The sequence below is a fragment of the Arachis hypogaea genome, chromosome 16 (assembly GCF_003086295.3).
Source record: "Arachis hypogaea cultivar Tifrunner chromosome 16, arahy.Tifrunner.gnm2.J5K5, whole genome shotgun sequence".
NCBI classification, from domain to species: domain Eukaryota; kingdom Viridiplantae; phylum Streptophyta; class Magnoliopsida; order Fabales; family Fabaceae; genus Arachis; species Arachis hypogaea.
Window position 1 is genome coordinate 137,693,375 of NC_092051.1, and position 72,089 is coordinate 137,765,463.

A 72,089-nucleotide genomic window follows, 5' to 3' on the forward strand; every position below is an offset into this window, starting at 1 on the left:
TGATCCTACTGCGAAACAAATATCTGCCACAATAGTGGCAGCCTTACGCCCTAAAGAATCATTAATGTAACCACCAATGGCGGCGCCGAAAATTGCACCAATTAAGGCCATGGCAACTATTAGTTCCTGCAAACATAACAAAATGAGAACATATAATTGCTGCAAAATGGCACTCTACTCTAGTCCTAATGTGTCATAGTCATAGTTACGTGAATTCACAATTTATCTTTGTTGTCGAATGCTATATATATATATATATATACATACTTTTCCCATTAAAAATTTTAAATGTGATGTATTACGTACCACCTACCAATTCTCCTACAAGAACATATTGCGTTTCATATAACTATATGGTCACAATTACAAGCTACCAAATTAAAAGAGAATGAACAAAAAGACACTCTCTTTTTTACCTGAAGAAAACTACTGTTCTTTACAACTTCAAAATCATCTTTTATGTACAATAGAGCGCCAGATATCACACCTACAAATGAAAACAAAATATATGCTATATCATTTCTTTCTTTTTTTGTAATTAATGAAATGGTAGACAATACGCATATATGTATACTGTACCAGTATCATAACCAAATAGAAGGCCACCAATACCAGCCGCAAAAGTAACTCCAATAATGTAAAAATTTTGGGAAAATGATATTCTGTGCTCTGGATGTTTCTCCAAATAATCAGAGTTTCCTACTTTAATCGATATGCACATATCAGCCACCATTTTTGCTAGCTTGCTTTTATCAACTAGTTGTAAATTGCATGTTAATGCGTGAGATCTAACATAGTTTTATAGATAATAAAGTTGTTAAATTTAAAAATTTTGTTGGATTTCTTGTTCCCTTAAAAGTCGATGGGCATATATATGATAACAACATTTGTTTCTTTTTTTAATGAAGGATCAGTTTCATGTTGATGTGAACTTGCAACTAGATTACTTTCCCTTCTTTTTATTTCCTTTCCTACTTTCCGTTATTACTCTGTCACAACGAATATGTACTCAAATACCTACATATGTTAACATGATTGCTGTCATTTTGGGTCCTTATATTAACTATCTTAATTTAGATTATTTTAATTATGTATTGATACCATTTAATAATTTTCTATTTTTGTCTAATCAAATATATTTATAGTATTCATGAGCCTTTCAAGCTATAATCGGTGGTTATGTGAAATTTATTTGCTGATGTATTGATATGTTAGTTGGATGTCTATAAAAATCTGATTCACAGTGATATTTATTATATAAATTAAATCCAAATAATTAATACATGTGAATCATAAAAATTATTTGCATATATTTTCTTGCGAGAAATGTTAAAGATAATTTTTATTAATATTAGTTAATACTATTAGCTAACATTTTATTTTTATATTGTTAGGAGTTAATTTTAGTATTTAAAATTTAAAATTTAGTACTTAAACTTTAAAATATTTACTAATATTAATTAAAAATAATAAATTTTATTGGTTATGGAACATTATTTTTTTGTTATACTAAGTTGAGTTGTGAGTATATTTCTTTGGTGGCTTTTTATAGTTGGTGAAAATTCTGTTATGTAATGTGATAGGCACTTATTACCTTCTTATTCAATGGTCAACAAATAGTATCTTCTGGTAAAAGAGATAAGCCGTGGATAATCACTAAAATAAAGATTAACTTAACTAACAACAACTCTATTTGTCATCTTTTTTTTTTAAAGTAAGAGCTCAACACAGTACAGTGGAGCGAACAGAGCTAGACAAGCAGCATACGCCTACTTAAATAACTAAATCAAACACATAAACTCCCCATGTCATCTCCGGCATAGCCATCAACAACAAAAGGGATCAACACCACTCCACTCATTAACGCTTCTCACGGTCATGTTAATGACTTCTTCAACACCTCTGCTTTGATTCTGGAAAATCTTGTTATTCTTTTCCATCCATATATTCCAAATGACCGTACAAAAGCACCTCAGCCGCTGCTTACGATCCTTCTTACTCCTCAATTCCTCTGTCCAACTGAGAAAGTGCTCTTTCATCGAACCCGGATAAGACCATTGACAACCGAATCCTGATATCCAAGCACTCCACACCTACCACGTAAATGCACAGCCTAGAAACAAGTGATATACATGTTCCAATTCATTATTACATAGCATGCATATAGTATCTTCCTGTCTGATAATTCCAAACCGGCTCAGCCTTTCCTTAGTGTTCACCCTGCCTATTAAAACAAACCAAGCAAAAAGCTCCACTCTTGGTGGAACCAAACCTTTCCAAATGGTCCTTGTGAAGCTGTAGCTGGTTACCACCTCTGGGAGTGCTTCAACCTGCATCACCTGCACAAATGAGTTAGTTGAAAAAACACCTTGCCTATCATATTTCCAAACCACTCAATCCTCTCTGTTATTTACTAATTTCACCGGTCTCAAAGCCTCATGTAATTGACTTCGAAGCTCCAATTCCCACTAAAAAAGCTCGTGCCTCCATTGGAATTCTAAATCCACTCTATCCCATCCCAAACCCACAGTCCCCAATAACGGATCCACATTGGTTTGAAACAGAGAAAAGCCTCAGGAACCGGTCTTTCAGAGATCCACATAGTAGCCATACATCCTCCCAAAACCGAGTCCGTCGCCCATCACCAATCTCCATGGACAAACTTGTAACCATCTTATCCCTTATACGTTCATTCATGATGTGCAACTGGCATATATCCTTCCATGGGCCTCCTCTTTTAGGTAGTGATTGAGTTGACAGTAGCTCATTGGGATTCAGATTATTACACAAACATACAATTTTCTTCCACAACGGGCACTCTTCCTTTGCAAACTGCCACCACCACTAAAACAACAATGCTGAGTTCCGAATCATTCCATCGCCAATTCCCAAGCCACCTAGTTTCTTTGGAGCCTGTACCATTTCCCATCTAACTAATGCCATACCATTCCTACCATATTCCTTACTCCACATGAATCTTCTCTGTAGTGAAATCAACTTCTCAGCAACAGCTTTCGGCAACTTAAATAGACTCAAATAGTACACTGGCAAATTGTTCAATACTGATTTGATGAGCACCAACTTCCCAGGTTTGTTTAGCACCTTAGCTTTCCACAAGCTTAGTTTCTCCTCTACTTTGTCCAGAATAGGCTTCCAAGTCTTCACCAACCTCGGATTTGCTCCTAAGGATACCAAGGTATTTAACTGGGAGAGTGTCCCCTTTACAACCCAAAAGGTTACACATACGTTGTATCCACTGCTCTTCACAATTAATTGGAATCAAACTTGACTTATCAAAATTAATACAGAGGCCTGACATCAACTCAAAACATCACAGAAGTCGCTTATAATTCTTAATAGTCTCCTTTTCTGGTGGGCAGAATAGAATAGTATCATCAGCAAACTAAAGGTGCGACAATTATATGCTATCCCTACCCACCAACAACGGTAATATATGTCCATTCCTGATCGCCTCTCCAACCATTCAATATAGCACATCCACAACCAATACAAATAAGAAGGGAGAAAGCGGGTCACCTTGTCTCAAACCTCTTTCCATTTTGAAAGGCTTAGATGGTGACCCAATATCAATACTGACATAGATGCAATGGCCACACACTCCATAACCCATGCTCTCCATTTATGCCCGAAGCCTTTCTTTTGTAATACCATGTCCACAAAGCTCCATTTGACTCTGTCATATGCTTTCTGGAAATCTAGCTTGATTATTGATGCTTCCTTTTTTCTCTATTTAAGCTAGTTTACTGTTTCACATGCAATAAGTGCCCCATCGTGTATTTTCCTTCCCTTGACGAACGCACTCTGAGTCTCCCCTATTAACCCTGGCATCACTGATCTCATCCTCCTGACTAGCACCTTTGAGATGACCTTGTAGACGCACCCCACCATACTAATAGGTCTCAAGTCTTTGATCTCCTTTGCGCCAACGAACTTTGGAGCCAATGCCACCCAAGCAATATTGCTATCAGTCGATAACCTGAAAGAAATAAAGTACCCCATCACTGCTGTGGTAAATTCAGGTCCAATCTCATCCCAGCATCTCTTAATGAAGTTCATGTTGTACAATCACAGCCTGGCACCTTAGAGGACTCGCAGTCCCACACAGTCTCTCTGATCTCCTCAGCCGACGGCATCCTCTCTAAGGTCACAGCATCTTCCTCATCTATCTTTCCTACCAGACCATCTCTAAAGCCCATCATTGGAGTAGGTTCCTGATGATATAATTCCTTGTAAAACTCTCTTATGGCTATCTTGATTCTCGCTTGATTTCTGACCGTTCTACCGTTTATCACCAGTGTATCAATCTTATTGTTCCATCTTCTTGCTGAAGCCATATTGTGAAAGTATCTTGTATTTTTGTCCATCTCCTTCGCGTGCCGAGACCGAGACATCTATTTCCAATGCATTTCCTTCCTTTCATACCATCTCTCATAACAAGTAACCAGCACCTTTCTTCTAGCCTCCATCGTGGTATCATATACTCCATTGCTAACCATATCATCAACTCTCTTGATTTCTTCCTCAAACTTTGTGATCTTACTGTCCATCTCCCCAAAATTAGCCTTGTGTCATCTTGATAAACCACTATTTTATGGTTTATCTTGTGCTAATTTGAGTGGTTTTTATCAATTCTTTACTCACTTATTCATATAATTTGCATGTTTTACATTTTCCTTCCTAATTCTGTGCTTTGATTAAAAACATGCTTCTTTGGCCTTAAAATTGCTAATTATTAATCCTCTCTTATTACCATTCGATGTCGTGATATGTGTGTTAAGTGTTTTCAGGATTTATAGGGCAGGAATGCCTTAGAGAACAGAAAGGAATCATGCAAAAGTGGAAGGAATACAATAAATTGAAGGAATTGCTAAGCTGTCCAGCCTGACCTCTTCGTACTAAATCTATCATAACTTGAGCTACAGAGGTCCAAATGAGACGGTTCCAGTTGCGTTAGAAAGCAAACATCCGGGGCTTCGAAATAATATATAATTTTCCATGGTTGCTCAGTAGATAAGCGGCACGCACGCGTGCATCTGTGAAAATTCAGCGTATCAGAATTTTCCCCCAGCGATTTCTGGCCTGTTTTTGACCCAGTTCTTGGCCCAGAAAACACATATTAGAGGCTGAAGAGTAGGGGAATCATTCATTCATTCACACAACTTTCATTCACATAATTTTAGGTTTTAGAAGTAGTTTCTAGAGAGAGGCTCGCTCTCTTCTCTCTCTAGGTTTTAGGATTCTTAGCTTTAATTCTTCTCACTTTCAGATTTCTATTTTACTTTATTTTAGTTTTCTTCTACTCTTATTAGCTCTAGCACTTTAGTTATCTATTTTTCTTGTTGATCTCTTTATGTTGCTATTTTATTTTATGGATTCTCATGTTAGATTTGATTCTCTATTTAATGCAATTTGAGGTATTTTATATTTATGATTGCTTTCTTCAATTTATGTTATTGATACTTTTAATTGGTTGTTTAGGTTTTATTATCTCTTATTAATTTCTATGTCTTTATGTTATGCCTTCCAAGTATTTGATAAAATGCTTGGTTGGGCTTTAGAGTAGATTTCTCTCCTTTTGGCTTTGGTTGAGTAATTGGAGACTCTTGAGTTATCAAACTCTTTTGTTGATTGATAATTGAAAGTTGCTAGTTGATTTGGATCCCTCTAAAGCTAGTCTTTCCTTAGGAGTTGACTAGGACTTGAGGAATCAAATTGATTCATCCACTTGACCTTCCTTCGTAGTTAGAGGTTAACTAAGTGGTAGCAATGGACAATTCTCATCACAATTGATAAGGATAACTAGGATAGGACGTCTAATTTTCATACCTTGCCAAGAGTTTTCTTAGTTATTAATTTAATTTCTTGCAATTTACTTTTCTTGTTCCTTATTTCAAAAATCCAAAAAGATACTTTTCCATAACCAATTATAAGTACACTTCCCTGCAATTCCTTGAGAGACGACCCGAAGTTTAAATACTTTGGTTTAATTTTATTGGGTTTGTTTTAGTGACAACCAAATTTTTGTATGAAAGGATTATTGTTGGTTTAGAAACTATACTTGCAACGGGAATTTATTGTGAATTCTTTACTAGCAAAAATCAGTTCATCACATCTCCCTAGAGGTATTGTCAGTGCCTTCAACTTATCTGTAAACTGTATCTCCCCCAAACCTCTCCATTCCTCTTTAACCATACTGAGAAATCCATTATGTGTAAACCACGAATCTAAACTTTGGAACGGCCTTGGACCTCCCCTCAGCTTTTTGTCCTCCAGTATTATGGGGCAATGATCTGACAATCCCCTTGGCCCCCTCGTAACCGAGTTTTTGGAAACGCTTCTAGCCACTCCACATTAACCAGAGCTCTATCTATATGACTGCAAGAGCGACCTCGAAACCATGTAAACTCGCGATCAGTGAGTGCCAAATCTACTAATTGCATATCTTGTATCCAGTTCTTGAATTCTTCCGCTGACCGAGGTACAGTAGTTGCACCTTTTCTTTCCTCCACATGTACTATCTCATTAAAATCTTCCATAAAACAACAAGGGACCTGACATAACCCAGCTATATAGGTTAGCTCCTCCCAAACATGACACTTCTCATCTCTATTATGAGGACCATAGACCAATACAAAAGCGCAATGGAAACTACTCTTTAAACATTACTTCTTTGACACACAGCCACCTCTCCCCCTTATAGCAGTTATTCATTTTAAACACTGATTCATCCCATATTAACAGCAGCCCACCAGATGCACCATCAGAGCCTACATACTCCCAGCCTAAATCATCTCTCCCCCATATTCTGGCAACATCAAACTTCGTCACAACCTATCTTTTAGTCTCAATCAGGCCTAACAGATTTAAACTATATTTTTTCTTTAAGTCCTTCACCATAATCAACTTCCCGTCACCCCGTAAACCCCTAACATTCCATGCACTAAAATTTATTTAAAATTTTTTGTACACACCTGTTTTTTTTTTTTTTAGGTCTGCACCGTCTCATCTTTTCCTTCTGCTTTGCCACTTTCTTTTTGCGAGCTATTTCATCATTTTGTGCCTGAAGGATTGCCATAATGACATCCTCTTCATTATACAATATAGCACCTGACTCTTTGGCCAGCTCCCAAGTCCTTCCGTTTTCCAGCAACTGTTTCCGCAATTCTAAGCTCTGACTATCACTGTCCTCTGCTTTATTAGTGACATCCTCGTTCCCAGGATGATTCCTTCCATAGCCATCATCTTCATGTTCAGCAGCCACCATTCTACCATCACAACCACTCCTCAATATTAATCCTCCCTCCGCAGCACCCCCCTTATATCCTCCACCTCCGTCGTCATCCACTCCCTGTTGCACCACCTCGCCATGACCTGCATGACCATCCATAGTTGCTGGTACCCCTGTCCCGCCCGTAGTCGCACTCTCATCATCCTCAACAGCCGCATCTGCATCAGTTCGGACACCTTCTCCCACCGTGCAGAGCAATCGGCTTCGGATGTCCCCAACCAGCCATGTCTCACCGTTTCTTTCGCTATCGGTCGCGTCGCCCTCCCCCTCGAAGAGGAACTGAGCGTCGCTACCTTCTGCTGCTCGTTCTGGAAAGGAGGACCCAAACCCAGGCCTCACTCTGGCTACCCCACCCGGCTCCTTCAACCTTGGCCCAGCTGATGGATTCGCAGCTGTTGAGAACTTTGGGCATGCCAAGGCCATTTTCCCCTCCTCCAATATGTTATTGCATCTGGCCCACGACTCACTTAGAGAAGGAATTTTTTTTGCTTATTATTGGACTTCGTTCGCAGCCCATTTAACTCACATGTTATTGTTCCATCAGAGTCAGCCACGTAACTCGAACCGCATCTTCCCCCAAAATTAATGCACCTTCCTTGATTATTGCCAGTTACAGATTGAACCGTTGCACTATTCTCGTGATCATGATTTCTACTGCCATTACTGCCATTAATTCATTCATTTAAAATTAAGTCTGCGATTACGATTCTGCCCTTATCTTCTTCCTCGCTCCGGTTTACCATCATCGACAACTCTTCGTCTGGGTTCCTCCATGCAAAGCTTCTGTTCCCTGTCTCTACCTTGTAACCATTCCTGAGTTCCTGCTTTTGTTAACATGATTCCACTCTATACCTGCCCCTTCATTCCTCCTGTTCGCCGTACAGTGCAAATTACACGCCTCATGTCCTATCTCATTCACTAGAACATCAAAACCCCCCGCGCCAATTATTATATGGATCCATTCTTGAATCACATCCATTACACAAGTATCAATCTAGACCCCTCCTACAGTGAACGAGTTACACAATTCCGTCTCTTTGTCACATCCAACCACTTCTCCCCATTGACCTCCTATCGTTCTAGAAGTGTTGATTGACCATGCATGCAACGGAACCCCAAAACATTCCAACCATACTCTTCGAGTTTCACTATGTTCCGACTCCTCCCACTTCCATACACTGTGAAACAATTGTAGGAGCATGTTCATGTTGAATGTGTATGTCTCCTTAGTATCGAAGACATTATCAAAGGTTAAGAGCGCTTTGTAAGCTCCCATTTCCCGAACTAGGACTACATTTGGGATGTTTTTTGCAATCATTTCCTTCAAAGAATCAAAATCAATAGGCTTCGTCGTGCCCCCTTACAAGGCTTCTCAGCAGCCATTCCAAATTTTCTGTCACAGCTTCTACTTCTACCTTCTTAGTCCAGCCATTTTCCATTTGGGTCTTTTTCAACCTCCTTCGTCCTTGGGTCCCGTCCAGATATCAAAGGATCATGCTTCACTACCATCGAAATTGTGACATCACCTCTATTCCCATTGGTTATGTTCCCTGTTCCCAACATTCTTCTATATTTAGCTTCTCCCACAGATACAACTTTACCTCTCAGCCACAATCGATTCATTTCTGCTATTGCTTTCAAAGTTCCTCCTTTTGTTGTGTACCGAATAAAAGCAAACATATACATGAATCTATTTTTCTGTTTCCGGGATAGATATATATCATTGATGCATCCCGTCCAGTTGAATAGGCAGAATAACGCCCTCTTTGATATGTCTTCTGGGAGGTTACTCACGAAAATGGAGAAGGATTCATTCTCTAACCGCCGATACTCTTCTCGATTCCAAACCCTAGGATCCTTATCAAGTTCCTTAGATCTACCCCTCCCTATGTTTCCCACCCACACACTCGCTCGCGCTCGCTCTCTCTTGCTCGCTCTCATTCTCGCTTTCTCTCTCTCTCTCGCTCAACAAGAGAATAATTTTTTTTAATGCAAGTGTATGATTTTAGAGTTATTTGTCATATTTTTATTTGACGGTCAACGAAAATGCTATCATTAACCATTGAAATTGTGGCATATTTATTATTTAAAAATATAACGTTAGTCAATAAATTACGACATGCACATATATTAATCATGTTGTGTTCTATATTAATTAGTTTAAATTAACGATAAACATGAGATATTTAATTCTATCCTTCCGAAACTAGAGATATTTTCCTCTTCGAATAAAAAATTTTAAGCCACGTGTTATAGTTTATAACCATTCATCAATTTTTTTTATCCTTTTTTATTATATTTTTTCTCTCTTTTCTTAAATATTTGTGATAACTAATTGGAGAAAAAATCACTCTTCTTTCACGGTGTATATAAGAATTAGTTCCCAAATTAGTATTTAATATGCATATGAAAAATTATTAGATTTTACAATTCTAGGAAAGAAATATATTATTTTGACAGAAAATTCTGTTTTAAAAATTGTAAATAATGATTAAAAATTAATAAATATTATTTAAAATAAGGATAAAAATAATAAAATCATAAAATTGAAAAACACGGTTAAATAATATTTGCATTCGAAGATACTTTTACTTTAAAAATTTTATGCATTGAAACTTCATTATTGTATTAGGATATAATTTATATTTAAATATATTAAATTTTCAATGAACTAAAACTTGTAACACCCTACCACATAGAGTTTTACACCTAGAATGTAAAACAGAGGTGACGAGGTGCTACGACCTCTAAGATAGGATATAAATATATATAATAGTCGAAAGAATGTAGTATACTAGGAGCCTTGAAGGATTGGTCAAACAAAATTTGTGAAAATAAAAAGTGCAACGCTCAGGAACGTGGTTACTTGCGTGCGAAGAAACCGATAGTCAACGAACATAATGTAACAGAAACTAGGGGTAGAGAGCCAAAAAGATACAAAATAACAAGCTCCTAACTCAGCTTGCGAAGCTAAGGCTGGCCAGAGAATATTTACATACATATATACATATATCAAAGCCCAAAATACATAAATAAAATCCTAGCTCTTCATTAGCCTCTAAGAGGAACAAAATAACAAGTCAATCGAAGAGAGTTAAGTATATGTATATACATAAGCTATATAACAAAATAACAACTCAATCGGAACAAAATAACTACTTTGCTTCAGAAGTCCAAACGCCTAGCGAGCAACCTCTCGACCTGCATCTGAAAAACACAACACAGTATGGGGTGAGAACCAAAGGTTCTCAGCATGATAAAGGTGCCATGCACATAATATATAAGGTCCTGGGAATGACAGAGGCAATCCTACAATGCCGACCCTCAAATTATAAAACTTAAAGAACTAAACAGAAACCATAAATCAAGGTGGTTCTCTAAGGATTTCTCAACTAAATCACCTCCTTAAATCTAGCTGGAACTTAAATAGAATCCTCAATCTCTCCGCCTTTCCTCCGTTCCCCCATCTCCGGTAATTACAAAGACAGACAAGCAGACAAAGCAAGCACAGGTAGAATACAGATAATACAGATATCAATTATGACAATTAGCATATTATACTCAATTAGGCAATCTAAATTAATGCACAAACAAGCCATACATACAAATGCATATGATGCATGCCTATCCTATGGCCGTTGATATCAACTGTCAGTTACGTAGCCATCCCGACATGTTCTCAAGCTCAAAAATAGACCATGGGGAGAATCCCCAAGCTGACATAGGGAAGAGAACGCCCACAAGCTTAATAATATACATGGGATGAATCCCAAGCTGACATGGGGAAAACAATACCCCAAGCTGACATGGGGAAGACAATACCCCAAGCTGAATGTTATCCATGGAACGAATCCCAGGCTGACATGAGAAAACAACACCCCAAGCTCAATAATAACCACGGAAAAAATCCCGGCTGACATGGGAGGGAAACGCCCCAAACTCAAGTTATTCAATCGTTTCTTACAATTTATCATTTCCAATCTCACAGTGATTCACGTCTCATCTCATCATTCTCAATTATTCAACATCATTAAGATTCATGTCTCATCTCATCATTATTAATGTCACTTTACTCTCTCAATTACCTCTTATACCATTTTTCTCATCTTTATCGGTTAAATACCATCTCCTCTAATCACTTATTACCTTTTAAACAAATCTTTCTTCACTTTCAAGTTACCACAATTTCCTAACTTCATTCTATGACTAGGCCTACTAACAATATTTAGACTAAAGAAATGAAAATAGAAATCTGGAGGTTCAAGTTTGAGCTTTAAAACACAAAATTTATTTTTGGTGAAAACAGGGCCACGCGTACGCATGGGTCAGGCGTACTCGTCGGTACGCGTTTAGGCCAAGACGCGTACGCATCCCCTGATTACACGTACGCATGCAAACCAGGCAGTAGCGTTTGTCTGCGAAGGGGGTATATGCGTACGCAAAAATTCCATGTCACGCGTATACGTGGGCCACGCGTACGCGTGAACATGCATTTTTCCAAAAATTTCACAAAGTTTCAAAGGTGGCAGAATTTTAATTTCTAACATCAAACTTCCGACGCACATAACTTTTTCGTTTTAAATCATTTTTCATCCGTTCTTCGAATGGCGTAAACTTCACATATCCAATTTTTATAAGAAACAAGTTTGAAATCACTTGGAGGTCCAGAAGCTAAGTTATGGGTCACCAAAGTCCAGCCAAAAACCAAATTTCACAAAAACCTCAAAACCTCATTTCTTTTTAAAGCTCATTCCAACCCAATCCATCATACCTATAATCATCACTATAACTTACCCTTAACAATATCACAACAATCTTTGCAATCCTACCATTTATCAACTCAATAACATCTCACTTCAACCTAAACTTCACAAGTTGACAACAAACACCAACATATCAATCTATATATATACATATTGCCATGGTCACAAGTTCTTCAAACATCATTACATCATCATTCATTATTCCAATACTAACAAAATCAAGTGAACACCACACATGCTCACTTCATATCATTATCACTAAACATTCAATACACATAATCATTCCAGCTTACCCTATGGTTCTCTAGCCTAAGTTTTCACACGACATTATATATTATATACGCGAAACCTAAATCATCCCTTGGCCGATTTTCACGTTTGTCCAAGGCAACCCACTAAGCCAAACACAGCTCCAAGGCCCAAAATCACCAAAGCATCAACACTAATCCTCTACCAAGCCTTTTAATGCCCAAAATAAACTCCAATATATGTATACACACCTAATTTCACATACCCATATATAAAATTCAATACTCATACACTAATTCAATGAATTGACTAGGGTTAATAATTCTTACCGTACCCACGAACCAAGAGAGCCAAGTCCAACAAGCTCCACAAGCTAGATTGAACCTAGAGAACCAAAATCAACAATTCCTCAACTTGGATTCTCTTTAATTTCGAAAATTGAGGGAAAGAGAGGTTGGGGTGAGATTGAAGCTTACCTATAAAATTGATCCGATAGAATCGTAGAGCTCGACACAGTGGACGCGTGGCCGCAAACGGTGCGGCGATCGGAGCTCAGATGGAGAAGATATGTTGAATTGAAGTGAAGGTTAGGGTTGAAAGCTTTTTCCCCCTTCTTCCTTTGTTGTGCAGCGTAAATGAAGAAGAAGGAGAAAGGGGAAGCTGGCTCATTAAAAGTGAATGGCCTGAGTTAGGACTTCGGCCCGATTCGCTTGGTTCTCCCCATTCGGCCCAATCTTAGGCCAAATTCTTTAAAATTAGTATCAAAATTCTCGTTTTAATTTTCTCTATCACATTAAACTATCAAATTCCATTTTCTAATCACTTTGGTTAATAATTAATTTATTCTCTAACTATTTATTATTTTCTCGGGGTTTACAAAACTACTCTAAGGCGACAAATATTTTAAAATAGGAGTGTAAGTTCCGTTGAGTATAAAAAAAATATATTTTGAAATAGAGGTGTATATTCAAACTCTAAAATGATATATAAATTATGTTGAACAAGAATATCAACATAAAAAGATTATTTATAAATAGGAAAAACACGCTAAACTAAGATAAAGAAAAGCTAAGTGAGGAGCACTGAACCAATATATACAGAATGCAAATGAATATGGCTAATATTTTTAACGTAAAAAAGAAAAAAAATAATTAGTATTAACTCAGAAATACATATTGGTCAATAGTCTATAATAAATAAAAAGTGCGTCTAAAGCTCAATTAAAATAATTTTATTAATTATTAATTTATTATAAATAGATATAGCATAAATGTATTTTTTTTAAAAGATATTAATACTTTATTAATTGAATAAGGTAGAAACATAGGATTTTTTAAATAAATAAAATAATTATTTAAATTATGAATATATGTTAATTTGAGGATATTTACCAATTTTCATAAAGTGTCTTATCTCGTTTATACTGTAGACGAGATAAGTTTAACTATTTGTAAACAAGATAAAACATGAACATGTGACAATGTATCACGTTTACAAACGTGATACGTGAGAAATAGTTGTTTAGTCATGTAAATGAGATATGACAAAACTTATCTCTTTTATAGTGTAAACGAGATACGTGGGAGTAAAAAACGTTTACACAGTAAACAAGATAGAATAGGACAAAAATAACTCCTTATAAAAGGATTAGGAAACCGCTGGTATTCCTAAAAAATATCTCAATTCTTCTTTTTCTACTATTTTTCTTCGAAAAATTTAGCAAAAATATCTAGTGACAGTAGTTTCTTTGTTGTGATGGTGTATCCCAACTGTCAGATGAGAAACAATGACAGCAGGGTTATATTTGAGTATGAGAATCTTGCATTGTTCTGAACTCGAAGAGCAAATTTATTGTTCGAGTTAAAGAGTATGATATTAACGCACGTCGGCGGTGGTGAGAAAAAAGAGGTTGGTAGAGTTGGGTATATGATGCTAGCACTGATGGGGAATGTTGTATTTCAGTTTCGTCTATTCTGGCTCGATGGCAATGAGCAAGCATGTGTGCCTTGTTTGACGTGCATGGCAGAATTATAGTTGAACAAGTGATGGAGCTTTCTATGTAAGTTCGTGATAGTGGTGGTGGTGGTGCTGGCGGCTCGAATTTTGTACCAGATGACCCTCTGCTCACACCACGACCGTTGCACTGTGCTAGTCCAGTGCAGGACATGGACGTTGAGGATGGGGAATCCGACGAAGAGTACATTGCCGATAGCCACGAAAGTGGTTCCTCTGACGACGACGACGATAATGAGTTCATACCTGAGACTCCTGTTCATGGATCAGTTCAATACCTTTTGCCTGTTTCGCGTCCAATTCCAAAGTTATCATCTGTACCCAGCTACTACCATACATTAGATTTGGATGCAATGCATGAGGAAAATTTGTTTTTGAATATGAGGGCCGACGATTACAACACCGATGGTGGTGTGGAGATTCAGGTTGGTCATAGATTCAGAAGCAAAGAGGCAGTGCTGCAACGCATGATGAATTACAGCATCCGGAGAAGTGCCGAGTATCGAATAGTCAAGTCGAATCAATTCAAATATCACATACATTGCCGACAATTTACAGATGGTTGTCCTTGGAGTCTCCGTGTCGCCCTCTGACAGAATTTCATATATTGGTGAGTGTTATTATATTTTAATTCATTGTCTTCTTCATCGTTCTTATTTTGTTTAGATTTTAATTCGACTATATTTAAAATGGTTAGGAAGGTTGATAAACCACTATTTTATGGTTTATCTTGTGTTTAATTGAGTGGTTTCATCAAGTCTTCACCCACTTATTCATACTAATTGCATGATTTTACATTTTCCTTCCTAGTTTTGTTTTATGGTTGAAAACTTGCTTCCTAGAGATCTTTAATTAGTATATTTTAATTCTCCTTTATACCATTCGATGCTGTGATCCGTGTGTTAAGTGTTTCAGGCTTTATAGGGCAGGAATGGCTTAGAGAATGGAGAGGAAGCTTGCAAAAATGGAAGTAACACAAGAAACTAAGGAGATGACCAGCGAACACCGACGTGCGCGCATGGCTCACGCGAGCGCGCGGAATGGAGAAAATTGCAGCGACGCGTGTGCGTGCCTGATGCGTACACATGGATTGGAGTCTGCACAAATGAGGCGAACGCGTGGACGATGCGTACGCATGACAAGGAAAATCGCTGAATGACGCGCACGCGTGACTGACGCGTACGCGTGACCTGCGCGATCTGCAGAATTAACAGAAAATGTTGGGGGCGATTTTGGGCCATGTTTTGACCCAGTTTTTGGCCCAGAAACACAGAATAAAGCCAGGGAACGTGTAGAGACTCAACACAGAAGAAGAGATACACATTGACACATTCTCATTAGGATAGTTTTTAGGTTTTAGATCTGAATTTAGAGAGGATTACTCTCCCTCTAGGTTCTCTTTACATTCATAGTTTATTAGTTTTATGCTTTCGGATATTGAAGAGCCATTACCTCCGTTGAAGATATCATTCTAGTTTGTTTCCTTACTTACTCTTTTATTTATTCCATATTCTTAATTCTTGTTTAAAGTAGTAATTGGATTATTTTCATGGATTGTTAATGCAAAGGATTACTTTTATTTTTAATTAATTTAATTTATCATGTCTTCTTCTTATATTTTTATGAGCGTTATATTCATGTCAATGGAGTAGAAACCATACTTGACATGGGGGTTGATTAAAAGGAGACACTTGAGTTGGAAGGCTTAAGTGCTGATTAAACTGGAAGTTGTTGGCTAGTTCTGTATTTACTAACGCTAGACCCTCCCAAGGGAGAGGACTAGGATTTGTGAATAAGAGTTAGCTCAATCACTTGACTTTCCTTTATTTAGTAAAGGTTAACTAAGTGAAAACAACAACCTTTTTGATACTACACTTAAGAGATCCCAACAAGGATAGAACTTCCAATTAATCATTCCCCCAATCAAGACTTTTTATTTAGAATATTAATAATCATTCTTAGTTTTTATTGCTTTAATTTACAATTATTTAATTACTTATCAACCAAACTCAAATTCTCTTGAAAATTCCTAATTAATAAAATAGCATCCTTTCTTGCAACTCGTTGGGAGACGACCTGGGACTCATACTCCCAGTGTTTTTCTATTCTAAATTTTTTTTGACACCTTTCTAAATTGGTGAGGTGGATTTTAGCTGGTTAAGAGCTATACTCACAACACTGTTCTATTATATTATAATCTCTTAATTGGCCTAACTTCTGCCACGCACCAGTTTTTGGCGTCGTTGCCGGGGAGTTGCAATTGTGTGCTAAATTATTAATTAGTGTATATATTTTAATTTTTATTTGCATATTTTATTTTTATTTTATTACCATGAGCTATATGTTTCTTTTATTGAATGACGCATTCACTGCCTGATCCGAGCTTAGCCGCATTTGATCCTAAAATTGAAAGAACTATTTCACGTATTAGGCGAGCTCGACGTCGGTTAGCCTCTGAGGGTGGTGAAGTGATTGTTATCGATTCACCAGTCTCATCTGAGGGCGAATTTGAACCGCCATCTGAGAGCGAAACAAGCTCCTTTACTACTGATTCAGTTAATTCACGTGCAGATAGAATGGCAGCACCTAGGAGGATTACTCTCCAGGAAACTGGAGCCCCAGATTTTACAATGCAGTCGTGTCAAGTGCATCATCCAACTCTGGCTGCAGATTTTGAACTGAAGATTGCACTAATCAACTTGATGCCCAAGTTTCATGGCTTACCTGTTCAGGAGCCCATCCAGCACCTCAGGGATTTTCAGACAGCCTGTTCTACTGTTAGGCATCAGGGTGCGAATGAAACTTCTATTTTGTTAACTACCTTCCCATTTTCTCTTGAGGGAAAGGCGAGGGAGTGGTACTACTCCCAACCTGAAGTGACTGTTACTAACTGGGATACGCTCAGGAGAGAATTTCTGGAAAAATACTTTCCAGCTGAAGTTACAGATAGACTGAGAAAAGAGATCTCATGTATTGTTTAAGGTGAATCAGAAACTCTCTATGAGTACTGGGAGCGTTTTAAGAACCTTCTGGACGCATGCCCCATCACATGATTGACAGGCTAGTGTTAATCATCTATTTCACTCAAGGCATGAAGCCTCGGGATAAAACTACACTAGATAGTGCTAGTAATAGTTCTCTGAAGAAGTACAAGACCGCAGATGAAGCATGGCAACTGATCAGCGACTTTGCTGAGTCCACCAGGAATCACAGGCATAGGAATAGCCACTCGAAAGCTGTTGCAAAAGTTTCCTCTAGTACTGAGACTACTGCTCTTACACAGAGTATATGTGAAATGACCAACCTACTGAAGCAATTACAGTTGAATCAACAACAACAAGCTCAGCCTTCCCCACCACAGCAAAGCCAACAGTTAATTCCCCAAAGAGTATGTGGCATATGTGCTTATTATAGTCATTATACTGATGAATGCCCACAGCTCCAACAAGAAGACAATACTGTGGCAGCTACTCGTAACTTCTATGACCACCCAAATCAAGGATACAATCAACAAGGTGGCAACTACAACCAAGGTGGGAACTATAACCCAGGATGGCAGGACAACTCCAACCAAAGTTGGAGAGATAATTCCAACCATGGCTAGAGAGACAACTATAACAGAGGAAGCAGAGACAACCAAGGAAACCAGAGGTGGAATAACAACAATAGACAACAGAATCAGAACCAACCTTACAGAGCTCCTCACTTAAGACAATCACAAGGACCCCAGCAAAACCAACAACAAGTACCTCAGATCACTTATCCCACTCCCTCATCAAATGACGAGATGCTTCGTTCTCTTGCACAAGGACAACAAGACATGCAGACTACACTGAACTCTACTTTAAATGGTCTGAATGCCACTTTACAAGCTCTCGCCGCCCGGATAGATTCATTACCTACTTCCATTAACCAACCTTTAAGCTCCAATGGAATTCCTTCTCAACCCTTACCTAACCCCAAGGGTGGCATCAATGCCATCACTTTGAGGTCCGGAACCACACTGTCAGAGAGGAATCAGAAGGAGCCAATCCCAATAGAACACGCCCCAATTAAAGACTCAGTGGAAGCAGAAGATGCTGAAATGGAAGATGCTGAAGAGGAAGATGAAGTACAAGACAAGGTTGAAGAAGAAGTAGCTCAGCAAAGGAATGGAGCACCAAAGGATGCAGAAGAAACAAGTGGCGCCATTCCTATCCCATTTCCACACCTTGCAAGGAAGTCCAGAAAGCAGATGGAACTTGATCCCAAAATGGTAGAAATTTTTAAAAAGGTTGAGGTAATTGTTCCCCTTTTTTATGTTATTCAGCAAACACCTAAATATGCAAAGTTTCTAAAAGATTTATGCATACACAAAGATAAAATTAATGAGTTAGAAACTATCCCTTTAGGTAGTTCTATATCTGCTTTAATGGGAGGTATACCTGAAAAATGTAGTGATCCAGGTCCATGCATGGTAAACTGTACCATTGGAGGTGTAATATTTTCTGATTACATGTGTGACTTAGGAGCGTGTGTTAGTATAATACCATTGTCTATATATGATACCTTAAGGCTCCCTCCCTTAAAAAGGTCGGCAGCTCGTTTTGTGTTAGCAGATAAAAGCATTATTACAGTAGTTGGAATTGCTGAAGATGTATTAGGGAGCATTAAGGGGCTCACATTTCCCATTGACTTCTATATCCTGGAAATACCCCCTAATGACTCAGAAAGACCATCATCAATCTTGCTTGGAAGACCATTCCTGAAAACCTCGAAGTTCAAGCTGGATGTATTCTCAGGAACTTACTCCTTTGAGATAGATGGCAGAATAGTAAGTTTCAGTTTAAATGAAGCTATGAAGCACCCTCCAGAAGATCATTCTATCTTCCAGTGTGACATCATTGATGAAACCATAGCTGAAGTTCACCAAGAAGAAATAGAAGAGAAGCACATGGAGCAAGGTCCAAGTGTGGGGACACCATCTGAACATAATGACGACACTTTACCATTACCACTAGCCCCGGATGATCCAGAACCTAGCCATGAGCAAAAATTGGAATTGAATCCCATTCCTCCACACCTCAAGTATGCTTACCTTGAGGATAATCAGAAGTTTCCAGTTATCATTGCAAGGGAACTCACTTCACAACAGGAGGAGCAACTGCTTAGTGTGCTGAGAAAGCACAAGAAAGCAATTGGGTGGAGCTTGGCAGATATAGTAGGCATCAGCCCTCAAGTTTGTGAGCACAGAATATATTTAGAAGAGGAATCAAAACCCGTCTGTCAACCCCAAAGAAGATTGAATCCCACCATCTTAGAAGTTGTCAAGAAAGAAGTGACCAGGCTACTTGAAGCAGATATCATTTACCCCATCTCAGATAGTGAATGGGTCAGTCCAGTACAAGTGGTGCCCAAGAAGTCTAGAGTCACAACAGTAAAGAATGAGCATGGAGAACTCCTGACAACTAGAGTGCAGAATTCATGGAGGGTTTGATTGACTATAGGCGTCTCAACCAACCTACTCGCAAGGATCACTACCCCTTGCCATTTATTGATCAGATGCTCGATCGCCTGTCAGGTAAATCCCATTATTGCTTTTTAGATGGTTATACAGGATATTTTCAAATTCATATAGCTCCTGAAGATCAGGAGAAGACCACTTTTACATGTCCCTTTGGAACGTATGCATATAAAAGGATGCCTTTTGGCTTATGTAATGCACCGGCTACTTTCTAAAGATGCATGATGAGTATCTTTTCAGATCTTATTGAGAACTGTATGGAAGTATTTATGGATGATTTTATTGTATATGGTGATTCATTTGACCTCTGCTTGGATAGTTTAGCTAGACAGATGTGTTAGTTCAAACCTTGTATTGAATTTTGAAAAATGTCATTTTATGGTAAAACAAGGGATTGTTCTAGGACATGTTGTCTCTAAAACTGGTATTTTAGTAGATCCAGCAAAGGTAGATGTCATTTCTAGTTTACCTTACTACTCCTCCGTGAGGGAAGTCCGTTCGTTCCTAGGCCATGCAGGTTTTTACAGGAGATTCATTAAGGACTTCAGGAAGGTAGCATTACCATTATCCAGACTGCTACAGAAAAATATTGAGTTCGAGTTCAGTGAGGATTGCATAAAAGCATTTGATAAGCTGAATATCACCCTGACTCAAGCTCTGATTGTGAGAGGACCAGACTGGAGCCAGCAATTTGAAATTATGTGTGATGCCTCCAACCATGCAGTAGGAGCGGCACTGGCTCAGCGTGAAGGTAAGGACCCTTTCGTAATTGCTTATGCATCTAAAACCTTAGATGTTGCTCAGTCTAATTACACTACTAATAAAAAAGAGCTTCTTGCCATTGTTTTTGCTCTGGATAAATTTCGAGCCTATTTACTTGGTGCTAAGGTAGTAGTGTACTCAGACCATGCAGCTCTAAAATATTTATTAGCAAAAAAAGGAGTCCAAACCAAGGTTGATACATTAGATACTGCTGCTGCAAGAATTTGATTTAGAAATTAAGGATAGGAGTGGTAATCAGAATTTAGTGGCAAACCACTTGAGTCGTCTTGAGCACATTAAAGAAGACTCCACTCCTATAAATGATGCTTTCCCATTAGATAGCTTGCATGCAGTATCTGAAGTAGTTCCTTGGTATGCACCTGTAGCTAATTATCTAGTTAGCCATACTTTCCCTCCCAATTTTACTAAACATCAAAGGGACAAGCTGAAAAGCGAATCTAAATATTATATATGGGATGACCCATATCTATGGAGGTGTGGTGCTGACCAGGTAATTAGAAGGTGTGTGCCTCAAACAGAATTCCATTCCATTTTAGAGGCCTGCCACTCTTCTGAGAGTGGAGGACATTTTGGCCCTCAAAGAACAGCTAGGAAAATTTTAGACTATGGATTCTGGTGGCCTACTCTTTTTAAAGATGCTGCTAAATTTTGTAAATCTTGTTCCCCATGCCAAATATTTGGTAATATATCCAAGAGGGATGAGATGCCTCAACAAATTATGCTTTTCTGTGAAATTTTTTATGTTTGGGGCATTGACTTCATGGGTCCATTTCCAAACTCTAATGGTTACCTTTATATACTGTTAGCTGTAGATTATGTTTCTAAATGGGTGGAAGCAATTCCTACCCGTACTGATGATACTAACACTGTTGTTTCCTTTGTTAGAAACCATATTATCTGTCGCTTTGGTCACCACGAGCAATCGTGAGCGATCAAGGCACTCACTTTTGTAACAGGAGACTAACAGGATTACTGAAAAAGCATGGGATAGTTCACAAAGTAACAACAGCTTATCATCCTCAGACCAATGGACAAGCAGAAGTGTCTAATAGAGAAATTAAACGCATTCTGGAGAAGATAGTAAAGCCTCATAGGAAAGACTGGAGTGCCAGGCTACAAGATGCACTCTGGGCAAATAGAACAGCGTATAAGACACTCATTGGGATGAGCCCCTTCTGCTTGGTATACGGAAAGGCTTGACACCTTCCAGTAGAGGTGGAACACAAGGCTTTCTGGGCTGTAAGGGAATGCAACATGAATTTCGAAGAATCTGGTGCTGAAAGAAAGCTGCAACTAGCAGAATTAGAGAATCTTCGCCTAGAAGCATATGATAATTCCAGGCGATACAAAGAGAAGATGAAGGCTGTCCATGACAAGCACATAAAAAGGAGAGAGTTCAGACCAGGGGAGTTAGTTCTTCTTTATAACTCCAGACTGAGGCTTATGCCAGGCAAACTAAGATCAAGATGGGAAGGTCCTTATAGAGTAGAGAAGGCAGAGCCATACGGAGTTTTTCACCTGCGTCATCCCTCTAGCTCCAAATTCATGAAGGTCAACGGACATCGCCTGAAGCTTTATCATGGTGAGAAGATGAAGGATCACAAAGAACTAGAGGTTTTTCTCTTGGAAGACCTACCAACAGAAGCAGAATGAGCCTGAAGACCGTCCAACTTAAGGACGTAAAAGCAAAGTGCTAGGTGGGAGACAACCCACCATGGTATGATTGTTCCGTTTCAGTTTTATTTTACTTTATTCTATTTTTATTTTTGTTAATGACTCTTCTCATAACCTCTGCATATAGCCTGCATTTACATTTGCATACTGCATATAAAAAAATGCACGCAACGTGCAAGCGTCGCTCACGCGTCCGCGTCATAGGTGCTTTTGAAACAGGAAGAAAAGAAGCAGAGAGTCACGCGGAAGCGTGGCTAGAGGCGTGCCTTAGCCACAACCATGCCCAAGCAAACGCGTCGCTGACACGTCCGCGTTATTTTGAAAAATAGCCTCCCACGCGTGCGCGTCACCCATGCGAACGCGTGACCCTGCGAACTCAACGTAAATGGGTATATGACAGAGAGTTATGATGGAGTGGGGATGGAATGGTGCTGGAAGCATAAGCCCTACCACGCGAACACGTGCCCCACGCGGCCGCGTCGTTTTTCACAATATGGCCATTCACGCGTGCGCGTCACCCACGCGCACGCGTCACCCAGATTTTTGGCAAAATGCGTATAAAACAGAGAGTTGTGCGTACGCGAGGCTGCACTCACGCCAATAGCACAAATCAGGCCACGCGATCGCGTGACCCACGCATCCGCGTCACCTGAACTTATCACACACCACGCGATCGCGTGACCCACGCGTCCGCGTCACATGCGACGCACAGCTTATCCAGATCAGTGCAAAATATCTTATCTTTTCTTTCCCAAATCCAAATCTTTTCTTTCCCTTATTTCTTTCTTCCCCCTTCTTCCTTCTTTATTCTTTCTCACTTTTTACTTTCACCTCCCTTATTTTTCATATCCATTATCAAGGTTCTTTTCTTTTCTTTCTTTCCTTACTTTTTACTTTTCCCTTATTATTTTTATTAATGTTTTCTTTTTCTTTTTCTTTTTACTTTCATTATCTATATTTTCTTTTTCTTTTTATTCCTTTAATTGGTGTTAGAAATTTAATTGGGTGATTATTTTCTCTTATATTTTGCTTGTGAGTTATTGTGGAATTGTTGACAATTTATATTACTTCTTAAAGGGTTGTTTGCATGTTCAAATTTATACTTTCCATAACATCTTTATCATGCATACTATGTGTTTGTGAAAAAGCCCGTATGGCATTGTGCATTATTTTTATATTACTCTATTCTACTACTTTAATGCCTTTTTTTTCACAAAACCCCTTTTCATATTTTATTATTAAAATATAATTGTCAATACAAACAGATTGTTAGTTTAAGAGACTTGATAATCAAATTGGGCATTTAATGCTTGAGCTATGCTACTCATGCCTTTGCCGGCATGCCAATAAACATCTTGCATCTAATTGCCATCACATACACTTGCTATATTTCCATTGATGAACTTTTCACATGTAGTCATGACCATGTGTTAACGACATCCTTCTTTACCGTGCATTGATTATCACCTGTACCATCCTCTTCCTTGCTCAAACCCTTAGATTTACATGTTAGCTTCTTTTTCCCTTTTCAGGATGGCCACCAAGAAGGGTAAAGAGAAAGCTACTCCCAAACCACCAGCAAGGAAAGGAACAAAAAGAGCACTAGTGGCAAAGCCATCTTCAACAGCCGTAATACCCTCAACAAAAAAAATCAAGAGGATCATCAAGGTCGATGAAAAAGAGAAAGCTTTCCCAGCAAAGGACACTACGCGGTTCCCTAACCGCTACTGTGAGCAGATGTTCCCCATCCTGGCTGAGAGAAACTATAATAACAAATACCTTCTCGTCCTCCCGACCAACATTGTTGAATTTGTTGAGTCCCGAATTGAACGAAGACAATGGGGATTCCTACGGAGACAGCCACGGTAGGTTAACCTATCTTGGGTAGTTGAATTCTACTCCAATTTTTACATGCCAACCATGCAGTCTGTTTATGTCCGTCAGAAGCAAGTTCCCATAACATAAGGGGACATTCAAAAAGCTCTAGATCTTCCCCCTGCACCAGAAGTATTAAACGCATTCCAAAAAGCCTCATTCAAGCACCAGACATATCAATTTGACTGGAACGCCGTTCTCAGAGTTATAGCACAACCTGGCAGCAGATGGATCTATGGATACCATCGATCTCGACCTAAGAGCATATTGGCTTCAGCACTCACCTTGGGGGCTCGAGTATGGGCACAGATTATGTCCCATTATGCCTTTCCGAGCACTCACGAGTCCTCCTTCACTGCGGACATGGCTGTTTTACTCTGGTGTATCCTTACAGACCAGCACCTCAATTTACCAAGACACATTAGGCATGCTATGGGACACGTACAGATTACGGGCAACCTACCTTTTTCCGCCTTGGTTTTAGATCTAGTCTCAGTAGCCAGAGTCTCCTACAAAGCTGGGGACACCAAGGCCATGATTCCACGAGATGATCAGATAGTCCTTAACGGAAAATATATCAGACCTCCAGCAGCTACTACTAGCCGGCCTACCGAACCGGCCGAAAATATTCCTTCTCCCTCTACATCACAAGCACCTTCAACAAACTAACTGCTCCATCAGATACTTGAGAGGCTAGACCGGCTTGACCGGAAAGGAAAGCAAAGGGAGCGCCGTAACAAGCGCCGATTTACATACCTCAAGAAGCTGCTTGTTGGTCACCACCCACCTAAAGAAGAACCAGACACCCCAGACTCCACCTCATTTACCAGCATAGTGAGCCATGATGATCCTGATTGTGGAGATGCTGCTACCAGCCCCCCTTTGTTCCTGACTGATGGCACCGAGAACGGTGCCAAGCTTTAAGTGTGGGGAGGTCGGTCAGTACCTGACTTCCGGAGGTAATTTCTCTTTCTTAGCACCAATAGAATAGGATATTTATTTAATTTTTCTTTTGTTAGGATAGGATAAAAATTGCATAGTAATAGGTTATTTGCATGCATGTTCTAATTGGTTAGAAAATAATAAGTTTCTTTTTAAGACCCTATTTTTGAAAAAATTTCACTAATTTAAAATCAAAACTTTTGTGTTAAACTTGTTTGGAAGTTGTATTTGGAACATAGTTAAAAGTTAGAACACACAACCTATGAGACTTGAGCTTAATGACATGGTTACATTATTTAACCATAAAATTTTATTCTTGTGTGTTTGTTTCTCTATGATTGTAATCTATATTTTGTTCCATCCTATATGTCCAATATTTAATGTGTTATATGCATGCATATGATTGAGGCTATTATTTTATTAACTCACTTATCCCAAATAGCCTACCCTTTCAACCACCTTTGTTAGCCAATTTGAGCCTTTTTTTTTTCATTTGTTCTATATTTTACCACATCACTAGCCTTAAGTAGAAAAACAAGTAATACCCCAAATTGAATCTTTGGTTAGCTTAAGATAGAGATTTTGTGTCAATTAAGTGTGGAAAACTATGGAAACACGGGTTAACAAGGGAATGTGTTATGATAAAATATTGAGAATTTGGGTACCTACTCATGTGAAACTAGAAAAATTATAAATCCATATGCATTGATAAGCTATGTTTACTTTTACAAAAAAAAATCCAAAAATATTCAAGTAATAAAGTAATTAAATAAATGAATAAAGGGAAAAAATTATCCCAATGCTAAGTTAAGTTCAATAAAAATCAATGCATATGTGGTACAAGTTGAAGAGAAAAGTTGATGCATGAGTATGTAAAATGAAAGTGGGAAAATTTTGGGTAGCTAAGGATGATTTAAGAAAAAAATAGAGTATGTATGTTAGGTGATTGCTTAGGATAATCAAGGATTCAATTTATAGCTCACTTAGCCATATATATACCCTCACCTTTACCTTGGCCCCATTACAACCTTGAAAAGACCTCATGATGTTTGCATTGGTGCATTAAATACTTGTTGATTGGTTAGGTGAAGAAAAAGGTTTAGAAAGCATGATTAGAGAAGAGTAGAGTGATTACCCTATACACTAGAGTGACTAGAGTGCATATACACCATCAGTAAGGGTTCAATGCTTAATTCTATGTCCCCTGCTTTCATGAGCTGTCTTCCTACAAGTTTACTTGTTTTTACTGTATAATTTGAATTAGTGGAATTTGAGTTATTTTTGTCTTGAAGAACTTATTTATTCTAACCAATTAGGCAAAATTATTTTATCATATAGTTGCATTCATATACATAGGTTGCATTGCATTGCATGAGTCCTACTTTTTCCTACTCATTTATTTTATTTCCTTAAGCTAAGCATGAGGACATGCTAATGTTTAAGTGTGGGGAGGTTGATAAACCACTATTTTATGGTTTATCTTGTGTTTAATTGAGTGGTTTCATCAAGTCTTCACCCACTTATTCATACGAATTGCATGATTTTACATTTTCCTTCCTAGTATTGTTTTATAGTTGAAAACTTGCTTCCTAGAGATCTTTAATTAGTATATTTTAATTCTCCTTTATACCATTCGATGTCGTGATCTGTGTGTTAAGTGTTTCAGGCTTTATATGGCAGGAATGACTTAGAGAATGGAGAGGAAGCTTGCAAAAATGGAAGGAACACAAGAAACTAAGGAGATGACCAGTGAATACCGACGCGCGCGCATGGCTCACGCGAGCACGCGGAATGGAGAAAATTGCAGCGATGCGTGCGCGTGCCTGACGCGTATGCGTGGATTGGAGTCTGCACAAATGATGCGAACGCGTGGACGACGCGTATGCGTGACAAGGAAAATTGCTGAATGACGCGCACGCGTGACTGACGCGTACGTGTGACCTGCGCGATCTGCAGAATTAACAGAAAATGATGGGGGCAATTTTGGGCCGCATTTTGACCCAGATTTTGGCCCAGAAACACAGAATAAAGCCAGGGAACGTGTAGAGACTCAACACAGAAGAAGAGATACACATTGACACATTCTCATTAGGATAGTTTTTAGGTTTTAGATCTGAATTTAGAGAGGATTACTCTCCCTCTAGGTTCTCTTTACATTCATAGTTTATTAGTTTTATGCTTTTGGATATTGAAGAGCCATTACCTCCGTTGAAGATATCATTCTAGTTTGTTTCCTTACTTACTCTTTTATTTATTCCATATTCTTAATTCTTGTTTAAAGTAGTAATTGGATTATTTTCATGGATTGTTAATGCAAAGGATTACTTTTACTTTTAATTAATTTAATTTATCATGTCTTCTTCTTATATTTTTATGAGCGTTATATTCATGTCAATGGAGTAGAATCCATACTTGACATGGGGGTTGATTAAAAGGAGACACTTGAGTTGGAAGGGTTAAGTGCTGATTAAACTTGAAGTTGTTGGCTAGTTCTGTATTTACTAACGCTAGACCTTCCCAAGGGAGAAGACTAGGATTTATGAATAAGAGTTAGCTCAATCACTTGACTTTCCTTTATTTAGTAAGGGTTAACTAAGTGAAAACAACAACCTTTTTGATACTACACTTAAGAGATCCCAAAAATGATAGAACTTCCAATTAATCATTCCCCCAGTCAAGACTTTTTATTTAGAATATTAATAATCATTCTTAGTTTTTATTGCTTTAATTTATAATTATTTAATTACTTATCAACCAAACTCAAATTCTCTTGGAAATTCCTAATTAATAAAATAGCATCCTTTCTTGCAACTCGTTGGGAGACGACCTAGGACTCATACTCCCAGTATTTTTCTATTCTAAATTTTTGTGACACCTTTCTAAATTGGTGAGGTGGATTTTAGCTGGTTAAGAGCTATACTCACAACGCTGTTCTATTATATTATAATCTCTTAATTGGCCTAACTTCTAACTTCGGTGAACCACACACGTGTCTGGCCCCACCATGTCACAGGATCACCGACAGTTGGATGGCAATCTCATATGCAAAATCATCCTGCCACTCATACAGTCCAATCCATCAGTGACCATTCCTGTTCTACAGAGAACAGTGAGACAGAGCTATCACTTCAAGCCGTCATACTAGAAGGTTTGGATGGCAAAACAAAAGGCAATTGCCTAGATATATGGTGATTGGGAGGAGTTGTACAATGAAGTGCCGCGATTGCTCCAAGCGTTGCAGAGTTGTCTCCCTAACACGGTATGTGAAAAAAATTTAATTAACTAATTCAAATCAAAGTAATTACTTATATAACTTTCACTATGAGTAAATTATACACCTAACTCATGTTACTAACTTGCCAACTAACCTAAACTGTGTTACCTCAATATCATCCAGCCTACTCATTTGTTAAAACACTAACTCTATAAAAGTTCTCGAAATAAAATCGCATAGACTTATTAATTTAAACAATAAAGATAACACTAACCTCAAAGTCGATGGCTCCCGCAATGTGCTAACTAGCGTTGAGGCAGTTGATGTCAAGGTCTCGTGCATCCGTGCATGCCATAATGTCCGAGGAACTAATAAATATCAAGAAAACAGTGCAAGAAAGAGAGAAATGAAAGAAATGTGAGAGAAATATGGAGTCTGAAACATTGTGAACGACTTCCACAAGGTTCTGAAAATCGAACCGGTCATCGAACAGCTCTAGCTACTGGTTCACTGGTTCATAGGTTCAACCGGTTCGACCGTGGTTGAACCGAAAAACCGTTTTATAATAAAATAATAAATAAAATATAAATAAAAACATGAAAATATAATTATAGTCTAATGTAAACCTTAAAATACTATTCAAATTAAAAGTACTATATAAACCAGAATGTTATAATCTCATTCAAATACAAATTCAAAAGTCAAAAAACAAAATAATAAGGGGTTGTGATTTGCAATTCCTAGTTCATCAATAAAACCTACCAATTCTATTAATATCTAAACCTATCAAGTACACAGTAGTTTCATGTTAATTAATTAACAATTTTGATTGCATAGTACATACTACATACAGTGCATAAGATAAGTTGATAGTGAAGATCACTAATGCTCTAATAATAATAATAATAACAATGACTTCAGGCAGTGCAAAATCAGACGACAATTAAGTGAGCCAGGAAATCAAAAAGAAGAAACCTGAGAAAGATTATGATAGATTTAAAATCTATACATTAGATGAAGAAATCAATTGGAAGTACAAGAAAATTTTGTTGATTCTGCTGCTACAAATGGCAGACTCAAAAAAAGTACAAAATGAACAAAGGAAACAAAATGTGAATTTCAGTGCAGCATCAATGACCAGCAGATTAAAGAAAATCCAGGCATGAGCTGCAATTAACTCAGTAAGTGCTAAAAAATTTCCCAGTAAGAAATTCCCCAAGGGCTGCAGCTAAATTCAGGTTTTAATTAACATTACTCTTAAGCCTTACCAGCTAGCTCCTTATTCTTATTCATGGCCTTCCTTGCTAACTCATAGCCTGCAAAGTTCATGGCAATCCAACCCAATAATCTCAACTCTCAAGTTCACAACATACAACATCCAAAATTATTCAAAATTATTCACAATTATTCAGCAAACAACAAAATCCAGTTCAGTAAACAAAGCAAAATCAGTTCAATTTCAGTAATCAGTAAACAAAGCAAAATCAGTTCAGTTTCAGTAATCAGTTCAGTTTCAGTAATCAGTTCAAAGAAAAATAAAATAACTAAAAAAATACTCAATTAAACTCATCAGGAATCAGTTCAGTTTCAGTAAACAAAGCAAAATTATTCAAAATTATTCACAATTATTCAACAAACAACAAAATCCAGTTCAGTAAACAAAGCAAAATCAAAGAGCTACTCAATCAAAGAGTTCACAGCTTAGCAGTTCATCATGTCACAAAATCTAGTTCAATTTAGCAGGATCAGTTTAGAGTTCACAGTTTCAGAGTTCATCATGTCACAAAATCAAAGAGCTACTCAATCAAACTCATCAGGAGACAGAGACATGCAGTTATTCAATGATTCAATCAAACAATCATAAGTTCATAACTAAGAAAGAAATTACCTGGAACTCTGGAAGCTCGAAGGCACCTTCAAGGCTTCAACAGAACATGCAATAGGGACTAGGGAGAGTGGGAGACAGCGACGCCGAGTGAACCAAGCAGTGGTGGAGCACGAACGCCGAGTGACTGCGCGACTGCTCGATGGAGGTGACTGCTCGACGGAGGTGACTGCGCGACGGAGGTGATTGCTCGACAACGAACCCGTGTGGCCATGTGAGACTGATGGCGTTCTCTGATTCTGAAGCTCGATGAGAATTGTGATTTTGTGAAGGCAATCAGGGATCAGAACATTGATTTAGGGTTTCAGAGCGGGAAACGGCAGCGTTTTGCTGTTTTGCCAAACAACCGGCCAGGTCACGGTTCGGTTCAACTGACCGGTTCACCGGTTCAACACCAGTTTATAGATTCTGCGGTTTTGCTGATTGACCGAATTGTTTTGGCGTCCGGTTCATGGTTCGACCGGTTCGACCGACCGGTTCGAACCAGTTTTCAGAACATTGGACTTCCATTTATAGTCGCTCTCTGGACTTATCTCGTTTACAGTGTAAACGAGATATAGCAAACTTATCTCGTTTACACTGTAAATGAGATAAGACACTTGATGAAAATTTGTAAATACCCTCAAATTAATGTATATTCCTAATAAAAATATTTATTTTAAAAAAATTTTAGAAACATATGTTCACATTAGACGGATTGAAAAAAAATTGAGGGACTCCCAAGAGACTTATCAATAGATGAAAGAAATAGAGATAACAAAAAGAGAAAAGCAACATTAGATGCAAAAAACTCATGATGAAAAACGGCAAGACATCCGTATCATTTCTTGATGTAGCTCTCTTAAATGCTAGAGTGCTAAAAAATCTAGCTATTTCTCTCCTTTCACACGGACTAGAGAAGAAATTGTGAAGAATTGGGTCTTCACATCTGCATTCGATCGCGTTAGAAGATTTTTAGTCAGGGGCGGAGCTTAGTTAAGACAAGGGGAGCCATGGCCCCCCAAACTTTTGGTAAAAAAAATTAGTAATACTTCTTCAAAAAATAAAAAATTAGTTCAGTTGGCTCAAATACTTTACTATGGTTTAAAATATCAAAGTTCAATCTTCATCTTTTGTTTTTATTGTACAATAATTTTTAGTTTTAAATATTTAAAACATGTTGGATTTGGACTTAACTGAGTGTATTCGCATTTCGCAGCTCTCTATTTAATAAGCAACACGTTCTCTACCTTTGAGTTCAAATATAAAAAATTAGGTATTTTTTATTTATGTAATTTAATATTATTTTACATTATATATTTCACTGTTTATTTAATTTAATTTTTTATATGATAAAAAATATTAGAATATTCAATAAGTATTGATATTATTGTATTTGTATAAATTGATAAAAAAAATTCAATAAATATTATAAATTTTAATATTTGTCATTCTAACTTCTTTTTTACATATTTTACAGGATATATATTCAAATTTTTATATAAAATAATTATGAAAAATCAAAGAATTGATGCATTTTTTAAGAGGAAGGCTAATATTCAAGAAGGAGAACATATAACTTTTACAATATCAATACCTGTACATAGTTTTTCTACTTTAATGAATCACGAAGAAAGTGAGATACAACCTCAAAAAATTCAAAGAGTTGTATGTGATGAGTTTGACCTTAATTATTTGAAACGAGATCCTGGAAAACGGCTTTAAATTTGGCAATATCACCCAAATCAAAGAGATGAGGTTAGACGAGCTTATCTTAAATGCGGTCCATATCAAAAACATCTTGACAATTATCTTCTATCCGGCCCCCCAAAATTTTGTTTCAAACTCCGCCACTGTTTTTAGTTACCTCCAACCATCATGAGCTAAACTCTGATAGCTAGATCTAGACCAGGTAAGCACCAATTCAACTCAACTTGCCTACAAATTTCTTAAATTTTTTTGCATCTAGTTAAACAATAAAATTGGGATTCTTTTTCTTCCTAAAAGCAAGGGCATGTCCCACTAGTAGAACTCACTTCCATATAACTATGGTCACAATTACAAGCTACCAAATTAAAAGAAAATTAAAAAAAAAAAACTCTCTCCCTCTTTTACCCAAAGAAAACTACTATTCTTTAAAACTTCAAAATCATTTATGTACAAGAAAGCATAAGATATTACACCTACAAATAAAAACAAAATATGTTATATCATTTCTTTTTTTCTTTTTTCTTAATTAATGAAATGGTAGAAAATATGCATATATGTACATTGTACCAGTATCATAACCAAATAGAAGGCCATCAATACCAGCGGCAAAAGTAACTCCAACAATGTAAGAATTTTGGAAAAATTATATTCTGCGCTCCTGATGTTTCTCCAAATAATCAGAACTTTCTGCTTTAATCGACACACATATCAACCACCATTATTGCAAGCTTGCTTTATCGACTAGTTGTAAATTATATGTTAATGCATGAGATCTAACATAGTTTTATAGTAATAAAGTTGTTAAATTTTTGTTGGACTTCTTGTTCCCTTAAAAATTGATGAGCATATGTGTGATAACATTTGTTTTTCTTGTATGAAGGATCAGTTTCATGTTGATGTGAACTTGCAACAAGATTACTCTCCCTTCTTTTTATTTTCTTTCCGACATTCCATTATGATTCTGTTACAATGAACGTGTACTTAAATATCTACATATGTTAACATGGTTGCTGTCATTTTGGGTCCTTAACTACCTTAATTTAGATTATTTTAATTCTTATGCATTGATAGTATTTAATAATTTCTATTTTTGTATAATCGAATATATTTATAGTATTCATGAGCCTTTAATTTCAAGTTATAATTGGTGGCTAAGTGAAATTTAATTTATTTGCTGAAGTATTGATATGTTAATAATTGGATGTCTGTAAAAATCTGTTCCACAGTGATATTTATATAAATTAAATCTAAATAATTAATACATACGAATCATAAAAATTATTTGCATGTATTATTTTACGAAAAATGTTAAGAGATTAGTAATTTTTATTAATATTAGTTAATATTTTTAGTTAATATTTTATTTTTATATTATTAAGAGTTAACTTTAGTATTTAAGGTTTAAATTTTAGTATGTACTTAAGTCTTAAGGTATAAAATATTAGCCAAATATTAATTAAAAATAATAAATGTTATTGATTATGTAATAATATTTTTTTTTATAGTAAGTTGAGTTGGGAGTATATCTCTTTGGTGGATTTTTAGAGCTGGTCAAAATTCTCTCATGTAGTATGACATAATATGTTCTTTTACGTATAATTTAATATTACCGCATACTCTTTTATTATCTGTCATATTTAATTTGGATGATATTTGTATACTTCGTAAATCTTATAAGCTAATTATTAGTGACTAGTAGTATTTAATGAGGTTAATTATGTTAACTCGTGACACTCTATTTAATATATATAGATGTATGGCATGGTTAAAAGTTTTTATATTTAATTTCAAATATGATAAATATAACATTTATTTTGTTAGTATATTGTAGAGTTTATTTAAAAGCGAACTACAATATGATATAGTACGTTCTATATTATTATGAGTATATGATAATGTTGTTAGCTTCATACGTCTCAAATTAAATAATTTAATAAATATAATATAATTTAAAATTTTCAACAACATTTACCTAAAAATATTAACATTTCATTGGCTTCATATGAATGAGGTTTAACATTTCACCAAGCTGTATTACCCCAACTTCACTAATGATATTATACAACTCAAAATTCGATCGAGTTATATAAAAAAAAATTTAGATATCTTAGCTTTGTAGTCACAACTTGTTATCTCTGTAGCATCATTTATGAATAAAACAATAAAACATATCAGCTTTCAATTTAGGCTGAACAATTTTAAAAGTGATCACATTATGTACTCTACGTAGCTCACACATACAAGAAAAATTCAAAAGTTCTTTATTTCTTATTTTTCCTTTCTCAGATTTGCATGTTCCATATGACTAATCGATAATGCTATAACCTACAAATAAATAAGCCCAATTATTAGCCTAACATCTTAACAATCTAAAAAGGTTAAATTATTTTATATATTTGTTTTAATATTAATTATAAAATCGAGAAAATTCAACTTTTTTTTTCACTAGAGTAGAAGACTTGTTTTATATTTTAGCCCTCTTCTATATATATAAATTATGGAAAATTTTACTAAATTTCCTAAAAAGTGAGAGAGGCTATGGTCAGGGCAGAGCTACATTGTAGCTAAGGGGGGCAATGGCCCCCTTAATTTTAATTTTTTATATGTAAATTATATGTAAATTTCAGTTTAGTTTCCTTAAAATTTTATTTTAGTCTTATTTTATTATATAAATATTTTTGGTCCTCTCTAATCTTTTATCTAGCTCCGTCCCTGGCTATGGTGGACCCCACCTTTTACTTTTTATATTAAATAGTTGAAAAGTTATGCACTATAGAAGACACTATAGTTGAAACACTAATATTATCGGTATGTGAAAACTTTCATTTGCTATAAACCTGTATGAAACTATTTAATTAGTAAATTTTAAATTCAATTCATACCTTCTTTTTCAAGAAATCATTGCACATGTTTTAACTAACTAGCTTTCTCTCAATCCCACATATTAGTAGTAGACACTCTCTTGACACATTTATGTAAAAAATTTCTTTGGTTCTTAAAGAATTTGTACATGATTTGTCTAAAAAGTGAGAGATGAAGAGGTGAATCTTATCTTTTTATATTTGTGTCATGTAATTAAAAAATTAGTCATAGTAGAAGAGATCATTTATGTATTTATTCTAATATTGATTTTCAACTGCCCTTGTACTATATGACATCATAGATAGTATATCATAAATATATAAACTTAATATTTTTTAATTTAGAGGTTGATTACAAAAATATGGAAGATAATTTATAAAAATATAATTTTTCATTTTTTATATATAGCAAGGTTGATATATATAAATATATGGTATTTAAAGTAACACATTTTTATATTTTTGCAATATAATAGTTTTTTTAAAATTAAAAATATTTTTTAATATTAAAAATATTATTTTAATTTTAACAACACTTTTTAAATATTGTTAAAATTGTATAACTACCGTAGCCTTCGTTCTTAATAAAGTAGTTTTACATATGTGAGCAGTAACATAATATGACGTTAGTAAACTTTTTACATTGATCGGTGTGAATAGTTATCCAAATTAACAGATTTGATTATATGACTATGTCAAATTAAACGTTATATAATATCAGTACATAAAAATTAAACTATTTATTTTATATCTTTGTAAAATTTATCAATCAAATATTTTTGAATAAGATTTGAGTTCATTCTAATGTAATAAAATGACATTTTTTGTCCATAATAAATTAATCAAATCATAATGACTGTACATGGTCGAAAATAGCCAAGTATATACTGGGAGGAACTAGAAACGAGATCAAGAAATACTTGAGGACTAGGATCTAGAAGCACATTAAGCAAGTTGATGAACACTGTGTTGCCAAGTTGAGAGTATGAAAACTAGAAAGAAAGCTAAGAGAATGAACTAAATATTAAATTGAATTGATGTTGGAAGAATGTATTAATTTACATACGAAGCTTCCTCACTTATTTACACACTAAGAGTGAAAGATAGAAACACATCAATAACTAACACTCAACTAATCTTATAACAGATTCTCACTTCCTCTAACTAACTCTGTAATGCTAACTAACTCTACATTGCTTGTCACACACGTCATTAGAGTCTTCTCCCTTAACACCCCTTCCAAAGTCTCTCTCTCTCTCTCTCTATCTCTCTCACTCTCTCAACATGTCTCAAGATTTGGAAGTGAGAAAAGGGCCATGGACCATGGAAGAAGACATGATCCTGATCAACTATATAGCCAACCACATGGATGGTGTTTTGAACTCTTTGGCCAAAGCTACCAATAAGGACACAGACACATGCGCATGCACATATATATTGCATCTTTCATTTCTTCTCCTTTTATTTTTTGTTCTTCTTCATTTCATGTTCAAACCCTAACTTTATGACTTTTCGTGCTTTCACAAGTCTTAAATGTATTGGAAAAAGTTGTTGATCATGTACTTGCTGTCTCAACCATGCTCTCTATGTTTTTATCTTTTCCATAGGCTTTCTCTTTCCAAATATTTGAAACTTCTTCAAAAGTCAATCCTTTTGTCTCTGGCATATAGAAAATCACAAAAATTATCGCAACACAAGCAATAGCCAAAAGAATCATAAAACTCTCACCAAGCCCAATAGCATCCACAAAAGAAAGGAAGCTAATAGACATGATGACACTACCAACCCAATTAATTGTTGCAGACATGCCACCACATATTCCTCTAAACTCTTCAGGATATATCTCTGTGTTCAGAGCCCAAGGAACAGGACCCATTCCAGGTGCAAAGAATATAATATACAAAGCCAAACCCGCAACAGCAAGCCATCCATAAACTAAACTCGGGTTGCCATGTCCTCTAACATAACATGAAGCAGATAGTAGGATTAATGATCCAACCACACCTATTAAGCTACTAAGTGTAAGCTTCTTTCGCCCTACAATGTCAATAAGGTAAATGCCAATAATTGTGCCACCGGCATTAATTGCAGAAACAATGAGGGATAAGAACAAAGCCGATTCGTTTGATTTGAAGCCAGCCAATTGAATGATTGTTGGGCTATAGTACATTATAACACTAATACCGGTAAGTTGTTGGAATGCTTGAAGTCCAGCGCCACATATGAATGCAACTCTGATTTCTTTCAACTTAAATACATCACTGTATTTAACTTTGACCTTATCCTTTTGTTCTTGCTCCATGTGAGCTTCAAGAATATCTATTTCGTCCTCCAACCGAGGAGATGGGTATATCTTAGAAAGAACATTGGTGGCCTCCTCCTTCCTATTCTGCAAGTTAAAAGTAACTAAACTTTTAATTATTGTACCAAAAAAATCAATATAAGGATTTATTTTACCCAAATTTTATAGGTGACTACTGACATAAAATTGTCTTCATATGAAAATAATAGTTGATAATCATTAGATGATAATTTAGTTAAAAAAAAGTACAGGAAACTAATTTTTAGTTAGCTAACATTAGTCAACTTTAGATCTTATATTTATAATTTAAGTTTTAGGATCTAGAATTTAAGATAAACAAAATAACAAAATTGGCTGATGTTAGTTTAAAAAAAAATTTGGTTTCCAACATTACTCTTTAGTTCAACATGTCAAATTATCTAATAGTTATTACCTATAATTTTTGCATAAAGAGAACTTCACATGAATGATCATTGATCTTATATCATCATTTACCTTCAAATATAGCCATCTGGGGGACTCAGGAAGAAAGACCATAAGAACCAACTGAATAACAGCTGGTGTACCTGCAATTCCAAGCATCCAACGCCATGTTCCAGGAACCTGCACACATAATTTTGCTCTTAGAAAATCAAGATGGATGAAGACAAAATTATTACTATTGGTATTGTTAGCTAAAGAGTTGGGTATGCTTACTCTAGTCAAACCATAATTGATGACAAAGGAAAGAAATTGGCCAGTTGTGATCATAAGACAATTGACACTAACTAATCCACCTCTTATTTCAGACGGTGATACTTCTGCGATATACATAGGAGCAGTAACAGAGGCGAAACCTACACCTAGGCCAACAAAAAACCGGCCAACTATGATAAGTGTGGGATTTGGTGCGACGGCGATCAAGAGTGATCCTACTGCGAAACAAATATCTGCCACAATAGTGGCAGCCTTACGCCCTAAAGAATCATTAATGTAACCACCAATGGCGGCACCGAAAATTGCACCAATTAAGGCCATGGCAACTATTAGTTCCTGCAAACATACAAAATGAGAACATATAATTGCTACAAAATGGCACTCTACTCTAGTCCTACTGCGTCGTAGTCATAGTTACATGAATTCACAATTTATCTTTGTTGTCGAAAGCTATATATATATAATTTTCCCATTAAAAATTTTAAATGTGATGTATTGCGTACCACCTACCAATTCTCCTACCAGAACATATTGCGTTTTATATAACTATGGTCATAATTACAAGCTACCAAATTAAAAGAAAATGAAAAAAAAAAGACACTCTCTCTCTTTTACCTGAAGAAAACTACTGTTCTTTACAACTTCAAAATCATCTTTTATGTACAAGAGAGCGCCAGATATCACACCTACAAATGAAAACAAAATATATGCTATATCATTTCCTTCTTTTTTTTTTAATTAATGAAATGGTAGAAAATACGCATATATGTATAATGTACCAGTATCATAACCAAATAGAAGGCCACCAATACCAGCCGCAAAAGTAACTCCAATAATGTAAAAATTTTGGGAAAATGATATTCTACGCTCTGGATGTTTCTCCAAATAATCAGAGCTTCCTGCTTTAATCGACACGCACATATCAGCCACCATTGTTGCTAGCTTGCTTTTATCAACTAGTTGTAAATTGCATGTTAATGCGTGAGATCTAACATAGTTTTATAGATAATAAAGTTGTTAAATTTAAAAATTTTGTTGGATTTCTTGTTCCCTTAAAAGTCGATGGGCATATATATGATAACAACATTTGTTTTCTTTAATGAAGGATCAGTTTCATGTTGATGTGAACTTGCAACTAGATTACTCTCCCTTCTTTTTATTTCCTTTCCTACTTTCTGTTATTACTCTGTCACAACAAACATGTACTCAAATACCTACATATGTTAACATGATTGCTGTCATTTTGGATCCTTATATTAACTATCTTAATTTAGATTATTTTAGTTCTTATGTATTGATACCATTTAATAATTTTCTATTTTTTTTCTAATCAAATATATTTATAGTATTCATGAGCCTTTCAAGCTATAATCGGTGGTTATGTGAAGTTTATTTGCTTATGTATTGATATGTTAGTTGGATGTCTATAAAAATCTATTTCACAGTGATATTTGTTATATAAATTAAATTCAAATAATTAATACATGTGAATCATAAAAATTATTTGCATATATTTTCTTGCGAAAATCAGAAAAATGTTAAAGATAATAATTTTTATTAATATTAGTTAATACTTAATACTGTTAGCTAACATTTTATTTTTATATTGTTAGGAGTTAATTTTAGTATTTAAAATTTAAAATTTAGTACTTAAACTTTAAAATATTTGCTAATATTAATTAAAAATAATAAATTTTATTGGTTATGAAACATTATTTTTTGTTATACTAAATTGAGTTGTGAGCATATTTTTTTGGTGGCTTTTTATAGTTGGTGAAAATTCTCTTATGTACTGTGATAGACACTTATTACCTTCATATTCAATGGTCAACAAATAGTATCTTCTAGTAAAAGAGATAAATCGTGAATAATCACTTAAATAAAGATTAACTTAACTAACAATAACTCTATTTGTCATCTTTTTATTTGACGGTCAACGAAAATATTATCATTAACCATCAAAATCGTGTCATATTTATTATTTAAAAATATGTCGTTAGTCAATAAATTACGACATATACATATATTAATCATGTTGTGTTCTATATTAATTAGTTTAAATTAACGATAAACATGAGATATTTAATTCTATCCTTCCGAAACTAGAGATATTTTCCTCTCAGAATAAAAAATTTTAAGCCACATGTTATAGTTTATAACCATTCATCAATTTTTTTATCCTTTTTTATTATATTTTTTTCTCTCTTTTCTTAAATATTTGTGATAACTAATTAGAGAAAAAATAACTCTTCTTTCACGGTGTATATAAGAATTAGTTCCCAAATTAGTATTTAATATGCATATGAAAAATTATTAGATTTTACAATTCTAGGAAAGAGATATATTATTTTGACAGAAAATTCTATTTCAAAAATTGTAAAATAATGATTAAAAATTAATAAATATTATCTAAAATAGGGATAAAAATAATAAAATCATAAAATTGAAAAACACGGTTAAATAATACTTTCATTCGAATATACTTTTACTTTAAAAATTTTATGCATTGAAACTTCATTATTATATTAGGATATAATTTATATTTAGATATATTAAATTTTCAATGAACTGAAACTTGTAACACTCTACCACACAGAGCTTTATACCTAGGATGTAAAACAGAGGTGGTGAGGCGCTACATCCTCTAAGATAGGATATAAATATATGTAATAGTCAAAAGAATGTAGTATACTAGGAGTCTTGAAGGATTGGTAAAACAAAATTTGTGAAAATAAAAAGCGCAATGCTCAGGAACGTGGTTACCTGCGTGCAAAGAAACCGACAGTCAACGAACATAATATAACAGAAACTAGGGGTAGAGAGCCAAAAAGATACAAAATAACAAGCTCCTAACTCAGCTTGCGAAACCAAGGCTGGTCGGAGAATATTTACATACATATATACATATCCCAAAGCCCAAAATACATAAATAAAATCCTAGCTCTCCATTAGCCTCTAAGAGGAACAAAATAACAACTCAATCAGAGAGAGTTAAGTATATGTATATATATATATATATATATATATATATATATATATATATATATATATATATATATATATCAAAATAAACCCAGGAACTACTCCGCTTCAGAAGTCCAGACGCCTAACGAGGAGCCTCTCGACCTGCATCTGAAAAACACAACACAGTATGGGGTGAGAACCAGAGGTTCTCAGCATGGTAAAGGTGTCACGCACATAATATATAAGGTCTTGGGAATGCCAGAGACAATCCTAGAACACCGACACTCAGATTATAAAACTTAAAGAACTAAACAGAAACCATAAATCAGGGTGGTTCTCTAAGGCTTTCTCAACTAAATCACCTCCTTAAATCTAGCTGGAACTTAAATAGAATCCTCAATCTCTCGGCCTTTCCTCCGTTCATCCATCTTCGGTAATTACAAAGACAGATAAGTAGACAAAGCAAGCACAGGTAGAATACAGATAATACAGATATCAATTATGACAATTAGCATATTATAATCAATTAGGCAATCTCAATTAATGCACAAACAAGCCATACATACAGATGCATATGATGCATGCCTATCCTATAGCCGTTGATATCAACTGTCGGTTACGTAGCCATCCCGACATGTTCTTAAGCTCAAAAATACACTATGGGGAGAATTCCCAAGCTGACATGGGGAAGAGAACACCCCCAAGCTCAATAATATCCATGGGATGAATCCCAAGCTGACATGGGGAGAAGAGACAACACCCAAGTTGACATGGGGAAAACAATACCCCAAGCTGACATGGGAAAGATAATACCCCAAGCTGAATGTTATCCATGGGATGAATCCCAGGCTGACATGGAGGAAACAACACCCCAAGCTCAATAATAATCACGGAAAAAATCATGGCTGACATGGGGAGGGCAACGCCCTAAGCTCAAATTATTCAATCGTTTCTTACAATTTATCATTTCCAATCTCACAGTGAGTCACGTCTCATCTCATCATTCTTAATTATTCAACATCATAAAGATTCATGTCTCATCTCATCATTATTAATGTCACTTTACTCTCTTAATTACCTCTTATACCATTTTCATCATCTTTATCGATCAAATACCATCTCCTCTAATCACTTATTACCTTTTAAACAAATCTTTCTTCACCTTCAGGTTACCACAATTTCCTAACTTCATTCTATGACTAGGCCTACTAACAATATTTAGACTAAAGAAATGAAAATAGAAATCTAGAGGTTCGAGTTTGAGCTTTAAAACACAAAATTTGTTTTTGATGAAAACAGGGCCACGCGTACGCGTGGGTCACGCGTACACGTTTTGGGCAAGACGCGTACGCATCCCCTGATTACGCGTACGCATGCAACCCAGGCAGTAGCGTTTGTCCGCGAAGGGGTATATGCGTACGCAAAAATTCCATGTCACGCGTACGCATGGGCAATGCGTACGCGTGAACATGCGTTTTTCGAAAAATTTCACTAAGTTTCAAAAGCTGCAGAATTTTAATTTCTAACCTCAAACTTCCAACGCACATAACTTTTTCGTTTTAAATCATTTTTCATCCATTCTTCGAATGGCGTAAACTTCACAGACCCAATTTTTATAAGAAACAAGTTTGAAATCACTTGGAGGTCCGGAAGCCAAGTTATGGGTCGCCGAAGTCCGGCCAAAAACCAAATTTCACAAAAACCTTAAAACCTCATTTTCTTTTTAAAGCTCATTCTAACCCAATCCATCATACCTATAATCATCACTATAACTTACCCTTAATAATATCACAACAATCTTTGCAATCCTACCATTTTTCAACTCAATAACATCTCACTTCAACCTAAAATTTACAAGTTGACAACAAACACCAACATATCAATCTATATATATACATATTGCCATGGTCACAAGTGCTTCAAACATCATTACATCATCATTCATCATTCCAATACTAACAAAATCAAGTGAACACCACACATGCTCACTTCATATCATTATCATTAAACATTCAATACACATAATCATTCCAGCTTACCCTATGGTTCTCTAGCCTAAGTTTTCACACGACATTATATATTATATACAGGAAACCTAAACTATACCTTGGCCAATTTCCACGTTTGTCCAAGGCAACCCACTAAGCCAAACACAGCTCCAAGGCCCAAAATCACCAAAGCATCAACACTAATCCTCTACCAAGCCTTTCAAGGCCCAAAATCAAACTCCAATATATGTATATGTTGAGTTAAGAAATTAAATAAATTAATTAGTGATGACAAACATTATTTTTGGGAAAAATAAATAATTAGTGTTGAGTGTTAATAATTATATGTTGCTAATTATTTATAAAATTGTTGCAGGCCAAAATTAAATCAAGCAGCCCAAATTGGAATGAAAATAAAAACATCAAGGCTAATAGGATGGTTAATCAAGTGGAGCCCAAAAGAAACAAAGAAAGGAACCATCGGGCCAAGCAAATCAAAACCGATCCAAGCCTATGTCCATCAATTCAAGTTGATCCCACCAAGCTTCTCATACAATATTGAAGTCTTCACTCTCTCTCATTGTTTCCAAAGCAACGTTCCTTTCTTCTCTGTCTTAGTCAAATCACTGAACTTAGAAAAAGTAAGAAAGAGAGCTTAGTCCCTAAGCTAGTCATGAAAGAAGAAGGAAAGAGAAGGTTAAGCAAAGAAGGGTGAGGTCTAATCAACCATATCAAGAAAATATCAGAAAGTTCAAGGTAATACGTTTTCTCTTGCATGCAACACAATTTCTTCTCTTCATCTTCAATTCTCTGTATCTTCATTTTAAGCTATATGGAAAAGAGGATTTCTGTTCCTCTCTACTGTAAATCCACGGTCTCAAACATGTCTTGGGGACCAAGTTAGTTTTCAAGGGCTCAGATTAAGTCGACCATTGGAAGACTCTTGTGGTTGTTGCTTTATGGCTTTCAGTCAAGATGGAGAAGTCAGAAGCAAAGTTTTTACTCTAAGGTTTAATGAGAAAAAGTGAATCTGTGGGTTGGTGAAGCTCAAGGCTCAAGGTGTTGACCTTGGAAGAAGAACCCAGCAACATGTAAGGAGATAAAAGAAGACTTTCTGCTCATTCAGAAGCAAGGAGAGAAAACCAGAGTTTGAGAGTTGTGTTCTGAAAAAGAAGTTCCTCTACTTGGATAATGCTTTCTTTCAAAGAAGCATTCGGCCAATACTGAAGAACTCAAGCTGAGGTTTGTAAATCTAGTTTTGCACATAGCGAAGAGGCTGTTGATGAAATCAATCTCCTTCATGTTTTACAGATTGTAATGTACTTTTCTATGTTTATCTTTTTGTAATTTCTTGTGAGAAAAGGCATATTGAGAGAGCTCAAGTAAAAGCCATGAGTGAAAAAAGGCTGAGTGAAACACTTGAGAGAAGAGCCTAGAGTTTATTTCAGATTTCTTTAGGTATGTCTATGTCTTGTATCTTGTACCTGTGAGGTATCCCTTTTTGGGTTAGCACTAAGAGTGAATAGTTAGGTATTAGCATAGCCAATGTCAAGTTAGGTTAGAACTTCAGTGTGAAAGGATTGGGTCAATCATGTGAAATTGGTGTATGTAATACTGTTAAATATAGTGAAAATTCTTCCATTGTTGTGGAGGAGACTGGACGTAGGTTGCATAGCATAAGGCAACCGAACCAGGATACATGCTGGTGTTAGTAATGAGCGGATAATTTATACGCTTTTTGGCATTGTTTTTAGGTAGTTTTTAGTAGGATCTAGCTACTTTTTAGTATATTTTTATTAGTTTTCAAGCAAAATTCATATTTCTGGACTTTACTATGAGTTTGTGTGTTTTTCTGTGATTTCAGGTATTTTCTGGCTGAAATTGAGGGACCTGAGCAAAAATTTGATTCAGAGGCTGAAAAAGGACTGCAGATGCTGTTGGATTCTGACCTCCCTGTACTCAAAATGGATTTTCTGGAGCTACAGAAACCCAATTGGCACGCTCTTAATTTCGTTGGAAAGTAGACATCCTGGGTTTTCTAGCAATATATAATAGTCCATACTTTGCCCGAGTTTTGATAACGCAAACTGGCGTTTGAATGACCATTCTACCCTATTATGGTGTTAAACGCCAGAACTGGCATAAAAGCTGGAGTTAAACGCCCAAACTGGCACCAAAGCTGGCGTTTAACTCCAAGAAGAGTCTCTACACGTGAAAGCTTCAATGCTCAGCCCAAACATACACCAAGTGGGCCCCGGAAGTGAATTTTTGCACTATCTGCACTTAGTTACTTATTTTCTGTAACCCTAGCTACTAGTTTAGTATAAAAACTACTTTTAGTGATTTATTTTATATCCTTGATCAGTTTTAGGATATCATAGATCATACTGTACACATTTGGAGGCTGGCCTCACGGCCATGCCTGAACCTTCATCACTTATGTATTTTCAACGATGGAGTTTCTACACCTCATAGATTAAGGTGTGGAGCTCTGCTGTTCCTCATGAATTAATGCAAAGTACTATTGTTTTTCTATTCAATTCATGATTATTCTTATTCTAAGATATTCATTCTCACCCAAGAACATGATGAATGTGATGATTATGTGACACTCATCACCATTCTTACCTATGAACGCGTGTCTGACAACCACTTCCGTTCTACATGAAAACAAGCTTGAATGCATATCTTTTAGCCTCCATTCCAAAAAATCGGAGTCTTCGTGGTATAAGCTAGAATCAATTGGCAACATTCTTAAGATCCGAAAAGTCTAAACCTTGTCTGTGGTATTCCGAGTAGGATTTGGGATGGGATAACTATGACGAGCTTCAAACTCGCGAGTGTTGGGCGTAGTGACAGACGCAAAAAAGATCAATGGATCCTATTCCAACATGAGTGAGAACCGACAGATGATTAGCCGTGCGGTGACAGCGCATTTGGACCATTTTCACTGAGAGGACGGACGGTAGCCATTGACAATGGTGATCCCCCAACATACAGCTTGCCATGGAAAGGAGTATGAATGATTGAATGAAGGCAGTAGGAAAGCAGAGATTCAGAAGAAGCAAAGCATCTCCATACGCTTATCTGAAATTCTCACTTTACATAAGTATCTCTATCTTATCTTATATTTTATTTATATTTTAATTATCAAAACCTCATAACCATTTGAATCTGCCTGACTGAGATTTACAAGATGACCATAGCATGCTTCAAGCCGACAATCTCCGTGGGATCGACCCTTACTCACGTAAGGTTTATTACTTGGACGACCTAGTGCACTTGCTGGTTAGTTGTGCAGAGTTGTGAATAAGAATTGAGATTATGAACGTGCGTACCAAGTTTTTGGCGTCGTTGAGATCACAATTTCGTGCACCAAGTTTTTGGCACCGTTGCCGGGGATTGTTCGAGTTTGGATAACTGACGGTTCATCTTGTTGCTCAGATTAGGTAATTTTATTTTAATTTTAAGCTTTTTGTTTTTTATTATTTTTATTTTCAAAAAATTTTCAAAAAAAATATATAAAATAAATAAATTATTCTATGTCTTCAGAATTCTTAATAATGAATTCTAGAGTTTCATGATGATTTGTTGAAGTCTGGCTGGCTATGAAGCCATGTCTAATCTTTTGGACCAAGGTTTCAACTTATCATCACAAGAGCTTGTTGATTTCTATCAATCTTGCTGTTGAATGTAATGATCTGCTAAAGCTTGGCTGGCCATTGGCCATGTCTAGTATTTTGGACCGAAGCTTTCACTGAAAGCTTGGCTGGTGTAAGACCCAGAACTTTTGAAAATTCTTATTATGATCAAGTCTCAAATCATATAGTTATTTATAGCCTTAATTTTAGAGATTATTTTATTAAAGATAATTAAGGCAAGTTGTGATTTATTGAATTTGAGACAAGTTATGATTTATTATCCAATTTTATAATTATTGGATTATTTCCTATATTCAAATTATAAAGTTGGTAGTTGTGAAATAATAAGGATTTTATATGACTTGGATTAAATAAGTAATATTTTAAATATTAGTACTGCTATTTTGGAATATGAAGAAATTAAGTATATTATTTCCAATTAATTGGTTGGGACATTTTATTGAAAATAATTTGTAAAAATTAATGAGCAAATAGTATTTTTCTATATACATTAGTGTTGGATTTAGTTTGGGTTTTAATTACTATATTATTCCCAATTTTATGTGAAATTACTAAAATGCCCTTAACCCTAATTTTCAAAAAGAAAATGAACCCTACCCCTTCCCCCCATTTGCTTCAGCCGAACCCCTCTCCCTCTAAACCTAACAGCCGCAATGCATACACTACTCCCTTCATCACAAAAGAAATCAAAACAGAAGCAGAGAGGAGGAGAGGGAGAAGAGCGTCGCGCCTTACCGCCGCCATCGTGCCTTGCCGCCGTGGCCTAACAGCGTCGCCGCCGACCCGTGAAGCTGCCGCCATGGCCCGTCGTGGCTACTGCAAGCTCGCCGCGTCGCGTCGCCTTGGAGTCCGCCGTTAGGTCCAAGTCGAAGAAAGAGGGAGATGCACGAAGAGAAGCTTGCGGCTAGCCTTGTCGCCGCCTGATGAGCGGATAATTTATACTCTTTTTGGCATTGTTTTTACATAGTTTTCAGTATAATTTAGTTAGTTTTTAATATATTTTTATTAGTTTTTAAATAAAATTCACATTTCTGGACTTTACTATGAGTTTGTGTGTTTTTCTGTGATTTCAGGTAATTTCTGGCTGAAATTGAGGGACCTGAGCAAAAATCTGATTCAGGCTGAAAAAGGACTGCAAATGCTGTTGGATTCTGACCTCTCTGCACTCAAAGTGGATTTTCTGGAGCTACAAAACTCCAAATGGCGCGCTCTCAATTGCATTGGAAAGTAGACATCCAGGTCTTTCCAGCAATATATAATAGTCCATACTTTGTCCGAGTTTAGATGACGTAAACTGGCGTTGAACTCCAGCTCCATGCTGCATTCTGGAGTCAAACGCCAGAAACAGGTTGCAAAGTGGAGTTCAACGCCAGAAACAGGCTACAAACTGGCGTTCAACTCCAATAGAAGCCTCTACACGTGTAAAGCTCAATGCTTAGCCCAAGCACACACCAAGTAGACCCCAGAAGTGGATTTCTGCATCATTTACTCAATTATGCACACCCTAGTAACTAGTTTAGTATAAATAGGACTTTTTACTATTATGTTTATATCTTTGGATTACCTTTTGATCTTTAGATCACGTTTGGGGGCTGGCCTCTCAGCCATGCCTGGACCTTCATTACTTATGTATTTTCAACGGTAGAGTTTCTACACACCATAGATTAAGGTGTGGAGCTCTGCTGTTCCTCAAAGATTAATGCAAAGTACTACTGTTTTTCTATTCAATTCAAGCTTATTCCTATTCTAAGATATCCATTCGCACCCAAGAACATGATGAATGTGATGATTATGTGACGCTCATCATCATTCTCACTTATGAACGCGTGCCTGACAAACACTTCCGTTCTACATGCAAACAAGCTAGAATGAATATCTCTTAGATATCTAATACAGAGGACCGAGTCCGAGATATTAGAATCTTCGTGGTATAAGTTAGAACCCATGGATGGCCATTCTTGAGATTCGGAAAGTCTAAACCTTGTCTGTGGTATTCCGAGTAGGATCTGGGAAGGGATGGCTGTGACGAACTTCAAACTCGTGAGTGCTGGGCGTAGTGACAGACGCAAAAGGATCAATGGATCCTATTCTAGTATGATCGAGAACCGACAGATGAATAGCCGTGCTGTGACAGAGCATCTTAGACCATTTTCACTGAGAGAACGGGAAGTAGCCATTGACAACGGTGATGCCCAACATACAGCTTGCCATGGAAAGGAGTAGGAAGGATTGGATGAAGACAGCAGGAAAGCAGAGGTTCAGAGGGACGAAAGCATCTCTATACGCTTATCTGAAATCCTCACCAATGAATTACATAAGTACCACTATCCTATTTTATATTTTATTTATCTTTTACTTATCAATTCATAAAATCAGTTGAATCCGCCTGACTGAGATTTACAAGGTGACCATAGCTTGCTTCAAGCCGACAATCTCCATGGGATCGACCCTTACTCACGTAAGGTTTATTACTTGGACGACCCAGTGCACTTGCTGGTTAGTTGTACGAAGTTGTGAAACAGAATTAAGAACATGAACGTGCGTATTGAGTTTTTAGCGCCGTTACCAAGGAAGGAACAATCACGATTTCGCACACCAAGTTTTTGGCGCCGTTGCCAGGGATTGTTCGAGTTTGGACAACTGACGGTTCATCTTGTTGCTCAGATTAGGTAATTTTATTTTAATTTTAAGTCTTTGTTTTTATTCTTTTTATTTTCGAAAACTTTTCAAAAAAAATATATTTCTTCTTTTTCATTTTTCCCAAAATAATTTTCGAAAAAAACCAAAAAAAAATTTATAAAATCATAAAATCAAAAATAATTTGATGTTTCTTGTTTGAGTCTAGAGTCAAGTTTTAAGTTTGGTGTCAATTGCATCTTTTTAATTTTCTAAAAATTATTTTCGAAAATTTCATGCATTGCATTCTTCATGATCTTCAAGTTGTTCTTGGCCAGTCTTCTTGTTTGATCATCTTATTTTCTTGTTTTGTGTCTTTACTTGTTTTTCATATGCATTTTCAATTTGTTAGTGTCTAAAGTTTACAAATTTCTAAGTTTGGTGTCTTGCATGTTTTCTTTTCTTGAAAATTTTTCAAAAATAAGTCTTGATGTTCATCTTGATCTTCAAAGTGTTCTTGGTGTTCATCTTGACATTCATAGTGTTCTTGCATGCATCACATGTTTTGATCCAAAATTTCATGCATTGAGTCTTTTTATTGTTTTTCTCTTTCATCATTAAAAATTCAAAAATCAAAAAAATATCTTTCCCTTATTTCACTCATAAATTTCGAAAATTTGGATTGACTTTTTCAAAACTTTTTAAAATCCAATTGTTTCTTATGAGTCAAGTCAAATTTTCAATTTGAAAATCTTATCTTTTTCAAAAATCTTTTTCAAAAAAATTCAAATCTTTTTCATTTTTCTTTCATAATTTTCGAAAATTTCAAATTAATTTTCAAAATTTTTTTCTTATTCTTATTTCATATTTTCAAATTTAATACCAACATTTAATATGATTGATTCAAAAATATTAAGTTGTTACTTGTCTATTAAGAAAGGTTCAATCTTTAAATTTTAAAATCATATCTTTTTGTTTCTTGTTAGTCAAGTAATCAACTTTAGTTTTCAAATTTTAAATCTTTTCAATTCCTTATCATATCTTTTTTTTAATTGACTTTCAAATCTTTTTCAATCAATCTTATCTTTTTGTTTCAATCATATCTTTTTCAATTTCAATCATATCTTTTTCAAAAACAAATTTCAAATCTTTTTTAATCAATCATATCTTTTTGTTTCAATCATATCTTTTTCAAAACTGCCCAACTAACTCTCTACCTTTAATTTTCGAAAATTCCTTCCCTCTTTTTCAAAATTTCATTTTAATTAACTAATTGTTTTAATTTTAATTTAATTTCAATTTTAATTTTCGAATTTTAAATTTAATTTTAAAATATTTTTATTTTATCTTGTTTAATTTTTGAATTTCTTTCTCATCTCTAATCTCCTTCTATTTATTTATTCATCTACTAACACTTCTCTTCCACCCAAAATTCGAACCCGATCTCCCTCTCTGAGTTCGAGTTTTTCCTCTTCTCTTTTTTATATTCTTCTCTTCTTCTACTCACATAAAGGAACCTCTCTACTGTGACAAAGAGGATTCCTATTATTTTTTGTTCTCTTCTTTTTCATATGAGCAGGAACAAGGACAAGAACATTCTTGTTGAAGCTGATCCTGAACCTGAAAGGACTCTGAAGAGGAAGCTAAGGGAAGCCAAAGCACAACTCTATGGAGAAAATCTGACAGAAATTTTCGAAAAAGAAGAAGATGTGGTCAAAAATATTAACAATGCAAGGAGGATGCTTGGTGACTTTACTGCACCTAATTCTAATTTACATGGAAGAAGCATCTCAATCCCTGCCATTGGAGCAAACAATTTTGATCTTAAATCTCAATTAGTTTCTCTGATGCAACAGAACTGCAAGTTTCATGGACTTCCATCCGAAGATCCTTTTCAGTTCTTAACTGAATTCTTGTAGATCTGTGATACTGTTAAGACCAATGGGGTTGATTCCGAGGTCTACAGGCTTATGCTTTTCTCGTTTGCTGTAAGAGACAGAGCTAGAGTATGGTTGGACTCCCAACCTAAGGATAGCCTGAACTCTTGGGATAAGCTGGTCACGACTTTCTTAGCCAAGTTCTTTCCTCCTCAAAAGCTTAGTAAGCTTAGAGTGGATGTTCAAACCTTCAGATAGAAAGAAGGAGAATCCCTCTATGAAGCTTGGGAGAGATATAAGCAACTGACCAAAAAGTGTCCTTCTGACATGCTTTCAGAATGGACCATTCTGGATATATTCTATGATGGTCTGTCTGAACTATCAAAGATGTTACTGGACCATTCTGCAGGTGGATCCATTCACCTAAAGAAAACGCCTACAGAAGCTCAAGAACTCATTGACATGGTTGCTAATAACCAGTTCATGTACACTTCTGAGAGGAATCCTGTAAGTAATGGGATGCCTCAGAAGAAGGGAGTTCTTGAAATTGATACTCTGAATGCCATATTGGCTCAGAACAAAATATTGACTCAGTAAGTCAATATGATTTCTCAGAGTCTGAATAGAGTGCAAGCTGCATCCAACAGTACTCAAGAGGCATCTTCTGAAGAAGAAGCTTATGATCCTGAGAACCCTGCAATAGCAGAGGTGAATTACATGGGTGAACCCTATGGAAACACCTATAATCTCTCATGGAAAAATCACCCAAATCTCTCATGGAAGGATCAACAAAAGCCTCAACAAGGCTTTAATAATGGTGGAAGAAACAGGTTTAGCAATAGCAAGCCTTTTCCATCATCCACTCAGCAAAAGACAGAGAGTTCTGAGCAGACCCCATCTAGCTTGGCAAACATAGTCTCTGGTCTATCTAAGGCCACTCTAAGTTTCATGAATGAAACAAGAGCCTCCATTAGAAATTTGGAAGCACAAGTGGGCCAGCTGAGTAAAAGGATCACTGAAATCCCTCCTAGTACTCTCCAAAGCAATACAGAAGAAAACCCAAAAGGAGAGTGCAAGGCCATTGAATTGACAATCATGGCCGAACCTACAAGGGAGGGAGAGGACGTGAACCCCAGTGAGGAAGACCTCCTGGAACGTCCAGTGATCAATAAGGAGTTTCCCTTTGAGGAACCAAAGAAATCTGAGGCTCATCTAGAGACCATAGAGATTCCATTAAACCTTCTTATGCCATTCATGAGCTCTGATGAGTATTCTTCTTCTGAAGAGAATGAAGATGTCACTGAAGAGCAAGTTACCAAGTACCTTGGTGCAATCATGAAGCTGAATGCCAAATTATTTGGTAATGATACTTGGGAAGATGAACCTCCCTTGCTCACCAATAAACTGAGTGATCTGGACCAACTGAGATTGCCTCAGAAGAAACAGGATCCTGGAAAGTTCTTAATACCTTGTACCATAGGCACCATGACCTTTGAAAAGGCTCTATGTGACCTTGGGTCAGGGATAAACCTTATGCCCCTCTCTGTAATGGAGAAACTGGGAATCTTTGAGGTGCAAGTTGCCAGAATCTCATTAGAGATGACAGACAACTCAAGAAAACAGGCGTATGGACTAGTAGAGGACGTGTTAGTAAAGGTTGAAGGCCTTTACATCCCTGCTGATTTCATAATCCTAGACACTGGAAAGGATAAGGGTGAATCCATCATCCTTGGAAGACCCTTCCTAGCCACAGCAAGAGCTGTGATTGATGTGGACAGAAGAGAGTTGGTCCTTCAACTGAATGAGGACAACCTTGTGTTTAAAACTCAAGGATCTCCTTCTGTAACCATGGAGAGGAAGCATGAAAAGCTTCTCTCACTGCAGAGTCAATCAAAGCCCCCACATTCAAACTCTAAGTTTGGTGTTGGGAGGCCACAACCAAACTCTAAGTTTGGTATTGAACCCCCACATTCAAACTCTAAGTTTGGTGTTGGGAGGTTCCAACCTTGCTCTGATTATCTGTGAGGCTCCATGAGAGCTCACTGTTAAGCTATTGACATTAAAGAAGCGCTTGTTGGGAGGCAACCCAATGTTATTTAATCATTTTTATTTTATTTTCTCTTTGTTATTTCATGTTTTATTAGGTTGATGATCATGTGGAGTCACAAAAACTACTGAAAAATTGAAAACAGAATGAAAAACAGCATTGAAAATAGCACACCCTGGAGGAAGGGCTTATTGGCGTTTAAACGCCAGTAAGGAGCATCTGGCTGGCGTTTAACGCCAGAACAGAGCATGAAACTGGTGTTAAACGCCAGAAACAAGCAGCAGTCTGGCGTTTAAATGCCAGGATTGCACCCAGAGGAAAGCTGGCGTTAAACGCCAGAAACATGCACCATATTGGCGTTCAACGCCAGAAACATGCTATAGACTGGCGTTGAACACCCAAAACAAGCAAGGAAGTGGCGTTTAACGCCAGAAACATGCTGCAGTCTGGCGTTAAACGCCAGGATTGCATATATAGGGCGTTTTACACGTCTAAAAGGTGAAGGGATGAGAAATCCTCAAACACCTCAGGATCTGTGGACCCCACAGGATCCCTACCACTTCTTCTCTCATCTTCACACCTTTTTATAACATTCTTCCTCAATTAACCTTCACCAATCACCTCCATTACTCCTCCAAAACCATCATACAACCCACCTACACCCACCCACTTAAATTCAAACCATCCCTCCTTCCTATTCACACACCTCCATCTCCTCCATTTTCTTCTTCTTCTACTCACTTCTTTCTTCTTTTGCTCGGGGACAAGCAAACCTTCTAAGTTTGGTGTGGTAAGAGCATTGCTTTTTGTTTTTCCATAACCATCTAGGGCACCTAAGGCCAGAGACATTCTCATTGAAGAGGACAAGCCCATCACTAAGAAAAGGATGGAGCAAACAAGAGATCATGGACCTCAACAAGAGCATGAGGAAATCCCCCACCATGAAATCCCTGAGATACCTCAAGGGATGCACTTTCCTCCACAGAATAATTGGGAGCAAATCAACACTTCCCTAGGAGAATTAAGTTCTAACATGGGACAACTAAGGGTGGAGCACCAAGAGCATTCCATCATCCTCCATGAAATTAGAGAAGATCAAAGAGCTATGAGGGAGGAGGAACAAAGACAAGGAAGAGACATAGAGGATCTCAAAAGCACCATTAGTTCTTCAAGAAGAGGAAGACGCCACCCTCACTAAGGTGGACTCATCCCTTAATCTCCTTGTTTATTTATTTTCCTGTTTTTCAATTTTCGAGCTTTATGTTTTATTTATGTTTGTGTCTTTACTATATGATCATTAGTGTCTAAGTGTCTATGCCTTAAAGTTATAAATATGAATCCATCACCTCTCTTAAATGAAAACTGTTTTAATTACAAAAGAACAAGAAGTACATGGTTTCGAATTCATCCTTGAAACTAGTTTAATTATTTTGATGTGGTGGCAATACTTTTTGTTTTCTGAATGAATGCTTGAACAGTGCATATGTCTTTTGAAGTTGATGTTTACTGAATGTTAAATATGTTGGTGACGTTAGGATTTTTGCCAGTAAAGAAGTTCATAAAAACAATTGCGTTGTAGATATAGTCTCTAAACCAACAAAAATCCCTTCGTACAAACGTTTTGGTTGTCACAAGTAACAAACCCCTTAAAAATTGTTAACCGAGTATTCAAACCTCGGGTCGTCTTCTCAAGGAACTGCAAGGAAGTATGTTCTTATTATTGGCTATAAAGGTTGTAATCGGGGTTTAGAAGATGAGAAGCAAGTGATTTAAATGGCAAGTAACGTAGATGGCAATTAAAATAAATAAATACTGTAAAGCAGTTCTTTTGGCAAGGTAAGAGAAATTGGAAGTCCAACTTAGTTATCTCTCTCAACAATAATGAAAGTTGAATCTAAATTCCACTTAGTTAACCTTTACTAAAGTAAAGGAAAGTCAAGGGACTAATTAGTTTGACCTTCGAATCCTATTTATTTCCTAAGAAAAAGTTGGGATTATTGAAGTTCAGTTCAATTAGCAAGATAGCGATTATCAATTATGCTGAGTTTAATAATGTTGAGTTACTGATTTCTTAACCAAGACCAAAAGGGGAAGAAGTAAAATTGCTAGAATAAAAATGTCCTTAGATGGAAAACAATGGTAACACAAATTAAAGAGAAAGCAATCAATAACTGAAATACCTCAAATAATCATTAACTCAAATCATAACATGGAATAATTCATAAGTCAAGTTGTCAATATTTATAGGTACGAATAAAAGCATTAAAGTAAATATTAAACCTGAATCGAGAGTCACTCTTAAAAACTAAGAGAAGTCCTAAATCCTAATCCTAATCCTAATCCTAAGAGAGAAGGGAGAGAATCTCCCTCTCAAAACTAAATCTAAATCATGGAAAGTAAAAAAATGCGAGCTCCCTCTGAATGGATGCGTTCCCCCACTTCATAACCTCTGGTCTATGCCTTCTGGACTTGGATTTGGGCCAAAAGGGCTTCAGAATTCGCTATGAGCGTTTTCTGCAATTTCTGGTGCATGGCCTCTGTCATGCATCCGCGTGGGTCACGCGGTCGCGTCATTCAGAGCTTTTCTTGCCACGCGGTCGCGTCAGTCATGCGACCGCGTCATGTGCGTTCTGCTTAAGGCGCGCGGTCGCATCAGTCATGCGGCCGCGTCGCTGCTGATTCACGCTTGGCACGCGATCGCGTCGTCCATGCGATCGCGTGGGTACCAGTTTCTGCAAAACTCCATTTCGCACTTTCCTTCCATTTTTTGTACGTTTCCTTTTCCATTCTTTAAGTCATTCTGCCTTAGAAAACCTGAAACTACTCAACACACTAATCACGGCATCGAATGGAAATAAAGGTAATTAAAATAATTAATTTTAAAGCTTAGAAAACATGTTTTTCACATACATCACATAAATCACAAGAATAAGGTAAGGTTAAACAATAGCATGTCCTCATGCTAAATCCAAGGTAAAGAATAAGGTAAGGTTAAAGTGGTGGAATGTTGTGCAATGCATCCTATTCTAAATGCACCTACCTGAATGAGTCATGCAATTCCAATTTATCCACTCATATATAAAGCTTACATGTAGTCAAATTAATTCACATTCTCAAGGAATCATATATATATATATAGCCAACCCTTAAATAATAAAGCATTTTAGAAAATGAGATGGAAAATAAAAAATATTGTACAAACTTGCAAAACAATTAGTAAATTAAGCACAGATATATGTTGATGAGTTATTGAACCCTCACTGGATTTTGTGTTTACCCTATAGTCACTCAGGGTTTATTGGGTTTATTCACTCTACTTTTCTTTTTATTCTTACTTTCTATAACTTTGTTCTTCATCTAACCAATCAACAATTATAGAGTACAGTCATACCAAAAATCATGAGGTCTTTAATTAAGGTTGTAATGGGGCCAAGGTAAAGGTAAGGATATATGTATAAGGCTAAGTGAGCTAATAAATGAATCCTTAATTAGACTAAGATCTCACCTAACATACATATTTAGTAGAACAAGCTTCTTTACCAATTTTCCCATATTATCCCACTTGTTGTTACATGCTCATGTTTCAATTTTTGTTTTTATCTCATGTGCATTGCTTTTATTTTGCATTGGAGAAAATTTTTTTTTTAATTGCACATGGTAATTGAGTCACTTTGATTTCTCATGAGCATGCTTCCCAAATTTTATTTTAATTCTTTTAACTTTTCTACCTTTTGTTTCTATCATCCATGTTCCCAATAGGTTTCCCACATTCTAATCTATTCATAATTTTCTATCTTAAGCTAACCAATGATTCAACTTGGGATTTTATTTTGTTTTTCTGCTTAAGCTTAGTAGTGTGGCTAAATAGAATAAAAGGGATTTTAAAGGCTCAAGGGGCTAACAAGGGTGATGTGAAAGGTAGGTTATTGGGGTAAGTGAGCTAAAATCAAATGATGGCCTCAATCATTCTTTTGGCATGTATCTATATTCTATAATCGGACATATAGATTAAAGCAAAGTAAAGAACATCAGAATAAAAAGAAGCGAAACACACAGTAATGAAATTATAGTTTGAATGCAACCATACAATTATGCTCAAAACTCACAGGCTGTGTGTTCTCTAACTCAAGCATCATATATCATTCATATTTGTTATGCAGGTTTAGTTAAAAATTCCCATTATTCTCATAAAAAAATTATTTAGGGTAGCCTTTAAAGTTTTGATGTTCCTCCTTGATGAAATGTTGTCAACTTAACTATATGATGTAATGTTATATATACAAGGTTTATGGATTTAAATCTGTTATGTTCAATTTCCTAGCTTACTTCCTTTTTATATTTTTCAATTTAAACTATGCTATCTTATGCTAAAAAGGGTAAACTATACTAATTAATCCACTAATAAGTCAGAATTGCCAACTAAACTAAATAACTAAAAATATGAACTAAAAATGCAAAATGCAGAAATAGAGTAAAAATACACACAAGTAGCAATGTATAAGTACTCAGAAAATAACAGTAAAAAGAAAAATACAGAAAAATATCCAAAATAAAAGAAAAAAGAGATGTAGTGGTTCACCAAAATAAAACGCCAGAGATGGCGACCTCCCCACACTTAAATGAAGCATCGTCCCTGATGCTCAGTCAAGCTGGGTGTGAAGGGGGTGTCATCACTGGTAGGGATGGTAGCTGGAGGCTCTGTGGTGGTGGTGGGCTGAGGGTCTGGCTGCTGTAGAGGTGGTGCTGACTGGATTGGGATCTCCGGATCTGCAGCCTCGATCTGATGCGTAACCTCCTGATGTGGTGCAGCCTGCTCTGTGTCTGCCTGCTGATGGGTCTCCTCCTGGAAGTGAGTCTCCTCCTCGTGCTCATCCTCCTCCTCCTCGGATGGCTCTGATGGTGTGTCGGGCTTGGAGGGGATGTCACCACCCTGTCGGATCATCAGCTTCAGATGCGAATAGCGTCGCTGGTTGCGACGCTCCAATCTCTCATACCGGCGTCGGTTACGGCGCTCCATCTGATCAAGCTGTCGGAATAGGCGGTGCACGAGGCGGTATACGGGCTCAGAGGCGGGTGGAGGTGCAGTGGTGGCAGCAGGGGTAGCAGGGGCAGCTGTGGATGAAGAGGGTCCAGCAGACGGTGGGGCTGTCTCATCAGTAGCAGTGAAGGGTGGTGGTCTGTAGCCCAAGGCTAGGAAGTTCCTGCTGTGAGGAATGATCTTCCTGCAGTCCGCCGCTGGTGGTCTCTCATCGGCATCCTCCCATGGCACATCAGCTCGACAGCCTAGCTGTGTAACCAGATACGGGAAAGGGAGGGTGCCTCAGACGTGGACCCTGGCCATATAATGCCGGATAAATCGTGGTAGATAAAGGTCCTTACCCTCCAGCACACACCATAGGAGGGTGATCATAGCAGCTGGGATCTCCGTCTCATGAGTACTCGGCATGACATAATTGCTCAAGATCTGGTGCCATAACCGAGCCTCATCATTTAAGTACGCCCTCTTGATTCCTCTAGGCATGGTGGTGTCCTGACCCATCTCCCAAGGAACAGTCGGGTCGAGAGCTATCCGAGCCTTTACAGCATCCCAATCAAACTGCATCTGGCGCATGTCCTCCTCAGCCTTTGAATAACCATCAGGCTGATTGGACTTGGCTGGGAGCTGGAGAATGTCCTCTATGGCCTCCTCAGTGACCAGAATTTACTTTCCTCTCAGGTTTACTGCATCGAGGATGGTGATGTAGTAGTTGCAGTAGAATTCCCGAACCCAAGATGCATTGACCTCTGTCAGTGTTCGCTCCAAAAAGAACCAGCCTCTTTCCTTGATTTGCTCAGTGGTGTACTGCTGGAGTGCCTCTGGAATCCTCAGAGTTCTCTCCAGGTATAGATTCCTGGAGTTTGCAAATGCCGTATACTTCAGCTCACAGTACCGGTTTGCAAATTTTATTGGATCATTTGCAGGGAGCAGATGGTCAGCTTTTTCCTACTGTGTAAAGTTCTTCTCCCGCCATGAGGAATCATGCATTAGGTCAATGATGGACTGGGAGGAATCTCCTCTCTTGCGCTTGCCAGTAGCCTTGCCTTTTCCTTTCCTTTGTGAGGCAGACATCCTGAAAAAATGAGAAACCAGGATATGGATAAAAATAGGGAAGCAAATAGGCAATTAAACAAAGAAAACTCAAAGCGGCAAAGGAGAATTAGAATAAGGTAAATGAGTCAAGTAAATGTGCATTAAGGATTGTTTAGTAGTTTAAAATATGGAAAGGAAGAATTTACAATCCAAAATGTATCAGAATCCAAGTTAAATAGAGAAATTGTCATAATGCCATGGTTAGAAAGTTAGAGGAAAGTGAAAAAAACCAGAAAAGAGATTTTAAAAGGTTAGTATGGTTAGAATTTGAAAAAGGAGTTAGTAAATTAAAATTAGTGAGTCAGTAAGTGGCATAAAGAAAATATTCCATATAACAAGGATTCACATTTATGACTAGAATTAACTCACAACCGAACAAGGAAAACAGGGTGATGTTGATTCAAATAGATATAAAGAAAGCGAGAACTGGAATCAGAATATCACAAATGCAGTTTATAAACCAGGAAATCAAAGAGGATAAGAAAGTCTACCATAGCAGTAATGAAATGGTTTGGGTAAAGCAGAGGACAACAGAGTTCAGATTGCCAAACCAAAACATTAATGAAAATAATTCAAAAAAAAGTTGGGCAGCATTCTGGCTAAAATTGGATTATCCCGGAAAATAAACAGCAAACAAGGCAGTTCATATGAATTAAAAAAACTTGCTGCAGTTACCTATAATTAATAGAAACAGGAAAATTCAGAGTAACAAGCAGCAAATGCAGGAAACCACAGCATATGAACAAGGTCACAGGAATAGCAAAATTACAGTTTTGATAAAACAGAAGCAAGAATAGTGCAAATAAACAGACCTAAATCCACTAACCATAGCCTAAGCTACCTAACAACCTAAAAATCCACTACAGCATGCAAATCTACCTATCCTAATTATGAACAGAAATAGAAAAAAATTGTAAAATAACTGCGAAGGACAGAAAGGCGGCGTGCATCGGAACCTGGTAGGCGGGAGGAGTAAAACGGGGAAGAAAGTGGCTGGGTGGTGGCTGCGGCGGGGTACGGCGGCGGTGTGGCGGCTGAAGGGGCAGTGGAGAAGGGGGTAATGGGGATAGGGTTTAGGGTAATTGATAGAGGAAGGGAGGGGGGTTGCGGGTGGGTGGCGGAGGGGCACGGCTGGATGGCCGGCAGTGGTGGGTGGTGGTCGCGGAGGGCAGTGGCGGAGAGGGGAGAAGAGAGGGAGAAAGAAGAAGAAAGAAGGGGAGGGGGTGGTACGGCGGCGGTGTCTGGACGGCAGCGGCGTCTGGGTGGTGGCGCGGTGGTTGCTGGGTGGTGCTGGGTGGTGGTTGGGAGAGGAAGAGGAAGGGAGGGAGAAGAGGGTTGGGGGGGCTGCGCGACTGATAGGGTTTGCGTGGCTGGGGGGGTTATATTTTCGAATCCACGCAGCCGCGTGGGGCATGCGGTCGCGTGGTTGGGGTGAAAATGGGAGTGACGCGATCGCGTGGGGCGCGCGATCGCATGAAAGGGGTGGAAGAAAGGATGACGCGATCGTGTAGGTCGCGCGATCGCGTCGCTGGAAATTGTGCTAAACGCACGACTCCAGCACCGTTTCAGTGCAACTCTCTGTCTCGTCCTAGGGTGTTGGTTTTGTGCAAGTGACGCGATCGCATGGGGCATGCGATCGCGTAGGCCAATTTGTGCAAAACGCACAAGGGCCGCACGATTCCAGCCTAACTCTCTGGACGTTGGATTTTTGACGCCGATCTCTAAGGCACGCGGCAGCGTGGATGACGCGGTCGCGTCGTGCATCCTTCCTTTTTTTTTTAATTGAATGCAGGATGCAATGCTTAATGTGAATGCTATGCATGATTCCAGGTTTAATAAAAATAAAATTCAAAAACAAACAAAACGAAATAAAATTAAAATTGCAAAAGGAACGATCATACCATGGTGGGTTGTCTCCCACCTAGCACTTTTAGTTAAAGTCCTTAAGTTGGACATTGGAAGGGCTTCCTGTTATGGTGGCTTGTGTTTAAATTCATCCAAAAATCTCCACCAGTGCTTGGAATGCCAATAGCCTCCGGGGTCCCAAACTAGGCATGTAAAGCTTCTGAGCAGCTTCAAACAGATTTTCAGGCTCCCGGAGTGACGAATGTCAGAATAGATTCCAGGATCCCAAGCCTTGTTTTTAAATCCGTCTCCGTCTTGATCTACGTGTTTCCATCCGGGCGGTTTAAAGAGTAAAATCTCACCATGGTGACCAAACGTTCTCCGTGATCCATGCAATTTTGCATGATACCAATCCATGTACTTCGAGGTGAAGCGTGGAACCTTATTGAACCTTGTGCACCAACTCTGAGTACGAGCCATTTCCCTCTTACTCTTAATGCCGCAAAGAGCTCTAAGCTGGCCATCTGTTTCAAGCAAACCATATTCAAGTGAATAAGTAAAGTTAAAGGTTAAGGATTGTACCCACTTGAAGCTTGTATTAGGTGGCAATGGCCTTGGGGTAGGTGTTTCCGGTGGTTCTGTAAGTTCTACTCCCTTGTGCTCTTCTGTGAATTCCTCCACTTCCTTGCAGGGTTCCACAATTGTATCTATGTCCTGGTCAAAGTCTTCTATGTCTTCCTCATCACTTGAGTCATAGATTGGAGGTTGAGAGAAATCTACCTCCGCATCATCTTCATATTCACTTGGGGAAGATTCTTCGATCTCAAAGAATTCACTTGCGGATGCAAGTTCATTACTAAGAGAATTTGACTTGTGACTATCATCATCAAGGGAATTTGTGTCCTGGATCATTCCGTCTGATTCTTCATGAACAACTTGCCTTGGGGATTGTACAATATCCTCCTTAGCATCAACTGTAGCGTCCTTGACGGAGTTCTCCTCAGTTCTGGATTCCCATGGAGGTTCAGCATCTCCTAGATCTTCAACCAACTCTTTTTCTTGAACAATGACAGCTTCTTCTACTTGTTCTAGTACGGGTTCATTCTCTGTCTTGTCCACTGGAGTTTCCGGTATCTCTTTCATGCTACGCTCTTCGTTAGACTGTTCACATGGGGCTGTGGCTAATCCTTGTGTATTTGAGTGTCTAGAAACCCATTGAATTACTACTTGCTCCAGTTGTCGAATGGTTGTTTGAAATTTATTTATTGTTTCCTTTAGGCGAACCTCTGCTTCTCGGGTTGCCGGACTTGGGTATGATACATAGGAAAGTGGTGGTGATTGGGAGTGATTGGATTGGTACTGGGGTAAGGAAGGATCATATGGTGGCGAATGGTAAAGAGAAGCTCGTGAGTGTGGTGGTTCGAGGTTATGTTGAAAGGATGGTTTATATGCACGGGGTGGGGCTTGTTGGTAGTTACAAGGTTGTCCACCATATCCTTAAGCTGGGTATGCACTGTAGAATGGTCTTTGTCCAGGATATCTCGGAGGGTGTTGCTACATGAAGGGTTGATTAGATCCTCTTGGCTCCATCCATCCTTGATTGGTCTGACCTTGATGCACATTCCTGCTGTAACTTCTATTTCCTTCAACAAAGTTAGAGCCAAACTCAAAGCGAGAGGGGTGAGAGTTCATGGTAGCAAATAAAGATGAAAAGGAAGAACAAAAATAGAGAAACAAACAAAATAAAAATATTTATAATAACCAATAATAAGGCACACGTTAGTAGTTTCCCGGCAACGGCGCCATTTTGACGTTAGGATTTTTGCCAGTAAAGAAGTTCATAAAAACAGTCGCGTTGTAGATATAGTCTCTAAACCAACAAAAATCCCTTCGTACAAATGTTTTGGTTGTCACAAGTAACAAACCCCTTAAAAATTGTTAACCGAGTATTCAAACCTCGGGTCGTCTTCTCAAGGAACTGCAAGGAAGTATGTTCTTATTATTGGCTATAAAGGTTGTAATCGGGGTTTAGAAGATGAGAAGCAAGTGATTTAAATGGCAAGTAACGTAGATGGCAATTAAAATAAATAAATACTGTAAAGCAGTTCTTTTGGCAAGGTAAGAGAAATTGGAAGTCCAACTTAGTTATCTCTCTCAACAATAATGAAAGTTGAATCTAAATTCCACTTAGTTAACCTTTACTAAAGTAAAGGAAAGTCAAGGGACTAATTAGTTTGACCTTCGAATCCTATTTATTTCCTAAGAAAAAGTTGGGATTATTGAAGTTCAGTTCAATTAGCAAGATAGCGATTATCAATTATGCTGAGTTTAATAATGTTGAGTTACTGATTTCTTAACCAAGACCAAAAGGGGAAGAAGTAAAATTGCTGGAATAAAAATGTACTTAGATGGAAAGCAATGGTAACACAAATTAAAGAGAAAGCAATCAATAACTGAAATACCTCAAATAATCATTAACTCAAATCATAACATGGAATAATTCATAAGTCAAGTTGGCAACATTTATAGGTACGAATAAAAGCATTAAAGTAAATATTAAACCTGGATCGAGAGTCACTCTTAAAAACTAAGAGAAGTCCTAAATCCTAATCCTAATCCTAATCCTAAGAGAGAAGGGAGAGAATCTCCCTCTCAAAACTAAATATAAATCATGGAAAGTAAAAAAATGCGAGCTCCCTCTGAATGCATGCGTTCCCCCACTTCATAACCTCTGGTCTATGCCTTCTGGACTTGGATTTGGGCCAAAAAGGGCTTCAGAATTCGCTATGAGTGTTTTCTGCAATTTCTGGTGCGTGGCCTCTGTCACGCGTCCGCGTGGGTCATGCGGTCGCGTCATTCGGAGCTTTTCTTGCCACGCGGTCGCGTCAGTCATGCGACCGCGTCATGTGCGTTCTGCTTAAGGCGCGCGGTCGCGTCAGTCATGCGGCCGCGTCGCTGCTGATTCACGCTTGGCACGCGATCGCGTCGTCCATGCGATCGCGTGGGTACCAGTTTCTGTAAAACTCTGTTTCGCACTTTCCTTCCATTTTTTGTACGTTTCCTTTTCCATCCTTTAAGTCATTCTGCCTTAGAAAACCTGAAACTACTCAACACACTAATCACGGCATCGAATGGAAATAAAGATAATTAAAATAATTAATTTTAAAGCTTAGGAAACATGTTTTTCACATACATCACATAATAAGGAAGGAAAAGTAAAACCATGCAATTAATATGAATAAGCGGGTGAAGGATTGAATAAATCACTCAAACTAAGCACAAAATAACTCATGAAATATGGGTTTATCAGTTGGCTCTTGAAGAATAAGGAAAAAGGAGACATGTTATTTGATAATCTGAAAAATCATAAAAATGATTCTTGAAGCAATAAAAAGCAGTGAATACAAAAGCTTGCAGAGAAAAAATATAGCGAAAAAAAAAGAAAGAAAAAGAAAAAGCAAGCAGAAAAAGCCAAAAGCTCTTAAAACCAAAAGGCAAGATCAAAGAGCCAATAGCCCTTAAAACCAAAAGGCAAGGGTAATAAAAAGGATCCAAGACTTTGAGCATCAGTGGATAGGAGGGCCTAAAGGAATAAAATCCTGGCCTAAGCGGCTAAACCAAGTTGTCCCTAACCATGTGCTTGTGGCGTGAAGGTGTCAAGTGAAAACTTGAGACTGAGCGGTTAAAGTCGAGGTCCAAAGCAAAAAAGAAGAGTGTGCTTAAGAACCCAGGACACCTCTAATTGGGAACTTTAGCAAAGCTGAGTCACAATCTGAAAAGGTTCACCCAATTATGTGTCTGTGGCATTTATGTATCCGGTGGTAATACTGGAAAACAAAGTGCTTAGGGCCACGGCCAAGACTCATAAAGTAGCTGTGTTCAAGAATCAACATACTGAACTAGGAGAATCAATAACACTATCTGAATTCTAAGTTCCTATAGATGCCAATCATTCTGAACCTCAATGGATAAAGTGAGATGCCAAAACTATTCAAGAGACAAAAAGCTACAAGTCCCGCTCATCTGATTATAGCTAAGTTTCATTGATAGTTTGGAATTTATAGTATGTTCTCTTCTTTTTATCCTATTTTATTTTTAGTTTCTTGGGAACAAGCAACAATTTAAGTTTGGTGTTGTGATGAGCGAATAATTTATACGCTTTTTGGCATTGTTTTTACATAGTTTTCAGTATAATTTAGTTAGTTTTTAAATAAAATTTACATTTTTGGACTTTACTACGAGTTTGTGTGTTTTTCTGTGATTTCAGATAATTTCTGGCTGAAATTGAGGGACCTAAGCAAAAATCTGATTTAGGCTGAAAAAGGACTGCAGATACTGTTGGATTCTGACCTCTCTGCACTCAAAGTGGATTTTCTGGAGCTACAGAACTCCGAATGGCGTGCTCTCAATTGCGTTGAAAAGTAGACATCCAAGGCTTTCTATCAATATATAATAGTCCATATTTTGCCCGAGTTTAGATGACGTAAACTGGCGTTGAACGCCAGCTCCATGCTGCATTCTGGAGTCAAACGCCAGAAACAGGTTGCAAAGTGGAGTTCAACGCCAGAAACAGGCTACAAACTAGCGTTCAACTCCAAGAGAAGCCTCTACACGTGTAAAGCTCAATGCTCAGCCAAGCACACACCAAGTGGGCCCCAGAAGTGAATTTCTGCATCATTTACTCAATTCTGCAAACCCTAGTAACTAGTTTAGTATAAATAGGACTTTTTACTATTATGTTTATATCTTTGGATTACCTTTTGATCTTTAGATCACATTTGGGGGCTGGCCTCTCGGCCATGCCTGGACCTTCATCACTTATGTATTTTCAACGGTAGAGTTTCTACACACCATAGATTAAGGTGTGGAGCTCTGCTGTTCCTCAAAGATTAATGCAAAGTACTACTATTTTTCTATTCAATTCAAGCTTATTCCTATTCTAAGATATCCATTCGCACCCAAGAACATGATGAATGTGATGATTATGTGACGCTCATCATCATTCTCACTTATGAACGCGTGCCTGACAAACACTTCTGTTCTACATGCAAACAAGCTAGAATGAATATCTCTTAGATATCTAATACAGAGGACCGAGTCCGAGATATTAGAATCTTTATGGTATAAGTTAGAACCCATGGATGGCCATTCTTGAGATCCGGAAAGTCTAAACCTTGTCTGTGGTATTCTGAGTAGGATCTGGGAAGGGATGGCTGTGACGAGCTTCAAACTCGCGAGTGCTGGGCGTAGTGACAGACGCAAAAGGATCAATGGATCCTATTCCAGTATGATCGAGAACCGACAGATGAATAGCTGTGCTGTGACAGAGCATCTTGGACCATTTTCACTGAGAGGACGGGAAGTAGCCATTGACAACGGTGATGCCCAACATACAGCTTGCCATGGAAAGGAGTAGGAAGGATTGGATGAAGACAGCAGGAAAGTAGAGATTCAGAGGGACGAAAGCATCTCTATACGCTTATCTAAAATTCTCACCAATGAATTACATAAGTACCACTATCCTATTTTATATTTTATTTATCTTTTACTTATCAATTCATAAAATCAGTTGAATCCGCCTGACTGAGATTTACAAGGTGACCATAGCTTGCTTCAAGCCGACAATCTCCGTAGGATCGACCTTACTCACGTAAGGTTTATTACTTGGACGACCCAGTGCACTTGCTGGTTAGTTGTACGAAGTTGTGAAACAGAATTAAGAACATGAACGTGCGTATTGAGTTTTTAGCGCCGTTACCAAGGAAGGAACGATCACGATTTCGCACACCACCGCCACTGCTTCGATGTCTTCCAACAGCGCCGCCATTGCCGTCGTGGATCGTGACCAGAAGGGAGCGCGAGACCGAGAGAGAAAGAGTGAGGCGTGGAGTCAGCGTCGCGTGGAGAGGGACTCGCCGCTGCCGTCGCGCACCGCCGTGTGCCTTCTCTGTTGTCTAAACAGTCGCCGTCGCCCTGGGGTGTAGTCCGCCGCTGTTGCCAGTAGAGGTCACTGCTGTGGAACGGAGGTGAGAGAGGGAAGCTGGATGAATCCCCTCCGCTTCTGATGCTCTGGTTCATCGCCACCGCTGCCGGAATTCTTGGCCGCCGCTCCTACCGTTGCTCCATTTGGGTTATGGGTGAGCGCGCCACCGTTGCCTTTGGAAGCCGCTGCTGAGGCCAGGATGCTATGGTGGTTGCTAATGAAGCCGCCGTTGATGGGGCTGCTATGTTAAGTGAATTCTGCGTGTTTCGACTTTACGGTAAGGGTTTATTTGAGGTTTCTGCCTTTTTGGATTTCGAAAAGGTTTTAATGCTGCGTGGTTTTTATAGTTGATCCACCGGAGCTCCTGGCCGCCGCCGGAGCTGTTGCCGGGCCTGTTCAAAATCACAGTTGCTTCGTTTCACTAGTTCAGTAAGTAACTTATGTTTCGAGAAACCTCGCATTAGTATTTGTATGTGTTTGGTTAATGAATATGAGTTTTGATAACGTGGGGTTGAGTCCTGATTATTGTATGTTGCGATTAGTGTTGCTATGGTTATTGCGAACGTGACTGGGAGATGAGGTTTTGGTTGCCGTCCGTTCGGGTTGAGGCGGAAAGGACTCTGTGAGGTGTTTGGGTTATGGAATTGCGTTTTGAGGTAGGGGCGATTTCCGAAAACTATATTTTATATTGGAATTATTACAAATGGATACTGATGTTAGACAATGTGTATTTGGTGGTTGTAGCAGCCTTATGTATTATTTAATTGTCTCGAGTGATTATGAATGTTTGTTTGGCTGAATTGTTGTGTGGTTTTATAAAACGAAATGCTTTTGAAGTTGATTCTTTTAAAGCTTTGAGATCGAGTTTAATCCGTTGGGAATTGATTTGAGTTGAGTTGATTTTCTTGAGAATGTGAAAAAGAGAATACACTCTTGAATTCAGCCTGGCTTGCTTTAAATGATCTGGTTATTGATAAATGATTGTTACTGAGCCGTTTCTTTGAAACTTTAGAAATGAGTTTATTCGGCTGATAATGATTTGATTCTTGAAAAGGTTTTCTTGAAAAATTGAATTGAGATGACTGTTGGATTTTGGCTCGTCTTGAACTGATTTTTGGATGTTGGGCTGTTGAAAAGGATTGTGGACTGTTTTGTTGGGACCCGAATCAGGTGGCAAAGTCCAAGTTTTAGGGGAAGTGCTGTCAAAATTTCTATAAAATCCGAGTCTTTATTGAAATATTGTCTGGAAAATGATGAGTTAAAGACTTCTACTATTTTATTTGAATTATCGAGAAAAGGATGATTCATGCTTTCGAAATGAATTAGTAAAGAGGAAATTGTGATTTAGTCTTGCTTCTTAAGAAAGGCATTGTATCTCTTTCAGGAGAAAGTTATTTAGATGAAACTTGTGTTTTAAAGCTATTTGAATGTGAAAAGGGTTTATGCCTTTGAATTTGACTTGGGGGTTTCAATTAAAGAAGTTTCAATGTCTTTGAAAGAACCCGAGCGTCTATTGACAAGTCTCATTTTAAAGTGTTTTGGGAAAGGTTTTAAGTACTCCTTGAGTTCTGAATTTTTGCAAGACTAAAACAATTTTGAACAGTTGAAACGCTTTAGAATTTATCATGGGGTTAAAGCTGGTTTTGCCTAAGTAAAGGAAACGGCTTTGAAAGAAGTAAATGATTACGTGACTCGGTTTGGCTTAGACCCTATTTTATTACTCAAATCGGAAAGCCAAGGTTTTAATGATTTTAAATGAATTTGGCGAAATGAGTTATGCTATCCTCCCCTAAGGACTTGGGACTCTGCCGAGAAACTTTTGTTACAAAAATCCCATTATTGGATGGGTGATTTTGAATGTTTCAAAAGGAATCTTTAACTTTCCATGGTTTTGGAAGTTTTGGAAAGAAGGAGCCGAGAGTGGCTTGTTTTAAGAGGAGAATTTACCTTGAGTAAAAGTGGCTTATGATCCTGAGATGATTTGAGAAATGAGATCTTTAAAGCCAAGGCTAAAAAGAGTTGAAACTTGATTTCAAAGTAAAATGATTTGGGAAAAAGTGATTTATGGCTTAAATGCCAATTTTATGAATTGATGATGTTGAATGTGGAAGTGCTGTTTTGTTGTGAGCGGGAATGGCTGTGTATGATTATAAATATTGGTTGGTTCTGGATTGAACCGTGAGCCGAAATGGCTGTGTATGATATGAATATTGGCTGGTTCTGGACTGAACCGTGAGCCGGATGGCTGAGATGGATGTTGATCCATGGATGAGATTGAATGCATGCATATGCTGAATCATTGATAAATTTGAATGTTGCACTTCCACTATCGGAGATAAGAGTTTCCCTGGGAGAAAGCAGTGGCTAGCCACCACGTGCTCCAGGTTGAGACTCGAAACTCTTTTGACCCTATGTCGTCAGGGTGGTCGGGCACTGTGAAAACCCCGGATGAGCTCACCCCCATAAATATTCACCAGTGAGGGTGATGGATATGGATCATGATTATGATCAAGTTTATATTGAGTATAACTCGAGTTGGGGAGACACGACAGAGGGACAGTCCAGTGGTTAGCTACCAGGACTTGTCGGGTTGGCTCTATAACCGACAGATGATATCATCAGCCACTAGGAACAGGCATGCATCATATGCATTTATGTGACATTGTTTGGGTGTGCATATTGTACTTGGTTTACCTTTGTGACTATTTGAGATTATCTGCTATTTGCTCTACTTGTTGTAACTATTTGTTTGTGCTTGAACCTCCTATCTGTGTTTGCAACTGGGACTCTGTTGGATTGTGGTGATTGGTTGTTGTTGCATTGTTTGGGCCTAGGGCCGTGGTTGAAATGAGATGGACCAATGGTTGGTTTCGGTTTTGTATTTCTGATTTGGAATAGTATGAAAGGCTATTTTTGGTTTAGCATAGATAAAACTTTTGAAAGGCTTTCGAAATATTGTTTTAAATGAACGGTTTCCTCTTTCAGAAAAGGATTTCAGATTTTCTCTTTTACTGTAAACCGTTATTTTTTTTAAAAAAAGGCATAAGTCAGTTATTAATCACTGGTACGGTTTATCTTCACGTATCCTATTACGGTAATTCCCAAAAACCCTCTACTGAGAAACCTTTCGAGGATGATTAGGGATGGAAAAATCCCCAGCGGGGCGGGTATCCGCGGGGATTTACCCACCGGGGGTGGATACGGGGAAGATTTTTCACCCGTGGGGACGGGGGACGGGGCCCCGTTTATTGAACGGGGCGGGGGCGGGGATAGGGTCCCCACCCCATGGATACCCGTTTAATCCCTGTATGTGTAAAAAGACTATAATATCCTAGCCGCACACCATTCACAAACTCAAATCTGAAGTCCCTCAACCTCAAACCTCCCCCTGTCTCATGTCCTCTCAGACACGTGAACGGCGGCTGAACGGCACGGTCTCACCATCACCACCACCAATCGCCACCTCCTAACCCCTTAGTCCTTCACCACTACTTCCCAGTTCCCACACCTCAGTCCCTCACTGCCACCTCTCAGTCTCTCACGCAGTCAAGTCACCCGTCACCGTCACGCACACCGCAACAGCCAACAGGGAGTCCGTCATTTTTGCCATCGTCGCGTCTTCCCGTTGTCGCAAGTTCGTCGGTCATCGCGGCTTCGCAATTCGTCGCCTCTTCACAGGTTGTCGCGCCTTCGCCGGTCATCGCCTCTTCGCCGACCGTTGCCTCTTCTCCTCGGGTAAGTCACAGAACTCTGATTTTCATTGTTTATTTTGATTTTGAAGTATTTGTTTGCTTCTGATAATGAAATTTTTCTTGTTTATTTGATGTTGAAGCATTTGTGTTTATGATTATGATGATTCTGATTATGAAATTTTTATTCTGATTTTGAAGCATTGTGTTTATGATTATGCAGATTTTGTTTATGAAATTTTTTTTATTATTTTGATTTTGAAGAATTTGTGTTTATGATTATGCTGGGGCTGATTCTGATTATGAAAGTTTTATTCTGATTTTGAAGCATTGTGTTTAAGATTATGTAGATTCTGTTTATGAAATATTTTTTATTATTTTGATTTTAAAGAATTTGTGTTTATGATTATGCTGGGGCTGATTCTGATTATGCAAGTTTTATTCTGATTTTGAAGCATTGTGTTTAAGATTATGTAGATTCTGTTTTTGAAATTTTTTATTATTTTGATTTTGAAGAATTTGTGTTTATGATTATGCTGGGGCTGATTCTGATTATGAAAGTTTTATTCTGATTTTGAAGCATTGTGTTTATGATTATGCAGATTCTGTTTATGAAATTTTTCTTGATTATTTTGATTTTAAAGTATTTGTGTTTATAATTATACTGATTCTTGTTGTGAAATTTTTATTCTGATTTTGAAGCATTTATGTTTATGATTATGCTAATTCTGATTATGAAATCTTCCTAGTTTATTTTTATTTTATTTCCTTTGTTTTATTTTAATTTTGAAGCATTTGTGTTTATGATTATGTTGAATCTGATTATGGAATTTTTGTTTTGATTTTGAAGCATTTGTTGAGTTATTATATGATTTTAATTTAAATTTTTTCTTTTTGATGTAGGATTCAAGTAAATCGAAATCTACCATCACTATGGATGAAAGGAGGATTTAGAATTATGTTTTTACAATGTGATCAACTTTGTTTGGTTGTTTATAAATATGTTTTAGTTGTTTATTGAATATTTGGTTGTTTTATGGATATGTTTAGATGTTTATGTTTGTTGGTTATTGCTATTTAAATCTTTAAAGACAATAGAAGAAATGTTTGTAATGACAATTGAGGATTATCTTTGTTTTTTTTTTAATTTTTTCTATTTTTTGTATTTTTTATTTTTTATTATTTTTTATAAAAATCCGCGGATATCCGCGGAGACCTAGGTCCCCGGCGGATATGGAGTCCCCGCTACCCATCGCGGGGATGGGGACAGATATTGGGGGCGCCGGCGGGGGGCGGGGGCCATGTCCCCGCCCCCATGGAGACCCGTTGCCATCCCTAAGGATGATGTTCTCACCCCCTACATTTTTCCCCTTTCAGGATATGGGCACAGAAGTCACGAAGAGTTTATTTAGTTGTTGAAATGCTCTGTATTGCTTTAGATTATTACTTGTTGTACCCTCGCCTTTATCTTGATATATTCTGTAAGAGGGATAGGAATTGTATTGGTTAATGCTTGTAATATTATTTATA

The 72,089-nt window shown here is 37.3% G+C and overlaps 2 protein-coding genes and 1 non-coding gene across 3 annotated transcripts in view; all 3 read right to left on the reverse strand.

Annotated features, from left to right (window-relative positions):
- Window positions 1–733, reverse strand: part of LOC112757664 (inositol transporter 1-like) — a 4,923-nt gene extending 4,190 nt beyond the window's left edge. The window contains exons 1-3 of the mRNA XM_025806219.1: window positions 580–733; window positions 417–487; window positions 1–126 (exon numbers count right to left, since the gene is read on the reverse strand). The exon at window positions 1–126 is cut by the window's left edge and continues 210 nt beyond it. Coding sequence (XP_025662004.1) covers window positions 1–126; window positions 417–487; window positions 580–733 — 351 coding nt within the window. The remainder of the gene's footprint in view (window positions 127–416; window positions 488–579) is intronic.
- Window positions 734–17,282: 16,549 nt separating this feature from the next.
- LOC112761414 (small nucleolar RNA R71) lies at window positions 17,283–17,385 on the reverse strand. Its single transcript, XR_003181807.1, has one exon. It is a non-coding gene; the product is annotated as a small nucleolar RNA R71 (small nucleolar RNA).
- An 18,930-nt stretch (window positions 17,386–36,315) lies between these two features.
- On the reverse strand, window positions 36,316–38,691 carry LOC112757665 (inositol transporter 1-like). Its single transcript, XM_025806220.1, has 5 exons — window positions 38,538–38,691; window positions 38,374–38,444; window positions 37,759–38,094; window positions 37,558–37,665; window positions 36,316–37,149 (listed from the first exon to the last, which is right to left on the reverse strand). The coding sequence occupies exons 1-5, from the start codon at window positions 38,689–38,691 to the stop codon at window positions 36,316–36,318; spliced, it is 1,503 nt and encodes a 500-aa protein (XP_025662005.1).
- Between the last annotated feature and the right edge of the window lie 33,398 nt (window positions 38,692–72,089).

Coding starts and splice junctions, on each gene's coding strand:
- LOC112757665 (XM_025806220.1), bottom strand. CDS start 38,691: ATGGTGGCTGATATGTGCGTGTCGATTAAAGCAGGAAGCTCTGATTAT. Junction 38,445..38,537: donor TCTATTTGGTTATGATACTG/GTACATTATACA, acceptor TTTCATTTGTAG/GTGTGATATCTGGCGCTCTC. Junction 37,150..37,557: donor CCAGATGGCTATATTTGAAG/GTAAATGATGAT, acceptor TTTAACTTGCAG/AATAGGAAGGAGGAGGCCAC.